General features: G+C 37.5%; 1 long non-coding RNA gene across 1 annotated transcript, besides 4 other annotated features; it reads left to right on the top strand.

Annotated features, from left to right (window-relative positions):
• The first annotated feature begins 235 nt into the window (after window positions 1-235).
• Window positions 236-28,086, top strand: LINC01958 (long intergenic non-protein coding RNA 1958). Its single transcript, XR_923506.2, has 3 exons — window positions 236-307; window positions 26,815-26,851; window positions 27,647-28,086. It is a non-coding gene; the product is annotated as a long intergenic non-protein coding RNA 1958 (long non-coding RNA).
• Window positions 28,138-29,076: an enhancer, noted in NCBI's record as "VISTA enhancer hs413". NCBI's record gives its function as "enhancer in: midbrain (mesencephalon)[4/5]" and the evidence as "EXISTENCE:transgenic organism evidence [ECO:0001131][PMID:17130149]".
• Window positions 54,142-54,689: an enhancer, noted in NCBI's record as "OCT4-NANOG-H3K27ac-H3K4me1 hESC enhancer chr2:157577018-157577565 (GRCh37/hg19 assembly coordinates)". NCBI's record gives its function as "activates a minimal SCP1, AML or CMV promoter by ChIP-STARR-seq in naive H9 embryonic stem cells {active_cell/tissue: H9 hESC(naive)}" and the evidence as "EXISTENCE:reporter gene assay evidence [ECO:0000049][PMID:30033119]".
• Window positions 57,097-57,655: an enhancer, noted in NCBI's record as "H3K27ac-H3K4me1 hESC enhancer chr2:157579973-157580531 (GRCh37/hg19 assembly coordinates)". NCBI's record gives its function as "activates a minimal SCP1, AML or CMV promoter by ChIP-STARR-seq in primed H9 embryonic stem cells {active_cell/tissue: H9 hESC(primed)}" and the evidence as "EXISTENCE:reporter gene assay evidence [ECO:0000049][PMID:30033119]".
• Window positions 58,761-59,637: an enhancer, noted in NCBI's record as "OCT4-NANOG-H3K27ac hESC enhancer chr2:157581637-157582513 (GRCh37/hg19 assembly coordinates)". NCBI's record gives its function as "activates a minimal SCP1, AML or CMV promoter by ChIP-STARR-seq in naive H9 embryonic stem cells {active_cell/tissue: H9 hESC(naive)}" and the evidence as "EXISTENCE:reporter gene assay evidence [ECO:0000049][PMID:30033119]".

Below are 72,089 nucleotides of genomic sequence, written 5' to 3' on the forward strand. Positions count from 1 at the left end.
ATAACTCCCAGCCACCACCTTTATGGAACTCTCAAACATAAGTCAATATTTCCCTGTCCTAACCAACCCAACCAAAGTACCAGACAACTTGGGACAGCTCTTATACCCCAGAGCCCATTAAAATTATTCAAACTAGCCAATCCTTAACCTGCTTATTTTACGTGGCCCATTTCTTCCTGTGAAAACCACACTAAAGGTTTTTGTTCATGCTTTCCCAGGGCTCCTTCTGCCTTGTGGCTGACCCTAGTGTTGCTCATGCAGCCCTGCATGCCATGGCATGCCATATGTCTGCTGTTTCTACAGATCTGTAAGTATAAAAACTTCTTCCTTCATTACAGTCGTTTAGAAACGCGTAGTGGTATCTTATTGTTTTTTAAATTTGCAAATTTCTAATGATATATAATGTTGAACATATTTTCATATGCTTATCTGCCATCTGTATATCTTTGGTGAAGTATCTGTTCAGATCTTTTGCCCATTTTTTAATTGGGTTGTTTGTTTGCTTGTTGTTGAGTTTTAAGTATTCTTTAGCTATTTTGATTATGAGTCCTTTATCAGATATGTGTTTTGCAAAGATTTTTTTCTCCCAGTCTGTGGCTTGTCTTTTCATTATCTAAACAATGTCTTTGGTGGAGCAGAAGGTTTTAATTTTAATGTTCAAGTTATCCATTTTTTTTCTTTCATGAATTGCACTTTTGGTATTACATCTGAAAAATCATTGCCAAACCCAAGGTCACCTAGAATTTTTTTTTCTCGTTTTATCTTCTAGGAGTTTTATAGTTTTGCATTTTGCTTCGGTTTTGCATTTGCATTTAGGTCTAAGACCCCTTTTAAGTTATTTTTGTGAGAGGTATAGGGTATGTATCCAGATTAATTTTTTGTATGTAGATGTCCAGTTGTTCCATTCCTGTTTGCTGAAAAGACCATCCTTTCTCCACTGTGTTCCTTTGCCAAAGATGAGTTGACAATATTTGTGTGGTATATTTCTGGGGTTTTTTTTTTTTTTTTTTTTTTTTTTTGAGATGGAGTCTCGCTCTGTCGCCTAGGCTGGAGTGCAGTGGCTTGATCTTGGCTCATTGCAACCTCTGCCTCCTGGGTTCAAGTGATTTTCCTGCCTTGGCCTCCCAAGGAGCTGGGACTGCAGGTGCCTGCCACCACACCCAGCTAATGTTTTGTATTTTTAGTAGAGATGGGGTTTCACCATGTTGGCCAGGCTGGTCTCGAACTTCTGACCTCAAGTGATCTGCCTGCCTTTGCCTCTCAAAATGCTGGGATTACAGGCTTGAGCCACTAGACCCGGCCCTATTTCTGGGTTCTTTATTCTGTTCCATTGCTCTGTTGACCAATTGGTCAATTGATCTATTTGTCTGTTCTTCTACCAGTACCACACTGTCTTATTCACTGTAGCTCTGTAGTAAGTCTTGAAGTTGGTTAGTGTCAACTCTCTGACTTTTTCTTCTTCATTATTATATTAGCAATTCTAGCTCTTTCATCTTTTGATAGGAACTCTAGAATCAATTTGTCAATGTACACAAAATAACTGTCTGGGATTTTGGTTGGGATGGCTTTGAATCTATAGTTCAAATTGTGAATAACTGACATTTAATAAATCTGAATCTTTCTATCTATGAACATGGACTATCTCTCAATTGATCAGATCTTTGGTTCTTTGTTTTTTCCAAAAATTTTTTTAGAGACAAGGTCTTGCTCTTTTGCCCAGGCTGGAGTGCATTGGTGCAATCATAGCTTACTGCAACCTCAAACTCCTGGGCTTAAGTGATCATCCCACCTCAGCCTCCCCAGCAGCTAGGATTACAGGCGTGCATCTCCATGCCTGGATAATGTTGAAATTTTGTGTAGAGATTGAGATCTTGCTATGTTGCCCAGGCTAGTTTTGAACTCCTAGCCTTAAGTGATCCTCCTGCCTCAGCCTCCTAAAATGCAGGGATTACAGATGTGAGCCACAGTGTTCAGCCATAGATATTTGAATTCTTTAATTAGAGTTTGTAGTTTTTTTCTGTATGACCTGGCACATATTTTATGAGATTTATACCCAAGTATTTCATTTTTGGTGTTGCTAATGTAAATGTTGTGCTTTAATTTTAATTCCCATTGCTCATTAATGATATATAGGAAAGTAAGTGACTCGTGTATTATTAACATCATGCCCTGAAACCTTACAACAATTGCTTATTTGTTTCAAGAGTTTTTTGGTCCAGTTTTTGGGGTTTTCTATGTAGACAATTTTGCCAACTTCACATCCCAAACTTTGTACCTTTTATTTTATTGTCTTGTCTTATTGCATTAGCAAGGACTTCTAGTATGATGTTGAGTAGGGGTGGTGAGAAGGGAAATCCTTGTCTTCATTCTGATCTTAGGGCCAAACTTGTAGTTTTTCACAATTAAATATGATGTCAGCTATGGGTGTTTTATAGATTTTTTTAATCAAGTTGAGGAAGTTCCCTTCTATCTCCTGTTTGTTGGGATATTTTCACATGAATAGGTCATGACTCTCTCGAATGTTTTTTTTCTTCGTCTATTGATATGATCGTATGATTTTTTGTTAGCCTGTTGGTGTGATGGATTACATTTAATTAATTTTTGAAATGTTGAACTAGCATTGCATACCTGGAATAAGTCACAACTGGATGTGTTGTATAATTCATTTTAAACATTGCTGGTTTCTGTCTGTTTTATACATATGTATATAAAATATAATTATATAATATGTATATAGTGTGTGAAATATATATATACAAATATATATTTGTATATGTTCATGAGAAACTTTAGTCTGTAATTTTCCTTTCTTGTATTGTCTTTGCCAATTTTTGACATTAGTGTAAGGCTGACCTCATAAAATGAGTCAGGAAGTGTTTCTTCTGCTTCTGTTTTCTGGAAGAGATTACAGAGTATTGGTATTATTTCTTTAAATGTTTGGTAGAACTTAACAGTGAAACCACCTGGGCTGGTGCTTTCTGTTAATTACTGATTCAAGTTTTTAAATAAACTGATAACTTGAATAGGCCTATGTGTATCTTTGTGTGAGTTTTGGTAGATTGTGTTTTTCAAGAAATTTGTCAGCCAGGCATGGTGGCTCATGCCTGTAATTTCAGTGATTTGGGAGACCAAGGCAGATGGAATGCTTGAGGCTAGAAGTTTAAGACCAGCTTGGGCAACATAGTGAGACCCTGTCTCTACAATTAAAAAAAAAATGAAATCTGTCCATTTCATCTAACTTATCAAACTTGTGGGCATAGACTTATCCATAATATTTATTTATTAAATTGTGGTAAAATATACATGAAATAAATTTACCATTCTAACTCTTTTATTTATTTATGTAGAGATAAGATCTCACCCTGTTGCCCAGGCTAAAGTGCAGTGGTGCAATCATGCCTCACTGCAGCCTTGAACTCCAGGACTCAAGAGAGCCTCCTGCATCAGCCCCCAAATAGCTGGGACCATAGGTGTGTGCTACCATGCCCAGCTAATTTTTAAATTTTTTGTAGAGAAGAGGTCTCACTATGTTGCCTAGGCTGGTCTTGAACTCCTGGGCTCAAGCAGTCCTCCCACCTCGGCTTCCCAAAGTGCTGGGATTACAGGCAAAAGCCACTGCACCTGGCCCTCTTTTTAATTTTTAGTTGTGGTAAAAAAACACATAAAATTGACTATCTTAAACATTTTTAAGTGCACAGTTCAGTAATGTTAAATATATTCACATTTTGTAAAACGATCCCTATCTTCCATCTCAAAAACTTTTTTCATCTTCCCAAATTGAAACTCTACACCCATTTAACAATAGTTCGCCATTGCCTTCTCCTCCGAGCTTTTGGCAACCATCATTTTACCTTCTGTCTCTGAATTTGACTGTTCTATTCACCTCATATATGTGGAATTATACAGTATTTGTCCTTTTATGACTCAGGCTTATTCACTTAGCATAATGTCTTCAAATTTAACCCACATTGTAGCATGTATCTGAATTTCATTCTGTTTTAAGGTTGAATAATATTCCATTGTATGTATATACCACAGTTTGTTTATTCATTTATCCACCAATGGGAACTTGGGTTGCTTCCACTTTTTGACTATTATGAATAATAGTCTATGAACAACAATATTCCTCTATGTCTACCTTTATGCCAGTATCACACTATTTTGATTACTGTAACTTTGAAATAAAGACACAACTTTCAACTTTGTTCTTTTACAAGATTGATTTGGCTATATGTGGTCCCTTGGAATTTGATATGAATTTTAGAATGCATTTTTTATTTCTGCAAAAATTCATTGGATGATCTATAGGGATTACATTCAATGTGTAGATTGCCTTTGGGAGTATTAACATCTTAACAATATCAACTCTTCCAACTTATTAATCACAGGATTTTTTTTTACAATTTATTAGTGTCTTCTCTAATATATTTAAGCAACATTTTGTATTTTTTACTATACAAATCTTTTGCCTCCTCAGTTATATTAATTCCTAAGTGTTTTTGTTGTTTTTGGCTGAGGGACATGCTATTGTAAATTGAATTATTTTCTTAATTTACTGTTTGGATTATTAATTGCTCATAGGTGGTTTTCTACAAAAAGTTCACAAGAAGGAATAAAAAAATTTAGCCTTGTTTAAAGATAGCATTGTTCAGAAGCAGACTGTGACTACATTACACCCCGACACAGGGTAGTGGGGAAGGGAAATTAGGCCTAGTGAATATCTCAAGTCCGGAATTAGAAGCAGTACTTCTAGTTGTCTCCTTTATTCTGGAGTAACATATCAGATGAGAAGTATGAATCTACACTGATCAATGGACAGTGGCTAACAATTTATAGAGGGTCAGGGACTTCAAGTGATTAAGATTATTGATGAAGAGGTTATTGTCCAGAAGGTGTAAAGGAGAAGTATGTAGCTGGCTTTTTGAGGAAGAAGGATGTTAATGCTCAGATAGAGAAGACTTGTTTTGTGAATGTTATTTAGCTTCTTTCTTATGATCCCTTAGTGCTTGCTTGAGCAAGGGTAAATAAAATAGCAAAAACGTAGGAATAAGAGGTTATGTATGTTGGATTAGTTAGAGTAGGTTAGACAGTGATAACAAGCAGATCTCAGATTTACAATGACCCAAACATAATAAAAATGTGTTTGTTGTGTTCATCACCATTCAAGACACATTTTTTTTTCTTGTAGGTAGGTGGCCCAGGCTCGTAAAAGACTTCCATGTTTACTAGAATGTCTGCTAACATTTTCTAGTGAATATGTAAAAGAATATGGTCGGGGCAGTCTATTGAAACAGCAACAGAATGCTATAGTTACCAAGCAAATAGAGAGAGAATTAAAATTTGCCTAGAGTCCTGCAAAAATTGTTATTCACTAGGAGTGACATGTTGGAAATTATTTCTGATATGTTTTGAGGCTTTTACTCTTCGTAAATATCCAGCCAATGTCTTTGGCATTTGAAAGTATTCCTAGAACCCTGAAAGGCTAATAATTATTGGTATAAGGGTGATTTGTTTACATGACCATCTTATCTGCTGGACTGTGTACTCCCCTAGGACAATGACCATTTTATTTGTCTTTGATTTCCAGTTTCTTAGATAGTGCCTACTAAAGCAAAGGTGCAATAAATTAGGTGAATCCACCCTAAGGGAATTTTGTATTCCTTTCAAAGAATGTGCATGGACGAAAGTAGCAAGTCATCAGACTGAGAAGGCTAGAACTAATATTGAAAACAGAATCCTGAAGTCTTTATTTCCATGCTGTCAACACATGCTATAGCAGCAGTTCTGCATTTGACTCGAGTTGAGTTAAATCTGGGCAGGGCATAGGAGACTGCTTCGTGATGAATATTTAATTCATGATAGAAAATCGCTTTAGTCTCTGGGTGAGGTGTATGAGGAGTAACATGAAAAACAATGAAAATAAATAAATCTATTTGGTATACTCATCTTTTCATAAGACGCAAAAAAAAAGCACTTTAAATCACAGTGCATGGGAAACTGCTAAAAAAGTAGAAAGAAAAAAGAGCTTACTATATGCATTAGGCAAATTCAATTTGCACATAAATTAGAAACTTGAGTAGCAACAACTCAAAGAGTGGTGAAGAAAAGCTACTGTATCAGCAGGTTTACAATCTAGCCAGTTTGGTATCTTGACTGAGTTATAAATAATGAAACCTCAATCTGTTCTTCAAATATATTTTATGAATAGTTTAGAATTTTTAGAGCACGCGTCATAGGTTCAGAAATAAAGTCTAATTAGCTAAAGGGAAATGTACTAGCATAAAAACATTCTGACTTCATAAAAATTTCTTCTGTGTGCTGATTAAAATGGGTCACGCTCACACCTAGAAAATGCTGCTAATTTTTAGAGATGTATTTAGTTTCGGGTTAAAGGTTTGTCATAAACTATGTAAGCCACTTGGAGAGAGACGTTTTCTTTTATGGCTTTCATATGACACGATCAATATTTTCTTAGTCCTTGTTTATTTGTCAGAAGTACAGACAGATAAGTCTTGCATTTTTCAAAAACAGATTCCAATTTCTTTTTTGATATTATTTCTGAAAGAAATCCTGTATAAAGTAAGATGTTTAAATTCCTATAGCTTATGAATGAAATCATAATTATCTTTTTAATCTTTTGATCTAGTAAGAAAACACACACAAACAAAAGCCCAAACTGATAATACAGCATTCAGAATTCAAATAAGGAAAGTAGTATAGAGATCAAACCACAGCAGGACAGAATGGCTTGGTATGGTTCTAAGGGAGTAGTAAATAGCATGAGTCACATTTTATTTCTCAGTGGAGTGTCTTTGATTTAGAAAGTGTGACTTCCTATGCTTAAGAAAATGCTAGAAGAGAATTACAATAATTTATGCCAGGCAAGATACAGAAAATTTCGATATGGTAGATATTGCTGGCTGTTCACCAATACATGTTTCCTCTTTTTCCTGGACCCAGAGCTAGACTACATTTCTAAGCCTGTCTTGCAGTTAGGTATGGGCGTGTGACTTCATTCTAACCAATGAACTGTGAGTGATAGCTCCAGGCAAGGCCCACAAAACTTCCTATATGGGCTCCTCCTCACTCTCTCCCCTTCTGCCTAGTGAATGGAGATGATGATAAGATATCTAGGAGAGCAGGGAGCCACAAGATGGAAAGATTATCAACTGAATCACCATGTAAAAGACAACTCCCTGCTGATAAAGAAGACGTCTGTCTCAAACTATTAGAGAGTGAGAAACAAATTTTATTGTGTTTGAGTCCATCTCTGTGTCTTTCTCTCCATGTATACATGTACATATTCTACTAGAATATATATATTCTAGTAGAATATGCATGTATGAATAGACACATAATAGAATATATATATATGTACATTTCGTAGAATAGTGGAATATACATATATATGCTGTTAGTTTCAGTATTAGTCTATACTAATATATCTGGTATATACAAGAATAATAATTTTCTTGTATCTTAATTTATTGGGAAATAGAAAGTAAAATAGTTAGGAAAAAAAACCTTATAGGTTGGGCTGTACCCATGTGCATTTTTATAAGGCAAACTCTGCAGGTTTCACTGGGAGTCCCTTACTTAATGCTTTATAAATACAAATTTTAGCCTTGGTCAGATAGGTGATAAAGTTTGGAGCACCGGAAGAATATATGCTCTGGAACACAGGGTGACTTAACAGTATGGTATCTAGATTTCTCAGTTGCTAGTCTCCTATTTTATTTCCTAAGATGTCCCGGTTTTGAGAGCTTTGGCCCTGTCCTAACTATAATTTAAAGACCCATTCAAAAAGCAACAAGGAAAATAGTTTCTCTTTTGTAGAAAACTCTTACACATCTCCATTTGTATGCAATGTTTTTGTTTTCATGTATTTTTTTTGATGCTGTCACTGATATGCTAATGATATGCTATTGCTATCTGGAATGCATTCAGCTACACACCACTGATTTCATTTTTGTGCAGAGAAGCAAAAACCTGAGACTTTAGTAATGATTATAATCTTCTGCTCAGTGAAGAAAGGCTGGGAGGCACAGATTTAGATACATGTATACAAAAAAAAAAGAGATGGTGATAATCTTATTAACCTTGAATTTTTCATCTCCTTTGAGTCTTCATGTTGCAGAGTGAGAATTCTGGCAGGTGGTGGCCAAATTTTAATTTTGTTGTTGATTTACTACAAACTCAATACTCTTTCAGGAAATAAGAGGGGGAAATCCTTATATGGAAACAAATCAGAAACTGAAATTTCAAAAGCAATTTTTAAAAATTAGTTTGCTGCTAAGCAAAATAGAAATTATTCTATTTCTTTTAATACTTGTTATAGAATTAAAACATATGACCATATGATGGAAATATACACACGTGCATGTGGGTTTATGTGTGTTTATGCATATTCTTCATTATTTAACATTTAATTTTTAAAACAATCCCCGAAGAAATGTTCATATTTTAGAAAAATGAGACACTATAGATATCCATGTGTTTCAGTAATTATCCCTAAAGAAGTAGTGGAAAATGTTTTATGTCAATTTAAGAAAATCTGGGCTGGGCACGGTAGCGCATACCTGTAATCCCAGCACTTTGGGAGGCCAAAGTGGGAAGATCACTTGAGCCCAGAAGATTGAGGCTACAGTGAGCTATGACTGCACCACTGTACTCCAGTCTGGGTGACAGAGTGAGACTCTGTCTCCAAAGAAAAGGAAAAAAAGAGACATTTAATAAGAGCCAACTAGGCACTGAGCTAGCTGATGGAGAAATAGGTATGAATTAGACAATTAGACATACTCCATGGCTTCAAAGAGAGGTTCCATTTGACAAGTCAGAAGTGAATGGTAATTTGCAAGACAGTTTCTACCTTACTTGGGACAAGTGATCCCTTTCTTAGGATTTTGCCTACACATCTGCTAAACTAAATATCAAATTTCCTTGTACTGAGAAGCTGCATAAGCCATAGCTTTGGAATCAGAAACTCGAGTTCAAATTCTTGATTTCAACACATACAGCTCTGTTTTGAACAACCTCTGTGTAGGTACATTACTTATCCCCCAATCTGCCTCAGGTTCCTCATCTGAAAATGTGTACAATAAGATAATCTAATATTATTATGAGTAAATAACTTAGCAAGTGCTATATTTATGGTAGGTAATCAAAAATAATAGTGCTTGAAGGAAGAAGGAATATAAGCAATTTTAGAGCATTGTGCAAATAACTGAGAAAATTAACTTGTTTTTAGTACAAATTATACATACTGCATTTTCAACATGTATAGTTTCACACTACTCATAGAACTCTTTTGAAGCCAAAGAGCTCACCTTTCTAGAGGAAGATGTTGAGTTTCAGATGGGTTAAGATATTTACTCAAGATTATTGAATCCGTAAGTAGCAGGAATTGATTGAGATTTTGATGCAAATATGTGTGATTCTACCGCACCTCACAGACTTCCTATAAAGTTAAATTGCTAACCAATGGTAAAGGTTTTTACCAGCAGTGAAAATATTCATACAAATAGGTCTTTGAAAAAACACAAATATAACGAACTATCCAAGTCAAGCTCAAAATTATCTCATCTTTAAACTTAGATTCCTTAAATGTCAGTTTCCACTTAGGAACCATTGTTGGGTATGTTCCCAGGCAAGCAGAACTGGAGAGCTAGAGTTGCTTTAAAAGTGTGTGCACGGCCCAACCTGTATTACTGTGTGGGATGGTCTTGAGTAGAGCCTTCCTCTAATCTTTGACAGGACATGTACCCTGAGGCAGACAGTATAAGCCACTATTCATGGTTTCTATTTGTACTTAAGTGTCTGGCTGAACAGTGACTGGGAGATAATAATCCAACTACCTACAGTTTATATGTGTGTTGCCGTGTGAGTCCTAGAGTAGAAGGAAGAGTAGCCCTGGGGTGGGGACTGGGGCTGTAAATTTGCCTTGGGAGAAATAATTTCCTTTGAGTGATGTCCACCAGCTTTACCCACACAGTTAGAAAATCTTATTTCTCTTTTTATCTCTCATTGTCCTTGCATTAAAATATTCCCTTTCCTAATCACCAATACCTCCACCATTTTATTTTGGACTGATAAAATTCCACTTACTCTTTCTATAAAAGAAAGCATTTCTGTCTTTAATTAAGGTGGTGAATTATTGCTTAAGGGGTGGTTTTCTGGTTGAGAAAAGGAGCTAACACTCAAATTATTAAGATATGGTAGTAATTGAACAGAGAATGATGTTTTAATTCCTTACTACTAGGTTTTATTAATACTTAAAGTCCTAAACATTTAATAGGGAAACAAGTCTACTGCCTACTCCTAAAATTCATTGAAATTCACAAAAACAAAGACTAGAGTACCTAACAATTGTCTAAAAGGGATTGTTAGATCTTTTCTAAAGGATATTTTGGGATCCTTAAACCACGAAAGTGGCTCTTATGTTTCACCAGGCAGCCTCTCACTAGTTATTTACCTCAAATTAGAGATTTCTTAAAATTCTTTGTAAAATTGTGCAGGTGCAGGTTGAGACAAGTGGCATTTAGCAATTTCACTGTGGAGCACATTTTCCAACACTAAAAATGATGGCAAATGTGTATACATAATGATTTTGAGCAGTTCTATCCAATTGAGCTTTCTGAGATGAAGGAAATATCCAATATGGTAGCCACTAGCCACATGCTGAGCACTTGAAATATAGCTAATGTGATTCTAATTTAATTTTAATTTTAATTCAATTTCAATTTAAATAGCTGGTGGTTTCTGTATTGGATAGTGCAGCTTTAGAGAGATCACTGACGTTGTTTTGTCATTGCTTTGTAGTGATTTAAAAAGATCATAAGATTGAGGTAATAGGCCTTAAACTCTAGGAGATTATGACAGCAGCCATTTCACCTGCAGCTTGTAGTACTTACTTTGAATATTTCTTTTTAGATTGAAACTTCTTAATAATTCCAAAGTAGAAAAGAATGTGTTCTTTGTTTAAATATGTCCATTTAAGAAAATTGTTGCTACCATTTTCTAGTTTATTTTAAATACTTTAGCCTATCATTCATTTCTTGTCAGGGATAAATTTGGTTTTAGATTTCTATCCAATGATGGGAAGTCATGCCTCACAGATCTGACAGGTTTCACATGAGAGCATGTTGACATATTTATTGGCTACAATGAGTATAATAAAATGGGCAAAATGAACAAAAGATAAGGTAGTTCATGCAGCATGTAGTCCCATTATTTTGCAATATAAAAAACCCTAATCTCATTGCAGATCAAAAAGCATTTCACAAATTCCCCAAACAAACATAAATAAGAGAAGAAACATAAAACTACATAACTCCATGAAATAATGTTCAGCAGCAGTGGGAAATGTAATGTTCAGATTAAGTCATTAGGTTGAACAGAATCAGTGCATGAAGAAGTCAAAAGTTATAAGAAACCCGCCATCTGCCTCTATTTAGAATTCGCTTATACACCTACATTGAGAGACTTGTCTGCCCATGAAGCTGCAAACTGCATGTGTCCTGGATGTAACAGAGACACAAGAAGCTGTATGTGAGAAATGTGCCAGTCCCACTGCTCTGAAGAAATTCCTGTCTCATAGGGAGATTGGACCTGAATCACTGTTGACTATGTGAAGTGAATAAAGGATGAAAAATCAAGGGAAACAAAGTTCTTTGAACTGGAGTAATCCATACACAGGTGTAGACCTATATCCAATAAAGTATTAAACAACAATAACCGATACACACATGCATACACATAACACACACACACACACACAGAACTGTAAAATGAAAACCAGTCTGTACTCAGATAAGTTTTTTAGACCTCCCTTAAGTGATAACTGAATCTAATGTTATAATCAAAAGAATAGAGAGGACAATGGTTTTACATATTTTATTCAGAAGTTTATTAGTTGATATCCCTCGATTAGACTTTTCTGAAGTCTCTTTTGAAGGTAGTTGGAAATAAACCATAAATGAGTGGAATAAATGAGAACATGTTCTTTGAAATAAAAATGGAAAGAAATATCTGAATAATTTTGGTCATAAGCTGTTTTTACTTCAACTTGCTAATCACTCATTTCTTTCATTAACATGCTGTGTACACAGCATAACTTACGTATATTAAAGTTACAGATAAGCCAGTGGATATGACTGTGGGAAGTAGCATCTTAATGTGGAAAACAATCTTATCTTTTATTTTTATTTCTGTTCCCTTGTAATTTTTATTTGACAGTGTTCCTTGATGAAAATTCTTTTTAGTGACTCCTGGTCACTAATTTTTTCAAACTTTTCATTCAAAAAGAAGAGTGCAGAAAACTGACCAGAAGCAATTACTTCATGAAGTATGCTTATTTCTGCGGTAAGCTGCAGGAAATAAAGCTAGAAAGCTTTTCCTTGAATCATTATTATTTTTATTGTGGTAAAAACCATATAACATAAATTTTATCATTTTAACAATTTTAAAGTGTACAAGGTGGGCCGGGCGCGGTGGCTTACGCCTGTAATCCCAGCACTTTGGGAGGCCGAGGTGGGTGGATCACGAGGTCAGGAGATCGGGACCATCCTGGCTAACACGGTGAAACCCCGTCTCTACTAACAATACCAAAAAAATTAGCCGGGCGCGGTGGTGGGCGCCTGTAGTCCCAGCTGAGGCAGGAGAATGGCGTGAACCCGGGAGGCGGAGCTTGCGGTGAGCTGAGATCGCACCACTGCACTCTAGCCTGGGCGACAGAGCGAGACTCCGTCTCAAAAAAAAAAAAAAAAAAAAAAAAAGTATACAAGGTGGTAGTGTTATGTATGTTTACATTGTTGTGCGACAGATCTCTAGAACTTTTTTATCTTGTGAAACTGAAACTCTATAGCCATTAAACTAATTTCTCCTTTCTTCTCCCCCAGTCCTTGGCAACCACCTTTCTACTTTCGGTCTCTATGATTTGGACTACTTTAGATAAGTGGTATAAGTGGAATCACATGGCGTTTGTCCTTCTGTGACTGGTTTATTTCACTTAGCATATGTCCTTAGGGTTCATTCATATTGTTGCGTATGACAGAATTTCCTTTTTAAAATGCTGCATAACACTCCATTGTGTATATACCACATTTTCTTTATCCATGTATCTGTTGATGGAGATTTGGTTTGCTTCCACTTTTAGCTATCGTGAATAAAGCTGCAATGAAGAGGGGTGTGCAAATATCTCTTTGAGATCCTGCTTTGAATTCTTTTGGATTCAAAATATATACCCAGAACTGAGATTGCTGGATACATGGTAATCCTATTTTAAATTTTTTGAGGAACCTCCAATCTGTAATTTCTATATAGCTGTACTATTTTACACTCCCACCAATAGTGCACAAGGGTTGTAATTTCTCCACATCTTCACCGGCACTTGTTATTTTCTGTTCCTTTGATAGTGTCAATTCTAATGGGTGTGAAGTGATACCTCATTGTGATTTTAGTTTGCATTTCTCTTATTATTAGTGATGCTGAGCATCTTTTTATAGGCTTATTGGCCATTTGCATGTCTTCTTTGGAGAATTGTCTATTCACGTCCTTAGCCCATTTTTAAATTGGGTGATTTGTTTTTTTTGTGGTTGAGTTGTAGAAGTTCCTTATATATTCTGGGTATTAACCCTATAACAAATACATGACTTGCAAATATTTTTTCGCATTCCATAGGTTGCTCTTTTTCTTCACTGATTGTTTCCTTTGATAGCTTTTAGTTTGATATAGTCCCATTTATCTGTTTTTTTTTTCTTTTACTGCCTGTGATTTTGTCATATGTGTCATATCCAAAAAATTATGTCACATCCAATGTCTTGAGACTCTCTATGTTTTGCTTTAGGAGTTTTGTAGCTTTTCGGCTTATATTTCACTCATTTTGAGTTAATTTTTGTGTATAATGTTAAGGGTCCGAAATAATTATTTTGCAAATGGATATCCAGTTTTTCCAATACTACTCGTCAAAGACACTGTCCTTTCCCCATTGTGTAGTGTTGGCATCCTTGTTGAATATCATTTGGCCATATATATAAGGGTTTGTTTCTGGCCTCTCTATTCTGTTCCATTGATCCAGATATTTGACTTTATGCCAGTATTACATCATCTGGATTACTGTTGCTTTGTTGTATGTTTTGAAATCAGGAAGGGTGAGGCCTCCACATTTTCCTTCTTTTCCAGATTGTTTTAGTTATTTGGGGTCCCTTAACAATCCATATGAATATTAGGAATTTTTTTTCTATTTTTACAAAAATTGTCATTGGGATTTTTATAGGGATTACATTGAAATTTTAGGTAGCTGTGGGTAGTATAGACATTTTAATAATATTAAATCTTGCAATCCATGAGCATGAGATTTACTTGTATCTTTTAAAATTTATTTTAGCAGTGTTTTATAGTTTTCAGTGTGTAATTTATATACTCCTTTGGTTAAATTCATTCCTAAGTTCTTTATCTTTTTTCATGCTATAGTAAATGGGATTGTTTTCTTTATTTCTTTTTAGGATTGACTCTCCTCCGATTTTTTTTTTTTTTTTTTTTTTTTAGAACAGAGTCTTGCCCTGTTGCCCAGGCTGTAGTACAGAGGCATGATCAGGTGGCCTTCACTTCCTAGGCTCAGGCAATCCTGGTGCCTTTGCCACCTGAGTGACTGAAACTACAGGCACAGGCCACCACACCTGGCTAATTTTTTTGATTTTTAGAAGAGATGAGGTCTTGCTATGTTGCCCAGGCTGTTCTTGAACTCCTGAGCTCAAGTGATCCTTCTGCTTCAGGTTCCAAAAGTGCTGTGATTACAGGCATGAGTCACCTTGCTCGGCCTTTGAATTCTTAAGTAGGCAACTTAATGTTCCAATATGAAAATAAGCAGCTGACCATCTTAAATTCTTCATTAACAAGGCAAGAAGTCAGAACAAAAGACATTATTTTATCACCAGTGCAGCTCCTTCAGTATTGGATATTCTGATTTAAATACAGGGAAAAGATTTTTAAAAATACTTCATAGTGTTTGCTATATACTGGAAGACAAACATGATTATTATCATTTTCAGTGAAAACTGCATTAGAAATCAAGAATCTGATTAAAAATTGTTTTTCATTATAACATGGTGAACATCACAGACCTTCTAGAAAATGATATACTGAATTAATCATGCCATATTAATAATAATTATTGATTAATATATATAATAGTGCAAAATATAATGTGTACTTTGCACTAATGCTGTATCTATTTATATAGAACTGTCATGTTATTTTTTTTCTGAATTTAAATGGTAAACTATCTTTAAAGGCATAAATTTCTGTCAGTGAAAACATCCTAAAATTTTATTCATTTGATGATCTACAGACCGTCACAGACTTACAGCGGTTTGGCTTAGATTTTTTTGACTTTATAATAGTATGAAAGTAATATGCATTTACTAAAAGCTATATTTCAAATTTGCAATTTTGATCTCTTCTTGGGCTAGCAATATGCCCAAGAGAGTAGCACAGTATGCTGTGATACTCTCTCTCATGCTGAGCAGCAGCAGTGGGCCGCTACTTCCAGTCTGCCACATGATCACAAGGATAAACAACAGATATATTCTACAGTGCGCTGTGTTGCCAGATGATTTTCTCCATCTGTAGGCTAATACAATTGTTCTAAGCACATTTAAGACAGGTAAGATGGAGCTATGACATTCGGTAGGTTAGATGTATTAAATGCTTTTTCAATGTAACAGTATTTTCAACTTATGGATTTATCAGGATGAACTCCACTGTAAGTTAAGGAGCATTTGTATATCTTTATTGCATCTCTACCACATGCTGCTGAAAAAGATAGACTAAATACCTGCTTCTAGCAGACCTTTTTGCTAGTGAAGGCAAAAACAGAGAACAAACCAGTAAACAAATTGTCTGAGTAAGACAACTTCAGATTATAAGTTCCATGACTGAAATATTGTAGGGGGATGGGATAAAAAGAGATTGCAGGAATGAGAAGTAATTGGTTTTGGTGGGGAGAAGCAGTTTTCCTGAAAAGAGAGCATTCTAGAGAAGATGGGAAGAAAAAAAAAAGAGACATAGTCATTTCAAGATTTGGGAACAGGATGCACCTGCACAAGGGAATGAATAAGAGTGCAAATCTCTAGCCATCAAAGACCTTGCACATTCAACACAAATGAATTTGGTGTCGCTGGAATTAAGCAAATAAAAAGAATGGTAGGAATTGAGACCAGAGTGATGCAGGGATCAGTTTCTGCAAGGCTCTGTAGACCATGGTGAGCAGTTTGAATTTAAGTATAATCAGAAGCCACTGGAGAGTTTTAGGCTTGTCTGTGGAAATGAAATGATATAAGCTGTATGGTCAAAAGAAAATATTGACTGTTGAACAGAGAATAAATGCAAGGACCAAGCATGGACATAGTTAGAACCGATGGTGGCTTTAATGAGGCTAGGCTTCTACTTTGAGTCCATAGATCTTACAAAGTGACAGGTTGTCCAAATAACGTGCAGTGAAATCAATGAATGAAAAAAGCAAGGAGCATATGTGATTACTGGACATATTAGTGCTTTACTAAATGAACTTCATGACTTCCCTTTGAGGTAAACTTTTGGATATTCCATTTGGAAGGTTATTTACAAATCATTATCAAACATGTTTTTACAGGAAGATAAGAGAAGGTAATTTCATTTAAAACAGACAAATTAAAAAGACTTATACTACTTTGTGGGTAGGGAGTTGTATTTTTCACCTGAAATGACAGAAAAAAATATTTTTACAGGAAACTTATTTAATTGAAGCTATTGTTAGGCACTGCAAATGTGTTTGGTTCATGCGACAGTTCCCAGGAATTTATACATGGGTTCAGATTGTTGTTCAGGCACCAGAAAATAAACCTCCAAGCTATTTACTGCCTCCATGATATATAAAGTTTGCAGCTTTGATTTTGTGTGATTATGTTCAGCAATGGTGACCTTTAGAGGCAACAATATTGAAGTGTAATGAGGAGATGTTTGATCACTGGTATACAATGAAGAGTTGGTGCTACTTCCCCATTTCTTCCTGGAATTTGTGAAATTCAACTGACAGGCTTTAACCTTTAGACTGCTGAAGTTATAAAATGTATAGGGATTTAGGCTGTTTATACAACACGTTAGATATATGAAATTTTTAGACAGTGTAGCTTCCTTTATCATCTAGTAAAATGATTTTGTATATTTAATAATAACAGTCACTGGTAACCATGACAAGCTGCACTCGGGTATATCATGAAGTATATGAAGTGTAGGTTGATGAAAATAGGAGTGGGGGCCATCATGTAAAATAAATAGACAGCGGGCATTCTCCCCAGACCAGGCGTTTTCAAAATAGATGGATAATGCTCCTCTACTTCTGTTTCCTTTCCATCCAGCGTAGCAGAGAAGCTAGTAAGAGATGACTTATGGGCCCTGCTTGCTAAAAATGTCCTTGAACTCAAGAATGTTTTAAATAAAGGAAAGGTTAAGAGTGAGGTGCTAATGGATTAGAGGCTGTGATTACCAGCCTCTTTTAGAGGTATAATTGTTGATGGGAATGTTGGTGAGGGAGAAGGAAACCAATGAGAACAGAAGTTCAGGATCTGTGGCCCCACTGTTGTCTGAGTGATTCGTAGTAGTGTAAGATCCCCCAAATAAATTATTCCTAGTTCTTTTTTATAAATGATTTTACTAAATTGCTGATTTCTTGGCTTGGCTGGAAGCAATAAGGACTAATTGATAAAGCATACAGCTTTTCCTAATTAACTATAGGATTTTGATTCTCTAGGTAAGAATTTATAGAGTACAGTCCTCTATCGGTATCTGTGGAGGATTGGTTCCAGGACCTCCCTCAGATACCAAAATCTGAAGATACTCACTCAAGTGCTGCCTGATATAAAATGGTGTAGTATTTGCATATAACTTAACTTACATTCTCCTGTATACATAAACTCATCTCTAGATTACTTATAATACCTAATATAATGTAAATGCTATGTAAATAGTTGTTGTACTCTATTGTTCAGAGAATAATGACAAGAAAAAAGTCTGTACACATTCAGTATAGACACAATTTTATTTAGAATATCTTCTATTTGTGGTTGGTTGAATCCACCAATGCAGAACCCACAGATATTGGGGGCGGGGGGCGGCAACTGTGTAGAACAGTGTGTCTCATTTCCAAATAAGCTTATGATTACAAGCATATGTATTAGTGATAGGAATTTAATCTGTAGGGGGAAATAATTTACCTTAGGTATTAGTTTAAAAACATATATATAAAAGAAATAGAGAATTAAATACAGAACCTATTTGTGGGCACTCATGTAAATAAATTTCCACCAAAATGGAATGTTCATGCCTCTTGCCTAGTTGATAATACCATGGCAATAAAATACATTTATTAAATGCCAAGTTACATTTGGAGATTCCAGAGATGAGTCAACAAGCGTGGTCACTGGCTTCTATGACCTTGTTCTTTTTAAGACAAGTTCTAATCTTATTTCTTTCCGTACCCCTAGTTTTTTGTTTTGTTTTTTTTTTACACAGAATCTGGAAGATAGACACCAAGTAAATTTATACCGAATGAATAAAGGAATGATTGAAGATTAAGCTTACCAAAGAAAAATTAAATGTCTTAACAAATAACATGATTAAAGAATTGATGTTTTGTATTCCATATAGAAAAAAGGGGACAATGTGAATAATGTAGCATATTTCCTAAAGAAAATCAAGTTCATTGAATGTTTACAAAAGCTGGAGCCAAGTAGATTGAAACGTAGTTCAGTTGGGTCAGCAAATGTTTGCAAACATTTGGAATTCAAGGGTGCGAAATTCAAAGCGTAGTTAGAAGAAAGACGTGGTGATATGTAAACTTAAGGTGTTTTCTTTGAGCATTTTGCATATCTTTGTATTCAAGTCCTTTTAAACGGCATAGGTTTTTGGAGTCCCATATAAAGTAAAAGAATTCATCTGCCCAATCTTGAGCTGTTTTTCCATATATTTCCAATATTAGTATCAGACAACAGTAATCGCTGATATTTAGAATGTAACTGTTTCTGAGAGTAGTCATTCCTATCTTCTCCTGAGAGACCTGAGAATCAACTGGTGAGAAAGAGCCTCAAAAATTGTCTTGCACAGTTTCCCCATGATTCTAGGCAGAATATATTCCACCCATCAGGAAAATGGCTGGTTATCTTATGGTGATGAATATCTTATAGTCTTACCTACACTACAAAATCATGTGAGGCTTTCCTTCTCTGTCTCTGGTTATACACCCACTGTGTATTACTGTCTGTGAGGACATTACAAACTGTGCTGTGAGGACAGGACCAATCAGGCTCTCTATACGTGCTTAAGCAGTTAGGGTTGAAGGGGTAGTGAGTGAGTAGAGCTCCCCTTGACTTTCTTTGGATAGAGAAGTTCTACTTGATAAGATTGCATGTGACAAAAGACCTCTGGTGCTAAAATAAAAGTTGGAACCTATGAGTACATAACGAAATACCCATTTTGTTCAGTTTGGAGGCTAAGAGGTATATGCAGAAGTTTTTTTGTTTTTTGTTTTGTTTTGTTTTTGAGGTGGAGTTTCACTCTTGTTGCCCAGACTGGAGTGCAATGTCATGATCTCGGCTCACTGCAACCTCTGCCTCCTGGGTTCAAACGATTTTCCTATCTCAGTCTCCTGAGTAGCTGGGATTACAGACGCATGCCAGCATGCCTAGCTAATTTTTGTATTTTTAGTAGACACAGGGTTTCATCATATTGGTTAGGCTGGTCTCGAACTCCTGACCTCAGGTGATCTGCCCTCCTCGGCCTCCCAAAGTGCTGGGATTACAGGTGTGAGCCACCACGCACGGCCTGCAGAGGTATTTTTTTACAGACTACTTTCCATAGCCTAGTTTTCTTTCAACTGGAATTCCTATTAAATTTCAAGTACTACTTTAAATATGAAATATTTTGAAAGTTCAGAGGATATAGCAACAGCAAGGTGAGGATGGTATATAATTTGGAGGACCCTCTTAAGAAATATAATACAGAACTATGAATACTAAATTCCCAGGGCCTCTGCCAGATCCTTGGAAAGGGCACAATGTAACTGAGGGGTCTGAATCTTCATTAGCTTCATAGGAAAGTCTACTTTGAATTAGACATGTGGAAAGAAAGGGTGTTAATATCAGTGAATGCTTTTTAACGTGCATTTCATTTATGAAAGTTCCAGGAAACCAGAAGGACAGTTGTGCAAAAGCAACCAGATTTAAATTATTTTTTAAAGCTGAAGATTAGAAGAAGACATTTACTAAAAATGAGTTATAGTTTTAAATGACCACAAGTTACGAAGTCTTAGTTACTTAAGTAATTACATAAAAGAGATGAGGAAATATTGAAATGGCATTGAATAATAGTGAGAACAGGAGCAGATCTAAGAGTTGTGTGGTATGACTACATTATGAAGCCTGACTCAAGGTGTGATAGGATTAGAATTCACCGAAGTAAGGGCAGGCAAAAGGGATTCTGAAACCTACTCCATGACTCTCCAACATGATGCAAGTGTTACATTCAGTGTCTTTAGAACTTCAATTTCTGAGCCTTTTATACTATTACTAGAAATTATTTTAAAAATTCAGATTTTTTCTTATCTAAATGAGATAAAACCTAAAATTGTTGAGTTACATTGTAACCATTTTAGAGCCCAGGGTGGTTAATTTTATTTATAATTATGGTTGGTGAAATAATCTTATTCTTTTATTATTTTAAATTAATATTCATTGAGTACTTAGTATGTACCAGACACTTTACATACATGATTTTATTTCATCCTCACATTAGCTAATGAGATAGGTTATTTTATCATTTCCCATTGTAGATAAGGGGACTGAGGAATTTCAATGTTGAATATTTGCCCAAGGTCACCAGGCTTGAGTGTGGTGGTGAAGGAATTTTTACTTAGGCTGTCTGACTTTAATGCTTGTATTCTTAGCTATGATGCCACATTACTAACAAGGCATTTATTAATAAATAATGTATTTGCTTGAGCTGCCATAACAAAATACTACACTGGTTGGCTCAAACAACAGAAATTTATTTGCATCCAGTTTGGGAGACTGGAAGTCCAAGATCAAGATGCCATCAGGGCTGGTATCTGGTGGGTGCTTTTCCCTTGGGTCCAAGATGGCTGCCTTCTCACTGTGTGCTCACGTGGTATTCTTTGTGCAAGGAGAGAGAGCAAGTGAGTTCTCTGGTGTCTCTTCTTACAAGGACGCTAATCCTATTGAATCAGGGCCCTACCCTTATGACCTCATTTAATCTTAATTACTTCCTTAGAGACCCCATCTCCAACTATAGTCACACTGAGAGTTAGGGCTTCAATATGTGAATCTTGAGAAGGATACAATAGTTCAGTCCATAACCCATAACTCTCCTTGCTTTTCACAATAGAGTTATTTTTCAAGTTAATTATGTCTTGGTCTATTGCGTAAGAATGACCATTTACACACTACTTTTTTCCTCTGACTCACATGGAGGCTGCTTCTAACTTCCATCCAACCCTTCCCTTGAGAGAGCATCTCCACTGCCCAGGCACTGGGCCCCACCTGCTGACTGCTGGGGAGACTATGACCATGTGATCTTCTCAACCAGTCCCAGCTCCTTGTATCTTTCTCTGCATGGAGCACTAGGAGACCTGGAGCCTGAAGGACACTCTTTTCACCTATTTTCTTTTATCTTTCACTTCTTGCAGTTTTGATATTTTTACTTCAGATAATGGTTCTGTTATGTACTCAACACTGTAACTCATTTTCTCCTTTGCTGTGCTCTTGTTGTCTACTTGGCTTTTTTTTTTTTAATACCTTAAGTTCTAGGGTACATGTGCACAATGTGCAGGTTTGTTACATATGTATACTTGTGCCATGTTGGTGTGCTGCACCCATTAACTCGTCATTTACATTACGTATATCTCCTAATGCTTTCCCTCCCCGCTTCCCCCACCCCACAACAGGCCCCAATGTGTGATGTTCCTCTTCCTGTGTCCAAGTGTTCTCATTGTTCAAGTCCCACCTGTGAGTGAGAATATGCAGTGTTTGGTTTTTTGTTCTTGTGGTAGTTTGCTGAGAATGATGGTTTCCAGCTTCATCCATGTCCCTACAAAGAACATGAACTCATCCTTTTTTATGGCTGCATAGTATTCCATGGTGTATATGTGCCACATTTTCTTAATCCAGTCTATCATTGATGGACATTTGGGTTGGTTCCAAGTCTTTGTGGTTCTTTTTTTTTTTTTTTTTTTTTTGAGGGAGCCTCACTCATTGCCCAGGCTGCAGTGCAGTGCACTGCAACCTCTGCCGCCCAAGTTCAAGTGATTCTCCTGCCGCAGCCTCCCAATTAGCTGGGATTACAGACACCTGCCACCATGCCCAGCTAATTTTTGTATTTTTAGTAGAGGTAGGGTTTCACCATTTTGGCCAGGCTGGTCTTGAACTCCTGACCTCGTGATCCACCCACCTTGGCCTCTCAAAGTGCTGGGATTACAGACGTGAGCCACTGCGACTGGCCAGCTGTTGTGTTTTTTAAGAAAAAAATATTTCCCATGTTCATTTTACCTGTGAATTGTAAAACAAGCAAAACAAATCAAAACAGAATAAAACTCTGCTACTAATCATGATGGACAAAGGAATGGGCTTTACTAAGGATAAGCCTGCTTCAAGGAAAAATAAAACCTTAGATTTAAATAAAAATCTTAAAATGAGAATGACTCAGGATTCCACTTCATAGACTCAGTGGCATTTCCGGTAGTTTTCAAGTTACCAGCAAAGGTTGCTATTATTGGAGATGCCAACTCAGCAAGCACAAAGGTAGGATCCAAGGTCCTGAGATTTTGGGACCATGAGCAAGTCATATAAATGGTGGTAGTTTCACTTGTTTGTCTATTAAATGAGAAGGTTGAACTAAATGACTGAAGGTCCCTCTGGGTTTAAAACCTAATGTTATTCAGTGAAGTAGACCTCACACCAGGCTTTCTTGCTGCATGCTTTCTCTCCTCTACCATGTTCATTTTTGTAAGGGAAAATTTTGGAGGTAAATGTTATAGTTGCCCCAGGAAGCCCTGGCTTCAAAGGCTGGGAGTGGGGCAAATGAAGAGGGAATGAAGCTGAAAACCTCAACACTTTCTCCCAATCCCCGCAGAACATCTTGGCCTTGCTGCCCTTCATTTGCCTTTTGAAACAGTCTCCTTTCTTTTCTCCTGTGAAACTAAACATCTTGGTTCTGTTTGAGCATTCTCTCTCCTTTCTCAAGGGCTCATCTTCCTTCCCTTGCCCCTGAAAAGAGGAAATTCCCCAGAGCTCTATCCTTAGGTTTATGTTTTCTCTCTGCATACTCGTGCACTAAACTTGGTGCATTCACATCCTCAAGTGAGAGCACTAATGTGAGATTTTAACTAGTGGGCTGATGTTAATCTCTGCCCATTGACTCCCCTCCCAGTCACCAAACCCTTAAACCCAAACAGCCTTCCTAAAGCTCAGCCCTCTTCCCCTTCATGTCTTTACATCCAGCCAGGTAGCAAATTCTGTCATTTTAACTCTGAAATGCCATTTAAATCTCTTGCTCCTTATCCTAACTCTTATTAAGTCAAAGGAACCTCATAAGTACTGTGCAAAATCTTTCTGAATAACGGGTGACCATCAGGAGAATCTCCTCAAAACTGCCATGATCACATGAGTCCCCTTCTCATGAGCTGTCAGTGTTCTCTGACCCCTGCTCCTAAGTACAGCTTTACACATGGCTTTGAAGGCTAACCACAACCTGACTCCAAACTAGCTTTTTAGAGGCCCATCTTGCACTTCTCTCTCACTCCACCCAACCACTTCTTTACCCAGCAACACAGACTCTGTGCCATGCCTCAGACAAGCCTACTCTTTTCCTACCAGGGGTCATTTATGCTATTCCCTGCACTCAGAACAACCTTCACTTGTTCATCAAAATTCAGCTCAAATCACATTTTCTTCTTAGATATGCTTCAACTACTCAATTTCCAAATATTCTCTCATCTTTTGAATTTTCTATAGCTCTTAACATTTTTTCCCAATCAAGAGAGTAATTTTATATCCAGTGCAGAATATCTAGAAATTAGAGAAAATCAGTGGAAACACCATGAACTTTTAAAAAGAAAATACTGCTGACATTTGGATATGTATGTAGTTTCAGTATTTTCCTATGTGTATTTTTATGCAAAAGTAATATAATATGTATTCTAATTTTTAATCAGCTCTAATTACTTTTATATATATTTGGAACTTCTTTCTTATAAAAGATGTTCTTTAACAATATGATATTTAGGAACCCATTAGCCTTTAAAAATTCTCTTACAGTCAACATTTACAACATTCTACTTTGGACTCTGATTTGGTGGTTCCAGGTCTATTTTCGGTACTTAAGTTTAATTTTTTTTTTTTTATGTTAGAAACCATACAACAAGGTATCCCAAATACTACCTGGACTGTCTCAGTCCCAGAGAGAGAATATACAGGAGTGTTCACCCTTGTGATCAACAAATAAACATAACCATCCTTTAAAAAATCAAAGTCTTTAGAAAAGTTACCAGCATGGATCTGCCTACCAGGTGCCTTGCTCCTCTCTCTAGCATAAATATTTTGGCCACCATATTATCCTAAGTCTTCCTCCTATAACTTTCCAAGTTCAGAATTTTTATAGCATTAACATGACATGGCAGAAAGCCAGGATATAAACAGAATCTCCTGACAAAAATGAAAACAAAATTATAATTAGTTGGATAAGGATTTTCTTTCATATTTAGACATATTAGCTTCTTTTAAACCATTAGAGTTGCACAATAGTTATATAATAACTAGGACAAAAACTGAAACTTCATTCACTTTATGTTTTGGTTTAAGCCAATTTAAAACTATATTGCTTAATTTCTGCTTTAAAAAACCAGTATATTAGAGGAAAAAGCTTACCTATGTGTATGAAGGCTAAGTTAAATATTGCAATGTGCTCCCTAATATTGCTGATTTCCACCACTGGTAAGGGCTACTTCGTGTTTATCAGCTGAGATTTTACATTTTTGTGGTATACTATTTTAAGGCAGGAAAAAAGTTCTTTTCGTTGTGACAGTTACTTCTCTCCTTTAACTGAGATACCTTGTTCAACTGAAGTGATCTTAAATGAGGTGGGCTTTATTATGAGAACTTTAAATTCGTGTCACATAAAATTTAATGAAGTATGAAATTTTAAGCATTTTATATTTTCATATTTTTAAAACAGTGAAAGACTTACCTACTCAGCTTACTTTTTGAAAGAAAATACCAAATCTTCCATATTTGATGGGTATTATTTTACCAAATTTCAAGTCACACAACTCCTCGAAATATTAAAACATCTTTACGTTTAGTTAGCAAAAATGTAATTGGTACATTTTTGAGGAGCTCGGCCTTTAATGGATAGATTTTTCTCAAATTCCCCAAATTATCTTCAAACTCCGAGGCATTTAAGAAAAGAGAAGCAAAACAGCATTAGAAGAACTGCGTGGAAATCAAGATACATCTATTTCAAAGTACTCCAGTAGAATATTTGACATTGTCATTTCCTAGAGCCGTCCAGTTGACACTATTTTTCACCAAATTAGGAAAAAAGATTTAAGATGCATTTGTTTGTCGTTGTGATTTATCTATTCTACTAATTCAACAAACACTTATTGCATATTCATTAAGAGCTAGGTATTATATTAATTTCCGGGAATATATAACTGAGAACCAGATATACACAGCTCATCATCACTGAACTTGCAAAAGACAGACATAGATGTTACTTGTGCCATTAAAAGGAAACAGCTGTAGTCTAGTTTGGACTGCCTACATAGAGAGAAAACAATGGGCTTAGGTGTTTTGAAGGAAAAGTTCTGATTCCATTATTATTTTCATTCCACCTCAAGCAAATTCTCAAAAATGATATAAAAAGAGACCAATATTACTTGTCTAAAATTTTTCTACCTTTACAGATTTGTTGGACCTCTGGATAAGCTTTATACTTTTTTTCTGTTTTTCTTCACATTTCATGGTATTTGGTATCAAATTTAGCAAATAAAAATGACAAATTATTCTGACTCTGTCACTTACTTATATGAAGTAAATAAGGTTTAATTAGGTGATATGACTTGCTCAGGTCATCTGATTTTGATTAATAGTAGCAGAGGCCAGTGTTAACCAGTTTAGTTGAAGCCAAACCATGGTTCGAAAGTTAGTACTATTTGATACTTCTGGGGTCACTGTTTTCCTTCAACCTTTCAGGAGTCAAGATCTGCCATTCCTTCTTGAAGTTATTGGAAATGTAGACTATCACCTCATTTATCTTTTGCATCATTATTGCTTCTTTGTTCATCTTGTATTTGTCTTCTTTTGCTTCAAGAAAGAGCCCAACTTTTTCTTGATCTGGTAGCCATCTGATATCAAAGTTTGTTCAGTCACATCATCCCCCAGCTATTTCAATCATGAAATCCTGTTCGTTTGGAAAAAAGGTGACAGAATATATTAAAAATAGACCTAAAGATAAATCTATTTAGTGCTCTTAATAGTTAGCTAATTAGAGAAAGTAATCCTCAGGCATTTGAAATAGGGTAATAGTTTTCCTAGGATATTAATTTGTAGAAATTGAGATCCTTCTTTTATATATATCAACAAAAGATGTAAACATATTTCTTTACATAGATTAAATGCTTTTGGATTTATATAGTGTATTTGATTAAGAAGGGAAATCTAACCATGACATAGTAGTTATCTTATGTAAATTCTTCTAAATCATTTTCAGGGCTTAAAAAAATCTAAGCAAAGATGGTACTTCATGGGTAAGTTGTCTCTCATCAGAAAAGTAAGTGAAAGGTCTAAAAGAAAGAATACTTATTTTTTCTCCATTTAGAGAGAAGATGTATTAATTATGACTTTCACAGGCCAATTATTGTATCCTTGGTCTTTTTAGTTGATCTCCATTACCACTTGAAATTCCCCATGTCCAATAAAAAGAACAATAAGTAGTGTGCTTAAATGCAGACATGATTCACCTGCTATAACTGTTCTTTATTATTTTATTGACAAATGTTTAAATGAAACTACAACAGACTGAATGTTTATGCCCACCTCTCCAAATTCTTATGTTGAAATTCCAGCCCCCAGGGTGATGGTATTAGGAGGTGGGGGTTTTGGTAGGTAATTAGGTCATGACAGCAGAGCTCATTCATTACAAAAGAGGCCCCAGAGAGTTCACTGGGCCCCTCCACCATGTGAGAGCACAGAGAAAAGACAGTTATCTATTAACTAGGAAGTGGAGTCCTCACCAGTCATGGAATTTTCTGGAGTCTTGATTTTGGACTTTCCAGGCTCCAGAATTGCAAGAAATAAATTTTTGTTGTTTATAAACCACATGGTTTATGTTATTTTGTTATAGCAGACAATGGACTAAGATGAAAACACTAAATTATTATTCTATGTTCGGGGATTATTGCCAAACCTAATGCTATCATTCATATATAACATTTCTAACACTAGAGTGGTGAGACTTACTTTTGGCTTCTAATAGTATCTCTGTAAAAACCAAGAAAAAACAACAACAACAACACTGATTTCTTCTCTTTCACTTTTTCCAGACCCAAGATATTACCTTATTCTGCAAACAAGGACTTTAAGCACAAAGAAGGAAATCATAGTAGAAGTTTCAACTGTCAACTTCTGCTTAGGATATCCTTAATAAAACCTTCATGTCGAGATTTGTGAAACAACTGACGAAATCACTGGCCTGAAGTTGCAAACAAAGTATTAATCAAGGCAGCCCCACTGTGGCTTAATAATATCAATGACAGACACTTCTTGGCAATCAAGGATCCTCTGATGATCATCTAATCAAACAGCACTGATTCTATCACACTATGGCTTTGGTTGAGCTTAACAGAGAAGAGGATTCATCCATAACCAAACAGGTTCAACAGAACCTTGAAAATCAAAGGAAAGTGCAAAAGAAAGTGGTTCTAACTTTGAATTGTGGCATCAAGGAACAGTAAATAAAATAAATTGAATAACAACTTCTGCAGAGCTGAGAAGTCTCAAAGTTTCCTTCATCTAAGAATATGTTAAAATGACATTGATGGGGTCCAGCATATTGGAGCCTGAAATCTGACTTCTTCACGTGAAGGTGTGGGTATTAATTTGGTTAATTTCTAATGATCATCCATAATAACTTACAAAAGAGTTTGAATAATGAAACAATGTAAAAAGAAATTTGGTTCCAAAAATAAGCCTTTCTAAGACAGAAAATGTCTTAAAAACCTGCAGTATTTAGAGGCTTAATTAGTATACTGGGTGATTATGACATCTAGCTCGTTTCATTACCTTCCTAATGTATTATTAGTTGGCAGTTAAATACTGTCTGCTGGGACCTAAGAGTTTTTCCTCTTGTCTTTCTGGTCATACTTATTGCCTAGGCCGACAGCTTACCTGTAGTGAGGAAGAAATGGAACACCAATTAGAAAGCTTTCAGCCCAGCACCCATGGAAAAGCCAAAAGCTGATAAAGGTCAGCGTGAAATTTGAATGACAGGGCTAAAGTCTTTTACTCATAATTTTGTGTTTGCAATAGAATTCAGAGCAATTCACAGCCTTAAAGGCCTTAAGTGAGAACAGCAATTAATTGTAATGAATAATCTGACAAATCTGGTTGACATATGGCTGCTAATGCCCTCCTTTCTAGTGGGAGCAGTGGAGGGATTAGATTAACTCAAATGAAATCTGGGACCGCCATGCCATCTGCATGTTCAGTAGGAAACGGTACACGTTAAATGGTGAGTGGGTAGATATCTGTCTTGTACTCATCTCTCTCTGAGCCCTTGGCAGATCTGGGAATAGCAGTTTTATTACTGCACCAGCTGCCTGTCAATAGAGTAATACAGGAACGGCATGAAGTGCAACCTAGAAAGCTAATATACCAGGAAGCTGTTAAAAATTAACTAGATACAATTAACATGGACTTCTAAATTTCTCTGTTTATACAATGCATATTTATATTTTGATTTTGGGTTTGCCTCATTGAATGTTCGGTAATTAAACAATGTCATTTCCATCTGCCCTATTTATATGTTCTACCTGAAGATACAAGTGGCAGGTAGAGATTGAATTTCATATATTCTCATGAGTTAATAAAACTTTCACTTTTCCATTATTTTGAGGGTCAGGTAGAGAATTATTAAATGAAATCTACAAATAATCCCTGAACTCATTTAGAAAGCCCCACCTCCTTCCCTCAAATGCACCCCTTCCTTTTTTTTTTTTTTTTAACTCCAAAGTTAACAAGTGGTGAATTGCAGTGAATTACTCTTTCCCCTCTTTGGCCCCAGCACTGCCCCTGATGAAGGAGGTAATACTCAGAGATGTGGCCAAAAGCAAGGGGGCGCTCATTGTGATTGATTTCTGCAAAATCAAATGTTATTCGTTTCTGCTGGGAGAGGAAGACTACCATTCACACTCATTTCCTCCTACCAGATTTAATGTGTTCCATCATAAAGCCAAATTCCTCCTTGATCTGGCTGCTCTGCTGAGTGGAGTTTACTTTTTATTTTACTTGAGTACCTTGTATTACATTCTAAGGCTAAGCTGTTATTTGAACAAACAACCAGTACAGACCTTGCCTTTGGGATGTGAGTTAAATCCCTGCCCAACTTGCTCACTTCCACTTAGGCCCCGGTTGCCACTGCCAGTTATTAGTCGCTGGAGAATATAGATCCTGAAACCTCATTCTGCCTCTTTCTCTTTATAGGCTTTTCACTTGATCAAGTTAAATCCGTACAAACCTTGTGTGCTTGAAAAGAAAACAAACGGAAATTCTCTTCCCAAGTCTTTTGTCAGTTTCTTAGAGATTTCCATGGAACACAGTAGTGTTTGATACAGGTTATCTATTTCTCCTTCCTATCAGAGCTGCCAATCATTCCTGTTTTAAAGGGGAGCAAAACTGAACACAAGCCCATTAACTAGCTCACTTTTAATCTCCCAGCAAATCAGGAGAGCATTCAGATGTGTATACAGTAGCCTTTTCCAAAATGAGCAAATCTGATTTGATCAAGGATAAAACAAAAACTCATCTTCCTGCAGGCAAGTATGCAGAAAAGTCAAAACACTAAGAGAGACAAAGTTCACTCTCTGGAAACATCAGCCTGGATGGTCAGGTTTATTTTGTTTGTTTGTTTTTTTGAGACAGAGTCTTGCTCTGTTGCCCAGGCTGGAGTGCAGTGGTGCGATCTCAGCTCACTGCAAGCTCCACCTCCCGGGTTCACGCCATTCTCCTGCCTCAGCCTCCCCAGTAGCTGGGACTACAGGTGCCCACCACCATGCCCGGCTAATTTTTTGTATTTTTAGTAGAGACAGGGTTTCACCGTGTTAGCCAGAATGGTCTCTATCTCCTGAGATGGTCAGGTTTTAATACATCTTCCTTAGTGCCTTAGTGGTTGAGTTTGAAGGCAGTAGTGGGATGACAGTGGAAAAACCACTCCTCCATTTTAGGAAAAGGTAATCTTTACCCAATGGTGTGTGGTCTCAGACAAGACACTTAATCTCTTTGAGCTTTAGTTTCCTCTTCTGTAAAGTGAATTGGTTCAACTGTGTGATATTGGTGTAGGGGTAGATATTTTCTATTCCTCCTCAGTATGAACTGAGTGGTGTTGGGTTGCCTACAGCTAACATGGGGTTGCCATTTCTCCTTTCGCTAAGGGATCCAATTACCATCTCTAATTCATTTTAATGTTTTGTAAATTTTAAATGTATTCAAAGTACTATACCTAGTAATGTCATATATTAAATATCAGCCTGGGATCTTAATAACTTATTTGTGGTTATTAAAACCTAAACTTGGGTTGTAAAGTTATCTCCAACCTCTAAGCAGTCTTTTCATCTGCCTCCAAGCCAGATATTTCTTAAGCAAACCAGAGAGAAGAAATGCTGCTTCACAGCCTATTAAAGATGGAAGATTTTTACAGCCTTTGTTGGTAACACCCTCCAATGTTTTTAAAAGCATCCTTAATATGAATTTTTAATTTCCTAAATGTAAAATGAGCCCCTCATTTTTTTTTTGCCAGTGTGAATAATAAAGAGGCTGCTATCCATAATGGCTGAATTGTACTATATGTTTTTTTTTCAAATATTACTGTGGATATGCATACTGTCCTTAACAGTTAAGATTTAGAATACCATATGAAATCTTCTACTCAGTGATCATTTTGAGACTTTTTAAAAAGCAGTTGTTATTAGTTGCTAATTATGCGTGTTACGATTGGAAGTTCAATATTTAGGTGAAACCTAAAATCTTTATAATTTTCTTCTCAGCAGGAATAATTTTGATATGAAATTTGAAATGTATGGACACTTCATGAATAGTCTTCTGGGGTGATGTTTAGAACATTTGATTTGGCCTGAATATGAAATAATTGAAACAGATACTATCTGGAAAAAATTGGTGTGGACATACAGATGTTTACTGGCTGAATATTAATGATGTTTTATGTAAAGATTGCAGATGTTCAAACTAGTGATTACATCTATGGTTTCCATCAGTACTCAGATTTTGGGACCTTTGAACTTGAGCAGAACAGTGGTTCTCAAAACTGTGGTCCAGAATCAGGTGCTTCAGCATCACCTGGGAACTTGTTAGAAGGGCAAAATCTCAGGCTTCACTCTAGACACACTGAATCAGAAGTCTGCATGTGGGAGCCAGCAGCCTGCATTTTAACGCGCCCTCCGGGTGAATGTGATACAGGCCAAAGTTTGAGAGCCACTGTTCCGGATGACAATTCTTTGATTGCCTGCTTTAATCTAGAACAGCTCTCATGAACAGAGCATTCTTGTGTATTAGAAAAAGAGGGAACAACAACAACAAAAAAGGAGACCAACTAGTAAGTAAATAAAAAATGAAGGAAAGGATGAGGGTACAAGGGAAAGAAAACTCATCCCTCCCTCATGCTACAAACAACTGCCTTAAAGGGCCACTCACTGTCAGGGAAGCCACAAATCGCCCACTCCTATTTTAGAATTCACCTGTCTAGAAGGTAAGCAAATAGTTTTGTAAAGTTATTTTGGGGTTTATGTTTTATATATTTTTTTCTTCTTTTTTTCTGACCTAATTATTTTCCAGCGATTTGGTTCATTTTATTATTATTTTTTTGTCTCCTAAGCAACTATAGAGATCAGCTGGTCCACCTTCTGCCTAAGGATACCTAAAACGTTTTATCATTCCACACTTCCTACATATGTAAGTTGTTCAGCTTAGGCAAGAACTGCCCTCATCCTTCCACCCAGACTTAGTCTCTCTGCCAACCCGTAATCTTTTGCTTATTCTTCAGCTATTTCTTTCATCCTGCTTAGAGAGAAGTTTCCCAAACATTCTGCACTTATTTTCAGAAGGAACCTCTATGATTTGTCATTTAATTGTGCTTCTGACTCTCAGAGACCTCTTAACAACAACGACAAAGAAATAACTAAAACGGGTGCCATGATTGTCTCTCCCTTTGGTCTGCCTCAGCCAGCACTTGGCTTTGAAAAATACTCAATAATTCTTTAAGTTCAATTGAATCGTTTAATCCTAAAGAACTTTTCCCACAGGCCATTTTTCCATATCTCTTTAGCTATGCTGACCATTTATATTTTTATTTAAAGGGAGGGTTGCTTTATGATTCTTATGTGATATGATTCTATCTCAGGATCATGCTGGATTTAGAAAAATCTACTGCTAAAACCCATGAGTTGTAATCAAACTACAATTCCTTGAAGCTGTTTAATATACTTCTGTTCCTTATAGAGTTTGTTTTTCACTAGTTTTAGGCTGTGGAAGTATTCTCAATTAAACTTATTCTGCTGGACACTGCTTTGGATACTTTCTCAAGGTGTTACAGTGATACCCCTCTCAGTTGGTGTCATTTGCCAATTTAACGAGCATACTTATTCTTTTTCCACCCAGTTAATTGATAACAGACCTAAAATCAGTTCAGTCACTCAATGCCTGGACACAGACTTTTGTGACAATTTTCTACTGTCCTTGAAGTTATAGAATTAGGATCACATTTTTAAAGGTAATTTTGTGAGAATGTGATTGAGCTTAATAGATTTATGCACATTACTTTTCACTATCAGTTTTGTCCCACAAAATTACTAGAATCAACAGTTCAATCTTTATTTTTTGGTCTTTTTAGCATTATATTGTTCTTGTGGGGGTTTAATATAGGCTTTAAAATTTTTTTTTGCTGTGTATTAGATAAAAATGTAGAGAGCTTCCCTATTTTCTTATATACCAAGATATAGAATATCTTTCTGACTTTCAGTGATTCGTGTCCTATGAGTATTCGAAGATAGAACCTCGTGTAAAACTTCTGTCTGGTTTTTAATGGTGTTGGATAAAATCTAGTAGACTCTATATTTAACACACCAGCTCGTGTTAATAGACTAGTTTGTTTCCTACCTCTGAGTTGCCTGCCTGAATTTTGAATTCACTGTATTTGTAAAGATCGAGGTAAAAGAAGCTTTTTAGTTTTTTTTTTTCTTGGTACTATCTATTATCAACTTCTTTTACCCGTTTAATAAAAGGGTCACATTTTCTTTCATTTTTTTTCCATTTCTTCTTGTAAACCTCCAACTTCACTTGACCCTGCCATAAAGTCCTAGAAAAAGTATATAGGAGTTTGAAAGGCAAGCAGTTTTTACAGCATTTTAATACATTTCAATTTTGCAGCACAATGAATACTGACAGTATAATAGAGACTTTAAAAACAAAGGTAAAGCAAACTATGAATGCTGTCAGAATTTCTAATTTCACTAAACTCAGCAGGCGTAAGGACGCATTTTCTTGCATATTAGACCTATCAAGTAATTATAAAATTGAGGAATTTAATCAGCCTGTATAGCACTTTGAGCTCACATCAGATTTTTAAAATGTTGTCTAAACATCTAATTTTAAAAATAAAATATTGTTTCAGATGTCTGTTACTTATAGACATCTACGTATGTAAGTAATATGCTGTAGACTAGTAAGATTCATTTCAAAAATCTGACTGCAACTTATAAAATTAATGCTTTTTCTTGGATGGCTATAATAAACTTACCAGATCAAAAAACTACATCCTTTTATTTTAATAACTGTCACCTGGGTTAAGAATTATGCTTAGTTTTAAAAATGCAAACAATACTACTACTTCTAAATTTATTTTGTTAATGAAGCCACTACATAAATTTAGCACTTTTTTTAAATTAATTGCTCACACTGAAAAGGGCTAAATTCAGAATAACTCTCAGTTTCAAAGACCTAATTGCCAAGGACCTAGCCTTAATATTAACTAGGATAATTATTATGCAAAGCATACCCACCCAGAATGTTTGCATAGCTATCACAAGCGCTTTCATAAATGATGCTTTAATTAGTCTTAATTAGAATTTGTTTAAGTCAGCAGGGAATGCAGGGCCCGTGAAATGATGTATGTAATAAGCATCAGGCTCACTTTTTACTTGGGGAATAGAGCTGACAAAATCACATCACGTTAAATTGATTCAGTCAGAATTAAAATTCTTATGGTATTAATTAAATGGAGGATCTCATTAGCAGGCTGCAGGGTGACGGAACGACTCTTTGGCGACCAGATGTGAGGGAAGAATCACGGAAAGAGAGTATCATTAGACCAAAAAGTCGCTGTATCTTAGATATAGACATGATGACATTCAGCTTGGTCTAAAGTTGTCCAACTATAAATACTATTAATATACCAAGAATTCAGAACAATTTTTCTTTTTTTTAAGGTCATTTGACTTCTTCAAGCTTCTGTACCACACTAAAAAATTCTGAGTATTCAGAAACATTTTTATTTGACAAACCAACTCAGTAAACTTGGGAACCAATAATTAAAATGGATACATGTTTTAATTACTTTTTTTAATGAACATGAAATTCTTTGAGAAATTGTGTCTGAGGTTCTTCATTTTTTATCTACATTTCTTCTCTTGGATTCAGTGATAACAGAAGATATAAGTTCTATTTAGTCAAAAAATAATAGGTTATTGATAAATGTATTCCCAGAGCCACTGGTGATTTTTTTCCTCTCTGCTGTTTGGTAAGGAAAGAAAGCACACTTTTTGTTATTTATAAAACAGTTTGAGTTTGCAAGTCTAGTCATGGATAAATGATATTTACTTCCAATTAGCATCTGTTTTGTGAATGGCAAGGGGCATATGTTGGGGCTGTGTACATTTTTGGTCAATATTAACAACTTAAGGCTTTGGCTTCATTCTGTCGTAAAAGTGAATATTTTTCTTATAAATGCTGAATGAATAGAAAAATATGGAGGCTAAGCCTTCCTGTTAAAAGACACTGAGCTAGATAGCTGATATTTAACCACAGAGGAAGTGAGGCTTATCATCCATAAAAAACCTTGAGTTATGGAACACAAAGCCAAGTCTTAAAAGAGAAAATCAGAAAATTAATTTAGTTGTTGGTGGAATTTAGAAGTTGTTTATACTTACAATGTGTCATAACTAAATAAAGGAGTAAGTGAACGTTCGATGTCTACTGTAGGCAAGCATATATTTGGGGAAATTTCCTTGGGTTCTGATTCCTATTTATTTAAAAAATGGATAGTAGATTTCTTCCATGTTTTAATTGTGGAAAATAACATTAAAGGAGGCTGTAGACTGTGGGTAGACTTCTTCTTAAGAAGGGATACATGCTTGCTTCCAGATAGGACTCCTGCGTTTTAGTCTCAATCAGTTTCCTCTCCCCAGTAATTTTTATTTTGGTGGAAGTAATTCCATGTTGTGTCATTTCCTGTTCCATTTAGACTTTCTATCCTCAAAATGAGGTATCAAGATTTTAAAGGCACAATACAGGTTGTTAAAAGAAAAAAAACAGCTTAAGTCTCTCTCACTCTACTTTGAAGTGTTTTGTATGTTTTATGTTTTGACTGACTATTCCACCCCTTTCTGACAGGTTGCTGAGAGTTTAAGTAAGACATAACAACAATGACCAGCCATTCAAATCTCCAGAACATTTAAAAAAGTCAAAACACTCTATGCCAATGCCTTTTCAGCAGGGTGTAACATATGAAAATACACTTTTGTAGCCATCCACTTTTTAAAACCTCATTCTTGAATTGGTTTAACGAGGACAAAAATTGATCTAACATAGGGCCATTTCCTTGACAACATGAAGAAAGAAAATGCAAGTTCATTCCGAGTTGATCCTTTTTGCAAAGATGTTGTTATGCAGAATAAACACGGAGTGCAGTTCTTCTTTAACATTTTCAAACACAAAGTTAAGTGGCTTGTTCTTCAACGGTGTTATGTAGCATATGCCAGATAAACCAACAACCATACTGATGACAGGGCATTTTGCATATCAGTAACTGAGTAAACACACATACTAAGATGATCTGCAAATGGTCAGCTTTGAAATGAATTCTGTGTTGGATTCTAGGAATTTATATGAGGTCTGTTTGCTTCAACATTCTATAGACTTATTTTGGGCTTTAATTTTTTTAAAGATGTCCAAAATGATAATCCTAGTTTGGTGCCACAATCAGTCATGAGTGGAAAAAAACCTCAACACATCCTATTTAGGAAACTGGCTTTCTCATGGCTATTTTTCTTCTTGAAAAAAAAAAAAAAAAACATATTTGTTTTATAACTATGCCTGGAGCCAACTCCTGTTTTCCTTGCCTTTAGCAACCGAGAAACCTCTACTGAGGCTTTTTGCAGCCTAAGGAATATAGTAAAAAGGTTACATAAACATTCAGAAAAATAAATTAATAACCCCAAGTCTTCAAAATGTACTGAAGAGGGACAGGCTATGTGGAATGCAATTGTTTTGATTTAGGTAAGGCCTGCTGTCCAATATCCAATTCCATTTGTAAAATTAATAGCTCCTCCATGAATTGAATGATTTAAACTTAGAAACATCTCCTTGGTACCACATGAGGATTTGGTGAAGGGTATGGGATTTAGAGTCACAGAGGTATACATTTGCATACTGCGTCTCTTCCATGTACTAGCTTGGAGACATCTGGGGGATCATAAAAACTTTGCCTTACATAAAGAATGAATGCTTGGACTGTCTCTTAAACTGCACTTCATGAGGGCAGGACTATATATGTCTAGCTTTGTCAGAACCCCAAATATAATACCACTCAATAAGCTTTTGTTGAATGAATGAGAATAAGTTGAATTAACTTATATATGCAATGACAAAAGAAAAGTAAAATTTTATATGTAGCAGCTGGCGGATCATTTCTTGAGACCGGTCTGTGATCAAGGAAAACAGAGGAAAAACACAAGGCATTCGAACAATAAGAAATATGTCTTTTTGCAGCAGTGGGAGAACCAAAAAATTGTACCAAGAGTGGAGCCAGAGCCTAGAGAGACATATTGCTTGAGGTAGAATTTTGTGTAACTTAGGAACAGCATCAGAGTTCCCGTGATAACATGAGAAAACAACAGAAAATTTGAAATTCTGGGAAATTTGTCTTGTTCTGGGAATATTTGTTGGGAGTATTTAATTCCCCAAACATTGCTTTCAAAACGTTCTTTGGCATAAATTTGCTCTTAAAATGACATGGCTAAACTTCCTCTCCGCAGTAAATTAAATTACAAGACCAAATAAGAACCAAACAAAATTATTTTTAGAAAGATAGGAGGAAGAAACATTATGCATGTCTGATTTTTGAAATTATGGCAAATAAAAGTGGGAAGAAGCATTTTGATTTAGTGGATTAAGCTAAATCAGAAATCATGATATTGCATACATGACCTTAGGTTAAGTCCCTTTTTTGCCACCACTTCCACTGTTGCAAAATGGTCAGAAACAACTCTTGTCCCTGAACTCTTGGGAGGTTACAAGAGTAATTTGGTGAGACTTTAAATAGCAGTTGTGATATTTAGGATATGAGCCAAATAAGAAGGCCAGGAACCCAAGGAATCTGTGTAACAGCGTAACCACATTTCATTAACGTTTATTAGAAAAGGAGGCCTTTTTATTTCCTGGCACCACAGACACTACCAGCTGCTATATTTCATGCTTACAGCGTCCCAGTCAAAAGTTTTAGGTACTTTGAATTATTTATTTCCTTCATACTTCCAAAACTGCTCCCTCAACATATAATTATTTCATTAATTATACACACAGCATCTTTGTATGACCTGGGAATTTTATATAGTATGTTGATTATAATAGTGACTTAATTTTTGATATTTGACTGCTGATAGCTTCCAAGCCCCATGCTTTCCTCTTTCCTTTCTGCCCACATCTAGGCACGCTGGTAAGAAAGCCTGCATATTTTCTTTTTTGACACTGGTAGGAAGTTGAAACCACACAAGCCCCAACCTGTGCTCATTGGGACTCTTACGCAGCCTCACCCATCTTTAATAAAACTTCACAGCTGACTCCTTTCCCTGCTCTCTTAAACCATTTTCAGAACAACTTGGAAGCCAGCCCTGCTCTCCCCAGAGAGGTTCATTATGTGAGTAATAAACCTTTGTATATCCCCTTGTTGTGTGTGTGATGTTACCAGTTTCACCCGAACCAGATCTTGGAGGTGGGAGGTCCATCCCCTTCTGTGGAGTGATCACAACACCAATTAAATATGTGTCCTTGCCACAGATGGAGGTTCACACTAAAAAAATGGAGGATAAGAATCTGTTTGTTTGTTTATTTTAGCACAATGTGCTTTTCATCTACGATTTCTTTTAGACCCTGGATGCTCTGGGGACCAACAGCTCTGTAATACACCAAAAAGAACTAGATATTGATATGACTAAGAGTATCAACAGCAGGGACAGAGGTTAGGATGAAAACTTGAAGGGCTATCAAGTCCCATTTCTTCAGGGCACAAGTTGATCTCCAGCTGGGATCAGAAATTTTCCCTAGTGGTATAGCACTGCCTAATTAGCTGCATTAGGGAAGACTCAGCCTTTCTCTGAGCGCTGGCCACAGTTGGAGACAGGAAACTCACCTACTTCACTGGTAAGGCTGTAACACTTAATTAATTAATGGTTGCAGCATATTTATGATCTTAGAATAAAAGGGGGCTATAGGAGTGAAAGTATTACTATATTCCCTCTTATTGCTAAGAGGAAACGAGCTATTTCGGCAAATCAGTGAATCCAGATTGAAATATTTTTTTCCCCAAAGATTGACGGATTACAAATATCTTCAGAATGGTTTTCCTTTCCATTAATTCTAGAAACTTGGATTAGTGTAATTTGTAAAATATGATTTATTTTTACTATAGAATTTGATGCTTATGAACAAATCTTCAAGGTATAATTACATGTTCATATTATAGCAAAAGCTGTTATTTGCTATAATAGTAATGGTGAAGGAGAAAGTGAAGAGTCTTAATCCAGGAATGAAAATTCTCATTGTCCATATAGTTGAGGGTTCAAAATAATGATGATATGCATGAAGAAAATGAGGAGACAGCCAGACACCCTCCTTAGGTTTTTATTCAAAATAAACCCCCCATGCATATTAAGTCTTACAAAAAGAAATATTGTCTAAGTGGATAGGGTTGGGTTTCAACCTATACTCTGCTTCTACTGTGCTTGGGATCTAACTGAAATTCAACTCAGAACATCTTTCTTTGATTTTCCATGAAGTAGGTACAGTGGATAAAAGCAACCAGGTCAACTAAACCACTGAAGAAATAAAGGTGGGTAAAGATAGAGCCAATCCAAACTCTAGATTAAAAACAAAGGCAAAAAGAGAAATCAAGTCGCTAGGAAACTCTAAAGGGAGAAATTAGGTGTGGTCTCTGGCACATGGAAGTATTAGTAGAATGGCAAATAGAAATCCAAATAAATGATGCATTAGTTGTGGAAAGATGAACTGCTTATATGGCCTTTCTCTTAGCGACCTTAAATAGAGAAAAATAGTGCTGTTAAATCAAGTTTAGCCTAAAGCTGCCTCCTTACATATTTTAAGTTTGGCCTAAAGGTTTCTCTGTACATTGTGAACCCTAACAGGTAGAGGTGTAAACAGACTAGTCTACACTTGTGCCAATCATTGAGTTTTGGCCAATCAAATGTAGCCAACTATTTGAACTATGTTCAAATGAGGCAAACACTGAACTGTAACCCACCCAGCTGTCTCTATACCTCACTTCCATTTTCTGTATATCACTTTCCTTAGTCTGTCCATAAATCTTCCTCCACCACATGGCTGCACTGGAGTCTCTGAATCTACTCTGGCTCAGGAAGCTGCCCAAATAGTTCACTGCTCAATTAAACTCTTTTAAATTTAATTCAGTTGACGTTTTTCTTTTAACAGTACTGTTTTTTTTCCTCCATATAAGTTCTCCCCCAATTGTCTTGTCTCTGCTACATAAACCCACCTCCAATTCTCAACTACTTTGTGATGACATCATAAATGCAGAAAAAGCATCTTGTTTTCTACTCATTTTCTTCTCCCTTTTTACCAGAACCATAGCATGGAAAACATATTTACATTGGGCTACTTCACTGAATTTTAAACTCCCCAATACCAGAAAGGGACTTAGGAGGTAGAGGGGTCCCGAATGTGTTGATCTACAGTACAAAGAACAACTGATAGAGACTCAGCAGAAGAAGGCTTTAAAGAAAATCATAGGTATGGAAAGAAAACCATTTTCTAAAGTGCCAAGAGCAATTACCACTTGCACTTTGACCTTCTCAATTTTAGTAAGTAGTAGTAGAAAGAAAATGCCTGAACAAAAGGTTTGCAGAAAGAAGACTTGGGTCAGATAAGGAACTCAGCTAGAGGATAACTGATGATCAAGATGCTTTCTGAGTTGCAGAGAATAGGGTATTTCCTTGTAAGATGGTTTCATAGCGCTCACTGAGTTGGTAGTTCAGGGAGTGGTTACAGTCTATGCAAGACAATGCTGTAATTTTTTTTAAGGAGATTTCCTGTTCTCTTTTGTATTTCTAAGCCTCTATCTTCATCAAAAAAGAAGAAAATGGTGATATAATAGTCTGGATCATCCAGTCAAAAATTCTCATTTAAGTACACAGGAAAAGTTCTAAGCATAGAGATCCTGTTACCAAGCAAATTACTGACACCTAAAAACACTCTCCACTTTCTCCATAGATTTGATTTTGAACCCTCTCCTATTTATGTTTGCACTTGTCTTAGTCTCTATGTTTGTCTACACATTGTTCATTATGAAAAAAGTATAAAACATTTGTATATGTAACATATTATGTATTTATGAGAATATCATGGATATGCATACACATATGTCTCTTTGGCCCAGTTAAAATTCAGGAAATGGTTCCTGCATCTTGAACAAAGTATGTATGTTGGAGGTCATTTTTGAAGTTTAGATTGAACAGACTTTGTATAGTGAGAATTTTCTATGTTTGGGAAAAGAGAGCAATAAAATATAGTGGAATAACCAACCAACCTGTAATACAATGAGTAATCCCATAAAATTATCTCAGACTAATTGATTCACCTGACCTCTTATTTTTCATATTCACTGTTTGAAAATATTTGGGACTGCACCAACTAATGTCTTATCAGCTTTCAGTTTTATTGCCAAAACACTTAGGGAAAACCCAGAAATCTAAGAGCATAATGCAAGAAGATTAAAAAGTAGCACAGGCTAGGGCCTATATTTAATTCTCTTTCTTGTCTGTGGTTCAAACATGTTAAATACCCTATGAAAACTGGGTTAATGTCATCAGTGTCTGAGAACTCAGTGATCCTATAAGCCATGTAGGTTTTGATGGAGGAATAGGTCAAGACCACAATGAGGTAATCACCAGTGTTGGAAGAAGTGAAGACAGAAACATGAGACATTTAGAAGACAAACAAAAGCATAGGGACTCTGATCTTAAAAGAAAAAGGCTGGTGGAAAAAGACAGTAGTCACTGGGTGGTGACTAATGAGAAAAGACCGCTTTATGATTCTATGCTCACCAAGCCCTGGTCTGCAAATAAGAATCAGGTAAATAAAATTACCTACTTCAGGACCCAGGAGATCCGCTGCCATCAATGTATGAATTAATCATTAAATATTTGTGAGGGAAAGACATGGTCCTTACCTGCAGAGTTATTGTAATCTAGTTAGAAAGCAAAGATACACACATAAACAGTTAAATCTCTCCAAAGCATTGTGTGATAACTTTCAGGTGAACCTGAAATTTTCAAATTTGTTCACACTAAAATCCATGCATGAGTTTCAGTAACTGGGAAACTGTATTCCTTCCTCCCATTTCCCCATTAATCAAGTTATAAACCCAGTCATCTCCTCAGAGAAAAATGAAAGCCACGTGGAAGTCTTAAGTGTTGCTCAAATGTGCTCATGAATTGTTCATTCATGTTTTCTGTTCTAGGTTCTTCATTGATGTCTGCAGGACACTTGAAAAATAGTCCCACCTTTTCAGTGGCTGCCAGGGCCCTCCATGGGACTACTCAACCTTTGAATGCCATCACTGATCCTTCTGGTTGGAGTGCAAAGGCTACATAGAAGCTTGCAGGACAGTTGAGGAGAAGACATGCTCTCTAACTTGTGTCACTGGGCATCACATCAGCTCTAGAAACTGCACTATTTGAATAGCAAGTATCATAAAACCACTCTTGAAAATATCTCCCTAAACTTTTGGTTCTAACTCCTATAAAGGTCAGGGGGCTTATGGGACCAAATGAGAACTAACTCAGTGCTGTTGCTTTTATGGCTTGTGCTTTTCTACTTATCCATCTCTGCATCCCAGGTGCTAGACACCCTCCCTAGGTTTTTATTCAAAACAAACCCTCCATGCAGATCAAGTCTTACAAAAAGAAGTGGATAGGGTCTAAGTGGATAGTTGGGTTTCAACCTATACTCTGCTTCTACTGTGCTCGGGATCAGCTGTGCACCACGCTCTCATGATATGGTAATGGAATTCAGAAGGGTGGAAACTTTCTCTAGCCTAGGGCGGTAGGACCAGGAAAGGAATAACTGGTGGCACTTGACCTTTGCTGCAAATATAATTAGAGTCCTATAGGAGGGAAGAATAAGAAAGATCAAAGTGGCCTCTCAGGTAAGAGTGGTGTAGTGAATGCTGGTGTGCCACCCACGTTTCTGCTACAGCACCCAGGCACCAATTCCTTGGCTGTCTGGAGAGTTAGCTGCTAAAATTCAAAGCTGAGTCCTTGTCTAGGAGCTACCATCAGCTCAAGAGACCTGTGTCACTCAATCAAGGTTATGGCAACTTATACCCAATGACTGGTCAACATGAAGGTACAAAAGCCTCTCTCCTTGATTCATTATGAGACAACTCTGCAGGCCAGTCCAGCTCTGGAGCTCCTCATGGTTGTGGCTGAAGTCCTTTTTGCAACCACAGCACCATTCAACTTGTCCCTCTGCCCGATATTCCTTCATTACTTACTTACAGGTGCTTCCCAGAGATCTTTCCATCAAACTTCCTACGTGCGAATTTCAGTCTTACAGTCTCTTTCTTGGGAAATCTACTTAAGAAATGTAAGGAATGAAATAAGATTTTTCAGGGGACAATAAATTTATCAGACTAGTTAGAGTAGAAGTTTAGTTGGGGTGGTTGTTTAGGATATAAATCTTGAAAAGCAAGTTTGTAGAGAGGACGTTGAATGATGGGGTATTGTATTAGGACTTTAACAGAACAAGACCAGCAAATATGTGGCACATGAGCTCTCAGGAGCTTCTCCGTCCTACACTTAGAGTAGACATCATCAATTGATAGCTGCTCTTATCTCTGCAGAATCCCAGCCTGAATGTAGAATCCTTCCCTAGGCTGAGAATCAGTATCGCTTATGTGTTTCGAAGCCTACATTCGAGCCAGCCATACAATTATCATTTCAATTTCTAATAAGGAATCCTCAAGCATTGAGATTCAAGGCATGCTTATTTACAAGGGTATTTATCTAATAGTCATTTCGTATACAAACTTTAATGTTACACAGAGGTGAAAATTAAAGGCATGGAGAACAAAAATGATATATCTAAACTATCTACTGTCAAGGACAGAGATTCCTTTTTGAAAATCACCTCTTTGAAAATGCATCAAAATAGGCACTTTTTTTTTTTTTTTTTTGAGATGGAGTCTCGCACTGTCGCCCCAGGCTGGAGTGCAGTGGTGCAATCTTGGCTCACTGCAAGCTCCAAATAGGCACCTTTTTTTAGGATACTATTTTTAAAAATAATCTCATCTGATAGGGTAAAATACAAATAAGATGAATACATAATAGAATTTTTTAATATGCCAAATGATGATATACAGTTAGATATAAAATATCACATTTCAGGTTTTGATTCTTCTCCAATATTCCTGTCACATTTAATTTTGACATTTTAGCATCACAAATGTGTGTGCAGTCTTACTAAACATGTCTTCAGTGTGACCAGTGAGGGTCTGTACTCTGACTCATAGTATCATGTGTTACTTTTGTAGGGTGACCATGTATTCCATTTGTCCAGGGTAGTTCCTGATTATGCCATATTCCATTTCATTGTTACTTTTTTCTATTTTTTAATTCTCTTTTTATAACTTTTATTTAAGGTTCGGGGGTACATATGAAGATTTGTTACGTAGATAAACATGTGTCATGGGGTGTTTGTTGTACATATTATTTCATCACCCAGGAATTAAGCCCAGTACCCAATAGTTATCTTTTCTGTTCCTCTTTCTCTCTCCCCCTCCCCCCTCAAGTAGCCCCCAGTGTCTGTTTCCTTCTTTGTGTTCATAGGTTCTTATCATTTAACTCCCAATTATAAGTGAGAACATGCAGTATTTGGTTTTCTGTTCCTGCATTATCCTGTTTGCTAAGGGTAATAGCCTCCAGCTCCATCCATGTTCCTGCAAAAGACATTTTCAAATTCTTTCTCATGGCTGTATAGTATTCCATGGTGTATATGTACCACGTTTTCTTTATCCAACCTGCCATTTATGGATATTTAGGTTGATTCAATGTCTTTATTATTGTGAATAGTGCTGCAATGAACATATGCATGCATGCGCCTTTACAGTAGAATGATTTATATTCCTTTGGGTATATACCCAGTAATGAAATTGCTGGGCCAAACAGTGGTTCTGTTTTTAGTTCTCTGAGGAATCCCTATACTGCTTTCCACAATGGTTGTACTAATTTATACTCCCACCAACATTGTATAAGTGTTCCCTTTTCTCTGCAACCTTGCCAGCAAATATTATTTATTTATTTATTTTTTTACTTTTTAATAATAGTCATTCTGGCTTGTATCTTATCTCGTTAGTGGTTTTGATTTGCATTTCTCTAACGATCAGTGATATTGAGCTTTTTTAAATATGCTTGTTGGTTGCATGCACGTCTTCTTTAGAAAAGCATTTGCTCATGTCCTTTGCCTACTTTTTAATAGGATTGTTTGTTTTTCTCCTGTAAATATGTTTAAATTCCCTGTAAATTTTGGATATTAGACCTTAGTTAGATGGAGAGTTTGCAAAAATTTTCTCCCATTCTATAGGTTGTCTGTTTACTCTGTTGATAGTTTCTTTTGCTGTTCACAAGCTCCTAAGTTTAATTAGATCTCATTTGTCAGTTTTGCTTTTGTTGTGATTGCTTTTGGTGTTTTTGTCATGAAATCTTTTCCCATTCCTATGTCCAGGATGGTATTGTCTAGGTTGTCTTCCAGGGTTTTTATAGTTTTGGGTTTTACATTTAAGTCTTTAATCCATCTTGAGTTGATTTTTGTGTATAGTGTAAGGAAGGGGTCCTGTTTCAATCATCTGCATATGGCTAGCCAGTTATCCCAGCACCATCTATTGAATAGGGAGCCTTTTCCCATCATTTGTTTTTGTCAGCCTTGTCAAAGATCAGATGGTCATAGATGTGTGTTCTTATTTCTTGGTTATCTATTCTGTTCCATTGGTCTATGTATCTGTTTTTGTACCAGAACCATGCTATTTCAGTACTGTAACCTGTATAGTTTGAAGTTGGGTAACATAATGCCTCCACCTTTGTTCTTTTTGCTTAGGATTGCCTTGGCTATTTGGGCTCTTTTTTTTTTGTTCTATATGAATTTTAAAATAGTTTTTTTCTAGTTCTGTGAAGAATGTGTTGGTAGTTGGATGGAAATAGCACTGAATCTGTAAATTGCTTTGGGCAGTATAGCTATTTTAATGATATTGATTCTTCCTATCCATGAGTGTGGGATGTTTTTCCATTTGTTTGTGTCTTCTATGATTTCTTTGAATAGTGTTTTGTAATTCTCCTTGTAGAGATTGTTGAGTAGTGTTTTGTAATTCTCATTGTAGAGATCATTCACCTCTATGGTTAGCTGTATTCCAAGGTATTTTATTTTATGTATTTATTTTTTTGGTGGTAGTTGTGAATAGGCTTGCCTTTCTGATTTGGATCTAGGCTTTGCTGTTTTTGGTATATAGAAATCCTAATGATTTTTGTACACTGATTTTGTATCCTGAAACTTTTAAGGAGCTTTAGGGCCAAGACTATGGGGTTTTCTAGATATTAGAATGTTGAGTATAGGCCCCCAATCCCTTCTGATTTGTAGGGTTTAAGCTGAGAGGTCTGCTGTTAGCCTAATGGGGTTTCTTTTGTAGGTGACCTGCCCTTTCTCTCTAGCTACCTTTAACATTGTTTCTTTCATTTTTACCTTGGAAAATCCTGAATTCCTGAATTTGACTGTTGGCCTCTCTAGCAAGGGTGGGGAAGTTTTCATTGATGATATCCTGTAATATGTTTTCCAAGTTATTTACTTTTCCTGGGCCCCTCGCCTTTTAGGGATGCCAATGATTCATAGATTTTGCCTGTTTACATAATCTCACACTCTCAGAGGTTTTGTTAATTCCTTTTAATTCTTTTTTCTTTATTTTTGTCTGACTGTCTTATTTCAGAGAACCAGTCTTCAAGTTCTGAGACTCTTTCCTCAGCTTGATTTATTCTGTTGTTAATACTTGTGGTTGCATTGTGAAATTCCTGTATTGTGTTATTCACACAATTCTGTCAGATCCATTAGGTTCTTTTCTATACTGGCTATTTCATCATTCAGCTCCTGTATCACTTTATTGTAATTCTTATTTTCCTTGGATTGTGTTTTGCTGTTCTCCTGAATCTCATTGATTTTTGTTCCTATCCATATTCTGAATTCTAATTCTGTCATTCTAGCCAGTTCAGCCTAGTTAAGAACTCTCATTGGAAAACCGGTGCAGTTGTTTGTGGGACTCACAACACTCTGGTCATTTGAGTTACCAGAGTTCTTGTGTTGGTTCTTTTTCATGTTTGCATGTGGGTGCTCCTTTTACTGCTGTGTAGATTGAGTGTAGTCGATAGATTTCTTTTCTGGTGTTTCCACTGGGCTGAGGCTTTGTTTAGGATTTTTTTTTTTTTTTTAGATGGATTCTTGCTCTGTCACCCAGGCTGGAGTTCAGTGGCGCGACCTCGGCTCACTGCAAGCTCCGCCTCACGGGTTCACGCCATTCTCCTGCCTCAGCCTCCCGAGTAGCTGGGACTACAGGCACCCGCCACCACGCCCAGCTAATTTTTTTTGTATTTGTAGTAGAGTCGGGATTTCACCCTGTTAGCCAGGATGGTCTTGATCTCCTGACCTTGTGATCCATCCGCCTCGGCCTCCCAAAGTGCTGGGATTACAGGCATGAGCCACTGTGCCTGGCCAGAGGGAGGTATCTTAGTAGTGATTGTGGCTGAGGGTCATTTGCTTGTTTCCTGGGGACTCCACTCCAGAGAGATGCAGATCAGCAATTGCTCAATGCAATCAGCCCAGGATGGAGGGTTTGTGCTGTGGGCCTAAGCCAGGCATTCCCTGTCTGGTGATGAGCAGCTGGGGGTGTGTGGGACCCATGGGAGATGGACTGGCTTCCTCTCTTTGGGTCGACTGCACCTTGGAGGTGTGAATGAGGCATTTGGGATCTTTGCTCCTTCATTAGTCTGACAGTGGCAACAGCAGTTTCACTACAGAGGCAGTGACAGAGATGCTTTTAGTTGCCCCTGGAGGCTCTGTCCAGAAAGTTGCTGAGTTTCTACAGGGTCGATTGCTTTGGCAGGGAGTGGCTGGAGGCCCAGGTCTGGAGTACCTGTGAGGAGATATGGGAACAGACACCAATGTAACAGTCTGGCTACTTTTCTGTAGGGCTGGTGCAGTACGGTTGGGCCCACTCCAGTCGCTAGTCACCTCGGATTTTCCAGGACCTGGAGGCACCACCAGTGAAGGCTGTGAAACAGCAAAGATGGCAGCCTGTCCCCTCCCTCTGGAAGCTTCATCCCAGAGAATTATAGGTCTGTTGCTGGCCCAAAGGCACCTATAAGAGATGGCTATAGACCCTGGTTGGAAGGTCCTGCCCAGTGAGGAGAAAAGCAGTCTAGCCATGTTTTGGTAGAGCAACCATGCTGTGCTAGGGGGTTTGCTTCAGCCCCTGGCCGTCTCTGACACTCCAAAGCCTGAAGGCTGGAATAGCTGAGTCACTCAAACAGCAAAGATGGTGGCCTGCCTCTCTCTCTGGGAGCTCCATCCCAGGGGGGTTACAAATCTTTGTTGGCCAGAGAACACTGACAGGGGTGGCTGGAGGCCATGGTTGTGAGGTCCTGCCCAGTGAGGAGAAAAGGGATCAGGGACTCCCTTAAATAAGCAGTCTGACTGTGAAGAATGTCAATAGTAGTTTAATGGGAATAGCACTGAATCTGTAAATTACTTTGGGCAGTATTGCCATTTTAATGATATTGATTCTTCCTATCCATGAGTATGGAATGTTTTTCCATTTGTTTGTGTCCTCTCTGATTTCCTTGAGCAGTGGTTTATAGTTCTCCTTGAAGAAGTCTTTCACTTCCCTTGTTAGCTGTATTCCTAGCTATTTTATTCTCAATGTAGCAATTGTGAATGGGAGTTCATTAATGATTTGCCTCTCTGCTTGTCTACTGTTGGTCTAAGGAATGCTTGTGATTTTTGCACATTGATTTTTGTATCCTGAGACGTTGCTGCCGTTGCTTATCAGCTTAAGGAGCTTTTGGGCCGAGATGGTGGGGTTTTCTAGATATAGGATTATATCACCTGCAAACAGACAGTTTGACTCCCTCTCTTTCTATTTGAATAACCTTTATTTCTTTCTCTTGCCTGATTGCCATGGTCAGAACTTCCAATACCATATTGAATAGGAGTATTGAGAGAGGGCATCCTTGTCTTGTTCTGGTTTTCAAGGGGAATGCATCCAGCTTTTGCCCATTCAGTATAATATTGGCTGTGTGTCTGTCATAAATGGCTGTTATTATTTTAAGATATGTTCCATCAACACCTAGTTTATTGAGAGTTTTTAACATAAAGAGATGTTGAATTTTATCGAAGACCTCTGCATCTATTGAGATAATCGTGTGGTTTTTGTCTTTAGTTCTGTTTATGTGATGAATTACGTTTATTGTTTTGCATATGTTGAACCAACCTTGCACCCTAGGGATGAAGCCAACTTGATTGTGGTGGATAAGCCTTTTGATAAGCCACTGGATTCAGTTTGCCAGTATTTCATGAGGATTTTAGCATTGATGTTCATCGGGGATATTGGCCTGAAGTTTTCTTTTTTTGTTGTATCTCTGCCAGGTTTTGGTATTGGGATAATTCTGTCTTCATAAAATGAGTTAGGGATCTTTTTAATTGTTTGGAATAATTTCAGAAGAAATGGTACCAGCTCCTCTTTGTACCTTTGGTAGAATTCAACTGTGTTTGTCTGGTCCTGGGCTTTTTTTTGTTGGTAGGCCATTTATTACTGCCTCAGTTTCAGAACTTGTTATTGGTTTATTCAGGGATTCACCTTCTTCCTGGTTTAGTCTTGGGAAGGTGTATGTGTCCAGGAATTTATCACTTTCTCCTAGATTTTCTAGTTTATTTGCATAGAGGTGTTTATAGTATTCTCAGATGGTTGTTTGTATTTCTGTGGGGTCAGTAGTGATATCCCCTGTATCATTTTTTATTGTGTCTATTTGAGTCTTCTCTCTTTTCTTCATTAGTCTAGCTAGTGGTTTATTTTATTAATTTTTTCAAAAAATCAGCTCCTGAATTCATTGCTTTTTTTGAAGGATTTTTCATGTCTCTATCTCTTCCACTTCAGCTCTGATCTTGGTTATTTCTTGTCTTCTGCTAGCTTTTGGGTTTGTTTGTTCTTGGAGCCCATATAGCCAAGACAATCCTAAACAAAAAGAACAAAGCTGGAGGCATCGCACTACCCAACTTTAAACCATCCTACAAGGCTACAGTAACTAAAACAGCATGGTACTGGTACAAAAACAGACACATAGACCAATGGAACAGGATAGAGATCTCAGAAATAAGACCACATATCTACAACCATCTGATCTCTGATAAACCTGACAAAAGCAATGGGGAAAGGATTCCCTATTTAATAAATGGTGCTGGGAAAAGTGGCTAGCCATATGCAGAAAATTGAAAGTGGACCCCTTCCTTACACCTTATACAAAAATTAGCTCAAGATGAATTAAAGACTTACATGTAAAACCTGAAACTATAACAACTCTAGAAGAAAATGTAGGCAATAACTTTCAGGACATAGGCACATGCAAAGATTTCATGACAAAAACATCAAAAGCAATTGCAACAAAAGCAAAAATTTTGGGACAAATGAGATCTAACTAAAGAGCTCTGCCAGCTGGGTGTGGTAGCTCATGCCTGTAATCCCAACAGTTTGGGAGGCCAAGGCGGGTGGATCACCTGAGGTCAGGAGTTCAAGACCAGCCTGGTCAACGTGGTGAAACCCCATCTCTACTAAAAATACAAAAATTAGCTGGGTGTGGTGGAATGTGCCTGTAATCCTAGCTCCTTGGGAGGCTGAGGTATGAGAATCACTTGAACCCGGGAGGCAGAGATTGCAGTGAGCTGAGATCGTGCCATTGCACTCCAGCCTGGGAGATAGAGTGAGACTCTGTCTAAAAAAAAAAAAAAAAAAAAAAAAAGAGATTCTGCACAGCAAAAATAAACTATCATCAGAGAACAGATAACCTACAGAATGGGAGAAAATTTTTGCACACTATCCATCTGACAATGGTCTAAAATCCAGAATCTTCAAGGAACTTAAACAAATTTACAAGAAGAAAACAAACAACCTTGTTAAAAAAGTGGGCAAAAGACATGAACAGACACTTGTCAAAAGAAGACATTTATGCAGCCAACAAACGTGAAAAAAAGCTCATTATCACTAATCATTAGAGAAATGCAAATCAAAACCACAGTGAGATACCATCTCATGCCAGTCAGAATGGCTATTATTAAAAAGTCAGGAAACAACAGATTCTGGCGAGGCTGTGGATAAATAGGAACAGTTTTACACTGTTGGTGGGAGTGCAAATTAGTTCAACCATTGTGGAAGACAGTGTGGCGATTCCTCAAAGACCTAGACTCAGCAATACAATTTGACTCGGCAATCCCATTACTGGATATATACCCAAAGGAATACAAATCATTCTGTTATAAAGATACATGCACACGGCCGGGAGCAGTGGCTCATGCCTACAATCCCAGCAATTTGGGAGGCCTAGGCAGGTGGATTACCTGAGCTCAGGAGTTCGAGACCAGCCTGGCCAACATGGTGAAACCCCATCTCTACTAAAAATACAAAAATTAGCCGGGTATGGTGGCACACGACTGTAATCTCAGCTACTCGGGAGGCTGAGGCAGAAGAATTGCTTGAGCCCGGGAGATGGAGGTTGCAGTGAGTTGAGATCATGCCATTGCACTCCAGCCTAGCCGACAGAGCAAGACTCTGTCCCCCGCACCCCTCCCAAAAAAAAAGATACATGCACGCATGTTCATTGCAGCACTATTTACAATAGCAAAGACATGGAATCAACCCAAATGCCCATCAATGATAGACTGGATAAAGAAAATGTACATATACACCATGGAATACTATGCAGCCATAAAACACAACAAGATCATGCTCTTTGCATGCATATGGCTGGAGCTAGAAACCATTATTCTCAGCAAACTAACACAGGAACAGAAGACCAAACACCACATGTTCTTATTTATAAGTGGGAGCTGAACAATGAGAACACATGGACACAGGGAGGGGAACAACACACACTGGGGCCTGTCAGGGAGGTTGCGGGAGGGAGAGCATTAGGATTAATAGCTAATGCTTGCTGGGCTTAATACCTAGGTGATGGGTTGATAGGTGCAGCAAAGCACCATGGTACATGTTTACCTATGTAACAAACCTGCATGTCCTGCACACGTATTCCCAAACTTAAAATAAAATAAAATTAAGAAAGAAAGAAGCAGTCTGGCCATGTTGTGGTGTGCTGAGGGATCCCTTCCACTCCCGGTTGGCATGGACTCTCCAGTGCCCGAGGGCTGAAGCCCATTTCATTATTATTAAGATTTCCTCCTTCTGCTCTCAAAAGATATGTAGTCAGTCTATCTTTAAATACGTTTTTATTAATGTTTCAGGTATAAAATGGGTTTCAACCAAAGAAATGGAACAAAAATATTTACAATTGCCCTTAAATCTCTGTGGCCTAAAAGAGATCTTTTGCTTGGTAAATTTTCATCTTTCTTTGTCGTGAAACTACAGCTGGCGGAGGAGAAAGTGGTAGATGGTCAGCAGCTTCAGTTCACTCAGAACATGTCATGATTTTATGTCTGTTGCTTAGTATTGCACATGTGGCCTGAAATGCAGAAGGAACCTTGGGTAGACAATCAAGAAAATTATTATTATTATTATTATTATTATTATTTTTAAAAAGGATGCATGGATAGAACACCCCTCCTTATCAGAAAAGCCTTAAGAGATGTGTATGGGGAGGTGGCTGCATGCATATGAAATCGAGAGGGAAGGAGAAGGCCCAAGGGTGGGGCGAGTGAGCACTCACAGTTTTTCTGAGATAAAAGAGCAGTCTCTGAAATATTTCCATCTGTCCTCGAGATGTCAGTTGACAAGAGAAACCAACAGCATACCCAGTGGACCTAGAATAAACTTTTTATCTTTGAGTCAGATTCTCAGAACTTTGTTTTTTTATATTGTTAGTGATCTTCATGACTTCCCAAAATATCCAGCACCTCATTTTTTCACATGTAAGTATTGTAAATACCTTGTTTATTTTAATCACAACAACAAAAAAAAAGTGAGTCCAAACTTAGTGTCAAGAGATGTGTGTGGTGGCTGGGTGTGGTGGCTTATACCTTTAGCCTGTAATCCCCATTACTTTGGGAGGTCCAGGTGGGAGGATCACTTGATGCCAGGAGTTCGAGACCAGCCTTGGCAAAAAAGAGAGACCCGATCACTACAAAAAAACTAAAAGGAAGGGATGTTAGAATATTTAAACAAAAATCTACTTTGCATTTTTAATATGCACCATTTTGATAAATATGATGATTCAGTTTTAGGCCTTAACAGAGAACAAATAACGATAAAGAGAGTATTATTATCAGCAGACAAAACTGTTAGTAAACCGCTCAAAACATATAGAATTTTGGAGTCCCTCAGACTAGAACCAAAACACCCAGTATATTTAGTGGGTCTTGAGGTATCCTTGTATGGCAGCATTAAACAGTAAGCATTATTATTAATGACACTGATGGGGAGTCAAAACCTCAATTATATTATATATATTCTGCTTAGGAAAGCAGGGACTTTAAAATGTTTTAGATATACGAATACATTTATTAAAGAAAAGCAATTTGGTGCTCAAAAACATAAATACTTGATTTCACTTGCGTCCGTGTGAAGAGACCACCAAACAGGCTTTGTGTGAGCAATAAAGCTGTTTATTTCACCTGGGTGCAGGTGGGCTGAGTCTGAAAAGAGAGTCAGTGAAGGGAGATAGGGGTGGGGCCGTTTTTATAAGATTTGGGTAGGTAAAGGAAAATTACAGTCAAAGGGGGTTGTTCTCTGGCGGGCAGGAGTGGGGGTCACAAGGTACTCAGTGGGGGAGCTTTTGAGCCAGGATGAGCCAGGAGAAGGAATTTCACAAGACAATGTCATCAGTTAAGGCAGGAACAGGCCATTTTCACTTCTTTTGTGGTGGAATGTCATCAGTTAAGGCAGGAACCGGCCATCTGGATGTGTACATGCAGGTCACAGGGGATATGATGGCTCAGCTTGGGCTCAGAGGCCTGACATTCCTTTCTTCTTATATTAATAAGAAAAATAAAACGAAATAGTGGTAAAGTGTTGGGACGGCGAAAATTTTGGGGGGTGGTATGGAGAGATAATGGGCGATGTTTCTCAGGGCTGCTTCAAGCCGGATTAGGGGCGGTGTGGGAACCTAGAGTGGGAGAGATTAAGCTGAAGGAACATTCTGTGGTAAGGGGTGATATTGTGGGACTGTTAGGAGAAACATTTGTCATTTAGAATTATTGGTGATGGCCTGGATACAGTTTTGTATGAATTGAAAAACTAAACAGAATAAGAGAAGGAGAAAAACAGGTATTAAAAGACTAACAATTGGGAGGACCTAGGACATCTAATTAGAGAGTGCCTAAGGAGGTTCAGCATAGCCTTTCCAGTAAAGATTACTTATTTACTTTAAGAATTAAGAGTGGTGGTTTGGGGATAGCACCAGGAGGTATCAGCTGTGATGGCTTGGAGAAACAGTGTAAACCGGCAGTGTAAACAAGAGCAGGGCATGTATGAGTATTTGAGAACGGTGAATAGGAGTATGACTAGACAGAAGAGAGTAGGGATGACAAGTCTTTTGGGGCACAATCTAAGTTGGTCTGGTGTCTGGAATGAGACTGGGGCCTAATAAAAAGGAGCATCTATACGGGAGTTGAAATGGGCTGTACTTTGTAGCATTTTGAGGACAGGCCTGAATTCTGAGAAGGGGAAGTGGTAAAAGTATTGTCTATTCCTTTTTAAGTTGGTGGCTGAGCTTGGTAAGGTGTGTTTTTAAAAGACCTTTAGTCTGTTCTACTTTTCCTGAAGACTGAGGACTGTAAGGGATATAAAGGTTTCACTGAATACTAAGAGCCTGAAAAACTGCTTGGCTGATTTGACTAATAAAGGCTGGTCTGTTATCAGACTGTATAGAGGTGGGAAGGCTAAACTGAGGAATTATGTCTGACAGAAGGGAAGAAATGACTGTGGTGGCCTTCTCAGACCCTGTAGGAAAGGCCTCTACCTATCTAGTGAAAGTGTCTACTTAGACTAAGAGGTATTTTAGTTTTTGTGACTTGGGGCATGTTGAGTAAAGCTAATTTGCCAGTCCTGGGCAGGGGAAATCTTTGAGCTTGATTGATGTGTAGGGAAGGGAGGGGGCCTGAATAATCCTTGAGGAGTAGTAGAATAGCAGATGGAACACTGAGAAGTTATTTCCTTGAGGATAGATTTCTACGATGGAAAGGAAATGAGAGGTTCTAAGAGGTGGGCTAGTGGTTTGTACTATAGCATAGCCTGCCTTTGCTGGTGTGTGGCGATTAGGCCTGGTGGAACTGCCATCAATAAATCAAGCGTGATCAGGGTGAGGAACAGGAAAGAAGGAAATATGGGGAAATGGGGTGAATGTCAGGTGAATCAGAGAGATACAGTCATGGTGTGGTATCAGGTGTGGTATCAGGAATAATGTGGGAGGCTGGATTGTAGTCCGGGCCAGGAACAATGGTAATTGTGAGACTTAACAAAGAGTGAGTACAGCTGAAGGAGCCGGGGAGCAGAAAGTATATGCGTCAGGTATGAGGAAGAAAATAGATTTTGGAAGTTATGAGAAATGTAGAGTGAGTTGAGCATAGTTTGTGATTTTGAGGGCCTTTAAAAGTATTAGGGCGGCAGCAGCCACTGCATGGAGACATGATGGCTAGGCTAAAACAGTAAGGTCAAGTTGTTTGGACAGAAAGGCTACAGGGTGCGGTCCTGGCTCTTGTGTAAGAATTCTGACAGCACTAACCATGCCTAGGAAGGAAAGTTGTTGTTTTGTAAGGGATTGAGGTTTGGGACATTAATCGGACATGATCAGCAGGGAGAGCACGTGTGTTTTTATGAGAATTATGCTGAGATAGGTAATAGATAAGGAAGATATTTGGGCTTGATTGAAGTAATGGGGGCTGTCTGTGAAGCTTTGCGGCAGTACAGCCCAGGTAATTTGCTGAGCCTGATGGGTGTCAGGGTCAGTCTAAGTGAAAGCGAAGAGAGACTGGGATGATGGGTGCAAAGGAATAGTAAAGAAAGCATGTTTGAGATCTAGAACAGAATAATGGATTGTGGAGGGAGGTATTGAGAATAGGAGAGTATATGGGTTTGGCACCATGGAGTGGATAGGGAAAACAATTTGGTTGATAAGGCATAGATCCTGAACTAACTTGTAAGACTTGTCTGGTTTTTAGGACAGGTAAAATGAGGGAATTGTAAGGAGAGTTTATAGGCTTTAAAAGGCCATGCTGTAGCAGGCGAGTGATAACAGGCTTTAATCTTTTCAAAGCATGCAGTGGGATGGGATATTGGCATTGAGCGGGGTAAGGGTGATTAGGTTTTAATGAGATGGTAAGGGGTGCATGATCGGTCACCAAGGAGGGAGTAGAGGTATCTTATACTTGTGGGTTAAGGTGGGGGAATACAAGAGGAGGACGCAAAGGAGGCTTTGGATTGGGAAGAAGGGCAGCAGTGAGATGTAGCTGTAATCCAGGAATAGTCAGGGAAGCAGATAATTTAGTTAAAGTGTCTCGGCCTAATAAGGGAACTGGGCAGGTGGGGATAACTAAAAATAGTGCTTAAAAGAGTATTGTCAAAGTTGGCACCAGAGTTGGGGAGTTTTAAGAGGTTTAGAAGCCTGGCTGTCAATACCCACAACAGTTATGGAGGCAAGGGAAACAGGCCCTTGAAAATAAGGTAATGTGGAGTGGGTAGCCTCCGTATTGATTAAGAAGGGGATGGACTTACCTTCTACTGTGAGAGTTACTTGAAGCTCGGCGTCCATGATGGTCTAGGGGGCTTCTGAGGCGATCAGGCAGCATCAGTCTTCAGCCGCTAAGCCAAGAAGATCTGGGAAGGAGTCAGTCAGAGAGCCTTGGGCCAGAGTTCCAGAGGCTCTGGGAGTGGCTGCCAGGTGAGTTGAAGAGTCCGATTTCCAGTGGGGTCCTGCACGGATGGGACACGGCTCAGGAGGAATCCTGGGCTGCGGGCATTCCTTGGCCTGGTGGCCAGATTTCTGGCACTTGTAGCAAGCTCCTGGGGAAGGTGGTTCTGGAGGAATGCCTGGCCGCTGCGGTTCAGGCGTTTGGAAGTTCTTGTGTGCTGGAGATGTGGCTGGGGTTTGTCTCACAGTGGAGGCAAGGAATTGCAACGTTTTTCTATTATTGTACACCTTGAAGGCAAGGTTAATTAAATCCTGTTGTGGGGTTTGAGGGCCGGAATTTAATTTTTGGAGTTTTATTTAATGTCGGGAGCAGATTGGGTAAGAAAATGTATTTTGAGAATAAGACGGCCTTTTGACATTTTAGGGTCTAGGGCTGTAAAGTGTCTCAGGGTTGCTGCCAAACAAGTCATGAACTGGGCTGGATTTTTATATTTGACGAAAAACAGCCTAAACACTATCTGATTTGGGATAAAGAAAAAGGAGCATTAACCTTGACTATGCCTTTAGCTCCGGCCACCTTTTTAAGAGTAAATTGCTGGGCAGGTGGGGGAGGGCTAGTCACAGAACGAAACTATAAGCCAGACCAGGTGTGAGGAGGGGAGGTGATAAAAGGATTATAGGGTGGAGGAGCGGAGGCTGAGGAAGAATTGGGACCTAGCTCGGCCTGGCAAGGAGCAGCCTGGGGAGGAGGGGAGAGGTCAGATTGGTCTGTAGAAAAGGAAGATTAGAAAGACTCAGCGACGCTTGGGGTTGGGACTGAGGGGACAGATGGGAGGAAAAGAAGGAAGATTTGGGATGAGCTGAATTGGGAACAGAGACTAGAGAGGGACCAATGTGTAAAAGAATGCCTGGATGTCAGGCACTTCAGACTATTTTCCTATTTTATGACAAGAATTATTTAGATCTTGTAGGATGGAAAAATTGAAAGTGCCGTTTTCCGGCTATTTGGAACTACTGTTGAGTTTGTATTGGGGTCAAGCGGCATTGCAGAAGAAAATAAGATGCTTAGATTTTAGGTCAGGTGAGAGTTGAAGAGGTTTTAAGTTCTTAAGAACACAGGCTAAGGGAGAAGAAGGAGGAATGGAAGGTGGAAGCTTGCCCATAGTGAAGGAGGGAAGCCCGGAGAAAAGAGTAGAGACACAGAGAAGGGGTGGGGGGTTCTTGCCCTCCAGAAAAGCAGAGAAGGGGTCGGGTTGCAGAGATACCAGGTCGGGGTGTGGAAATAAGGGATCGGGGTGCAGAGATATAAGAGGTTGGGGCACAGAAATAAGGGATTGGGGCACAGAGATACAAGAGGTTGGGGCGCAGAAATAAGGGATCAGGGCGCAGAGATATAAGAGGTCGGGGCATGGAAATAAGGGATCGGGGTGCAGAGATATGAGGTTGGGATACTTGCCCCTCCCCCAGAAAAGTGGGACTTGCCACTCAGGGTGAAGGAGAAGGGGTTGGGGGTTTCTTGCCTGCTAGAAAGGTGGAGAAGGGGTAGAGACATGGAGAGAAGGGGTTGGGGTACTTGCCTTTCCTTCAGAAAAGCAGGACTTGCTGCTAAGGGTGAAGGACCAAGGCAGGCGTCCCTGCGTGGTCTGACACCTCTGAAATGTGGGTGAATAATCAAGAGAGGCGTCCCTGCAATGATTAAACACCAAGGGAAGGCTGCCTTCCCAGTCCGTGACTGGCGCCGGAGTTTTGGGTCCACGGATAAAATGTGTCTCCTTTGTCTCTACCAGAAAATGAAAGGAATTGAAATTAAGAGAAGGGAGAGATTGAAGAGTGGAAAGGAGAAAGTGGTTGAGGGATAGTGAGAGAGGTTGGAGAAGAGAGTAAGAGGCCGCTTACTGGATTTAAAATTGGTGAGATGTTCCTTGGGCTGGTGGGTCTGAGGACCTGAGATCGTAGGTGGATAGGTGGATCTTTTTCACAGAGCAAAGAACAGGACAGGGGATTGATCTCCTAAAGGAGGTACCCTGATCCAAGTCACGGCACCAAATTTCATGCGCGTCCGTGTGAAGAGACCACCAAACAGGCTTTGTGTGAGCAATAAAGCTGTTTATTTCACCTGGGCGCAGGCGGGCTGAGTCTGAAAAGAGAGTCAGCGAAGGGAGATAGGGGTGGGGCCGTTTTTATAAGATTTGGGTAGGTAAAGGAAAATTACAGTCAAAGGGGGTTGTTCTCTGGCGGGCAGGAGTGGGGGTCACAAGGTACTCAGTGGGGGAGCTTTTGAGCCAGGATGAGCCAGGAGAAGGAATTTCACAAAACAATGTCATCAGTTAAGGCAGGAACAGGCCATTTTCACTTCTTTTGTGGTGGAATGTCATCAGTTAAGGCAGGAACCGGCCATCTGGATGTGTACATGCAGGTCACAGGGGATATGATGGCTTAGCTTGGGCTCAGAGGACTGACACTTGATATCTGGAAAATTCACTGAAACAGAAAGTTGCAATTTCCAATAATTTAAATAGCATAGGCAATATTGTTCAAAAAAAACCCCAAAGACAAATACATGTATTTTTCATATATCTGCATTTATCCAATAGTATAGAATTAGCAAGAAATACACACACGTGCATGCATGCACACACACACATACACACACAGGCGCACATACCCCTCAAACAGAGCAGCCACTAACGAGAGAAGAACATCGACACTTTCTTTTGAATTTGGTTTCAGGAGTGCTTATTACATTTCTGGCTATTAGAAGGTATTGTGCTGAAATTGATTTAATACTCAAAAAATCCCTTTTTTTCCTAAATAGTCTTAACTGGAGGGATCATCTGTTTCTAAAGTTGTAAAAGTTGTCTTTGTTTAAATGAGAGGCTCCATCCCGTTGAAAAACAAACACTTATTAACAGGAATTTATGCCTGAATGTACTATGACTCTTCTAAAGAAATCAAGTCTGCTTAGCTAGCATCTAGGTTTATTTCTTGTGAAAATGGCAATATGTTGTTGTTTTTTAATCTGTGATTAAAGGTCAGTATGTTTTTTAAAATAATATTTTATGGAAATAAAAATAACAATGGCATTAATGTAATTATACATGTTAAGGAGAAAATGAGATATCTGTATTTAAAAAAAAGGTTTTTTTTCCTTAAATGTGCAAAACAGCACAGGGCAGTTTAGGGCTCTTCATAGCTATCTTCATGTACACATTTATTTGGCTTACGAGCACTCTTCTTCCTTAGCTTTTCCCATCCCCTATCACCACCCTCTAATTTGTTACTCTTTTTAATATTTTCCAGAATATAGAATGACAAAGACTTGCTTTTAGTCTTTGAAAACACTAGTGGCAATAAAAAGATGGGAATAAACTTTCCCACTCTGGGCAATTCCACTCAGGAAATATTTTAAGACTTCATAGAAATTAAGTACTTTTTTCTTTCTTTTTTTTTTAAACCTAGTCCAAACCTACTAAAAATTCACAATTTCTGCTGCCTAATGCGTTTATTCATGGCCTCTATATATTCTCCTCTATAACCTCTTCCTTCATGTCTTCATTTTAATAATATTGCTTATGTGAAAATTGCTGGATAAATTATTCAATTTTTTCTATTATCCAGTATATCTGCATTAAAACTGATAACCCATTTCTGTAAATACATCCATAATAATTTAAGTTAGCCTTCTCTGCTTATTTGTCTGCTTGCCCGCCTGTCTCTCTTTAGCTAGCTCCTTACATTCCCTTCTCAAGCCTTTGGCTAGGATGAACTTGAAGTACTTTGTTTCTGTTTGTTATATAATGAAGACAAGCTGCTAAGTAGATGCAAATGCTAATTCTGTAGTTACTTTTCATTTCACATGAAATTTCATTAGTGTTGTTAAGTATGGAAAATTAATTACTCCTTAATCACAAGTCCACAGAACTTAATCACCAACTACAAATAACTATGTTGAAGGGTAATGCTACAGATCAACCATAAATCAACAAAGCAGGAAAATTTTGCATTAAGGCCAAAATCCAGGTGAATACTCATGACCTCTAATTGCTAATAAAGAAATGAATACAATCTCTTGTGGTAGAACCAAATTTTTCAAGCATTCACTTATTCAGTAATTAAAAAAAATTGTATTTTCTTTGGGCCAGACTCAGGGGCTAAAACAAAAATAATATAATCTCTGCCCTCAAAGAGTTTACAATCTCCTTGTAGTCCCTTTGAGACTCTGTCTCGGAAAAAAAAAAAAAGAAAAAGAGTTTACAATCTACTAGGGGAATCTGAACAAGTAAAAAGACAGCAAGATTAACAGTTTGATGAATGGTCTGCAAGGTGCTTTGAGAAGGTGACAGAAGAAGCCACTAATGCAACCTTAGGGTGGTTCGTGACAGTTTAGTAGAAATTGTGAAGTCAAGATTTACTCCTATCTTTTCTTCTTTTTCATCAACTTTCTTCAGTGGGACTTACATTGTTTTTAAATGGCCAACACAGCCATGTGCCTTCATTCTCCTTGGCAGCTGGTGAGAGCCTGTTGTTAGCATCTCTTCCTAACTCCCTAACTCCTGTTTTCAGGGACATTATGTTAGTTAGTAGATTCAAATTTGTAATGGGAATCATATTTACACCATGGGAAATGGAAAATGCTACAAAGCAGGACTTTAAAAATTCCTCCAGAGTTGGTGGTTAAACATTTACCAGCATACCACCTGGCCAAGGAATGTAGTATTCTTTGGTTCTACTGGAAAATTCAGTGGAAAATTCAGTTTTCCAGTATCTATAAGGCATAGTCCCTAATAAAGCAGGAATTAGAGCTACAAATAAGACATTATTGCTGTCCTTCTAGAATTTACAATAGGGAGGATAAGACAAGTCACAAATCACTGTACCTTAAGACCAAATCTATTTAAAAGGTACAAGAGGAGAGAAGAATGGGTAGGAGGACTGTCCTAAATATACATTTCAATAGTTGGTCTATGGATTGTTGGGTCATTAGGGGCCCAGGTAAAGCCTGTGGGTCACCCATTCAAGGGTTATTTGTTGTTTTGGAAGATAGAGTTTCTCAACAGTTTTTATCAACCTCCAATCCCTCTGTAGGATTCTACCCAATGTAAACAATAGAAAGATGTAGTGTAACATAGTGTTTAAGAATGTCGACATTGGTCACTGAGTGCCTTGATCCCTATACTCCATTATTATGCAATACTAGGAAAATTGCATGAACTCTTTGGGCTTTAGACTTCTCTTTATTAAAATTGGAATAGTAATAGTACTTAATTCATGGAAACTTTTGGATGATTAAATTAGTCGAAGATGTAAAAACATTGAGAACTTGCCTGGCTCATGGTGCACAGACAAATGTTATCTATAGTCATTATTAACACATATTCACAAGGACTGGCAGCTTCCACAAAATGGGTTAGACATAACCTGATCCTACAATTTCAAATACTTTTAAGAACCTCTAGAAGTGATTGCTAATCTCTGAGCTTGATGAAAAGTGACAAATATAAAGATTAACCACAGGATTTTGTGGTTAAATGTCTTTATAATTTTTTCTTAATATTTGCTATCCAAACTTCTCTTTCTAGTATCATGAAAAGATGTAGTAGATATTATTTCTCTTATTTTATTTTTTTAAAGATTTGTGTAATCAATGAGAGAAAATTCATGGATCTGAAAATACAATGAAAGCTTCATAAAATGATATTTTAAAGAAAAATAAGGTTGAAATATTTTTTAAAAAACTTAAGCACTTAAAAAAAATATAAGACTTCTCTCTCCCCTTGGTGGTCGGGAAATTATTAACTACCTGACCACACCAATAAACTCTTTATTTAAAAGCAATGAAGAAAAGGTGACCTTTCAACATAGAACTCCTACTTCACTTAAAATTCCACTTCTGGTGTTCCAGGAATCCCGTTGTAAAGCCTTGCTTATGACCACAAATGTGACAGGAGCTGGAATTATTTCTGAGATATAATACAGGCATTTATGATGATTATTACTCACTTACAAAATTATTCGTCAATGAAAACCTGCTATACAGGACCTAAATCCATAAGACCCAAGAACCACAAATCACCCGTGTAAAAAGCCAAACTATATGCTCATTTATGGAGTGATGCTTGATTAGAAGATAGGAAGAAGAGAAGGTGAGCCAAGGTTCTTTTATGGGATTTTAATAAACCCTGTGACTGTTGCATGAAACCTAACTTGACCCCAGTAATATACATGCTACCATGTTGCAGATACTGGTGTCAAAAAGAGACAACCAGTGTTCTTGGATACAACTAATTGGTGAAGATGTTGTGCAAATCACCGACCGTCTGGATCTCATTTTCTTTTTTTTGAGGATGTTGGGTTAGACACAATTGTTTTGTTGTAATGGTTTTCAAACTGTGCTCCGAGTCCTCAGCACCCAAACAGAGGAGTCTCAAGGATGACATTGAAAGGACAGCAATATAACCATCAGGAATTCAGGCTACCTTCCACCCCTCCAGTCATTAAATCAAGCAACACTGCTTTGGTGGGTTTTACAGATTAAATATTTATCACTTTCACATTTGCTATAAGCAGATTTTGCTTGAGAAGAGATCACTGGTTAAAAGTTGAAACCATTAAATTGGTTGTACCTTAAAGACTGGAGACTCTACAGTTTCCCTGTCACACGTTTAAGAGGTGATACTTCATGTAATACTCAAAATTAGCTCATGCTACTTAAATTACTTGACTCATAATTACTTAGGACATAGATTACTACATACAATCTTGATGAAATATAATGAATAGGAGGTGAATATTCAGCATAGTTGAGGTCCTTTAAGAATGTTAAATGTTACTAGTTAACAAAACTAATATGATATCCCATTAGTTTTCAGGCATCTTTCACTTAATTCCTTTTTACATCTAAGGTGGTAATCACAGAATTTCATACTGCAAAGTACCCTAAGAGACCCTACGATTTTAAAGGTGAGTGAACAGAGGGTTACCCAGAGCTCTTCCTTCCTTCCTTCCTTCTTTTCTTCCCTTCCTTTTTTCTTTCATTCATTCAGCAATTTTTTTTTTTTTTTTTTTTTTGAGATGGAGTTTCACCTTTGTTGCCCAGGCTGGAGTGCAATGGCATGATCTCGGCTCACCACAACCTCAGCCTCCCAGGTTCAAGCGGTTTTCCTGCCTTAGCCTCTGGAGAAGCTGGGATTACAGGCATTTGCCACCACAGCTGACTAATTTTGTATTTTTAGTAGAGACAGGGTTTCTCCATGTTGGTCAGGCTGGTCTGGAGCTCCCGACCTCAGGTGATCCACCTGCCTCGGCCTCCAAAAGTGCTCGGATTACAAGCATGAGCCACCACGCGCAGCCCACCCAACAATTTTTTTAATATTTACAAGGAGACTAGCACTCTACTAGCACTGGGAATATGCAGTTCTAAAAGAATACCTGGTGCTTGTCTCATGAAACATGCAGTCTAGAAGAGGAGACACACATGTAAACTGCTTGTTTGAGTATTGAGTACTGATGCTAGGGGATAAATTTCAAGGGTGCTTGTTGAAGCAAGGTGAAAGGCTTTTAAATCGGAAGCAAGTAGGGATGATCATGGAGGAAGCAGCACTTAGAGTGACTTTTGAATATGAGTAGGAATTGAGTAGACAAAAGGTGTGTGCAGGGTTGTAAGTGCGTGGTATGCCAGTGGTGGAGAAAGCATTCCAGGTGGAGGAAAAAAGGCACAGATGTCCATTCCAGATGACGCATTCAAGGATCTACACGATTTTCAGTAAGGCTGGCTGGAAAGATGCATGTCAGAACAGTGTTGGGAGATGAGAGCTATAGGGAGCAGAGAGATTGTAAAGGGTCTTGCAAGAAAAAGCTTATGATTTTGAATTTTACCTTAAAAGTGTTACGAAGTCACAAGGGGATGCCATTATCAGCTTATACTATAGAAAATAACTGGCAGGACTGTGTTGAGAAATTGGCAGGGACCAGTCTAGAGATGGAAGACCAATTGTAATGTTCTTTCAGTGGTCCAGGAAAAAGGGATGACAGCTATGGTAAGTGGTAGACAGAACTGACATAAAGGGATGAACCTATAACAAATCAATTAGCAATTAACCCTGACTTTACTGAATGGTCTAAGAAAAATACATGGTAAGAAATAGATTATGTTGGTCCTCCCAAGGACATGGCTACACTTGACAGTAAAGATCAGCATGTTATTGCAGTTCCAAACTTAGCAAATACACTCACAAGTACTTCCCAGTCATTGCATTTGGCCATTCAACCCTCATAAGTTCATCATTAAGCAAATGTTTCCTGCAGAGTTAAATATAGTTACTGTGTTTGGCTTTTTTGTTTGCTTTTTTTTGGACAGAATAACAGAAAAATTGTGATTTTTCTGACCTTGAGATTCCTCTAGCTGAATGTTAGATGCACTCTTCATCATTCTGAAGTGAATCCAATAAAATGTAAGTTCAGAGAGAGATATACTACTCTCTGCCAAACTGTCTAGAAAAAGATAAAATTAGTTTAGGAAAATAATTCATGTCCATTAGATAGATCAAGATGATCAATGTATTCAATGTTTAGAACCGGATGTATATGCTGCAGTGAATTATGTCATAAAACTTGGGTGTAGTTAAGTTGATATGGATGTGTAAAAGGATCTGTATTGTAAACTATGGAAACAGAAAGAGCTTATTTTATTAAAACTGATTATTACAACTATTAGAGACAAAAGTGGATCCAAACATTGTAATTTACTGGGAAGATTTCACGCTCGTGGAATTCACTGGTTTTACCATGTTTCCCATCATCCTGATGCAGCTGGCTTTATAGAATGATGGAATGGCCTTTTGAAGTTGCACATGCAGCTCCAGCTGGATGATAACAGTTTTCAGGGCTGGGGCAAGGTTCTCCAGAAAGCTGTAGATGCTCTGAATCAGTGTCCCATGTATGGTACAGTTTCTCCCATAGCCAAGATTCATGAGTCTTAGAATCAAGGGGTGGAAATGGGAGTGGTACCACTCACCATTACCCCTAGTAACCTACTAGCAATTTTTTTTCTTCTTGTTCTTGTGACTTTATGCTCTGCTGGCTTAGAAGTCTTAGTTCCAGAGGAAGGGATTCTTCTGCCAGGAGACACAATGATTCCATTAAACCGGAAGTTAAGATTACCACCTGGTCACTTTGGGCTCCTCATGCTTCTGAGTCAACAGGCTAAGAAGGGAGTTATGATGTTCGCTGGGGTGATCTTTTCAGAATACCAAGGGGAAAGTGAACCAGTACTCCACAGTGGCGGTGAGAAAGAGTATGTCTAAAATACAAGTGATCCTTTGGGAGTATTTCTTAACATTACCATTCTCTATGATTAAGTTCAATGGGAAACTATAGCAACCTAATCCAGGCAAGACTGCAAATGGCTCAGACCATTTAGGAATGAAGGTTTAGGTCACCTTTGCCCCCCAGATAAAGAACCATGACCAGCTGAGGTGCTTCCTGAAGTCAAAGGGAATACAAAATGGATAATAGAAGAAGATAGCTATCAATACCAGCTACAACCAAATGATCAGTTATAGAAACAAGGACTGTAATTGCCATGAATATTTCCTCCTTATTTTGTAAGAATATGTTTGTGTATATATATATACACATACATTAAACAATTATCTTTGCTTTCTTTCCTCTCTTATTCATTTATTATGTAATATAAGATGCATTGAGTTTCTATCAGTATTTAAATATTGTTAATATTTCATCATAGTATTTAAGTTATGGAATATCAGGAGAAAAGTGAGCATCACTTAAGAACTTTGCCTCCTCTTCTAGTGATGGGATTAGTGCGTTTTTGGTTGTATGCAGAACAGTTGTATCATGTTTGATAAAACTGTAACATTGTTAATTGCCTTTATTGAAGATTGTGTGGTTTAAGGAGATGCGTATGGATGCCAAGTTGATAAGGTATATGCTTATGATGGTTAATTTGAAGGTGTCAGCTTGACTGGAGTGAGGTATGCCCAGATATGTGGTATAGCATTATTTCTGGGTATATCTGTAAGGGTATTTCTGGAAGAGATTGACCTTTGAATCAGTGGACTGAGTAAGGAAGATCTGCCTTCACCATCCAATCAACTGAGGGCATGAATAGAATAAAAAGGAAGAAGGAAGGTGAATTCTCTCTCCCTCTGTGTGAGCTGTACACTCTTCTTCTTCTGCCTTTGGACATCAGAACTCCAGATTCTCTGGCCTTTGGACTCCAGGACTTGCACCAGCAGCCCCTCAATTTTTTAGGCCTTTGGCCTTGGACTGAAAGGTATACTAGTAGCCCCTCTGGTTCTGAGGCACACTACTGGCTTCCCCGGTTCTCTTACTTGTAGATGGCCTATCACAGGACTTCTTAGCTTCCATTAGTGCATGAGTCAATTGCCCTAATAAATCATCTATCTATCTATCTATCTATCTCTGATTGGTTCTATTTCTCTGGAGGACCCTAATGCACACCATGGCAGGGCTATTATAGCATTTAAGAGCAAAGACTTCAGAATCAGACAGATATATGTCCAAACTTTGTCTCTGCTGTTAAGTAGATATGCTCCTCATTTGTAAAATGGGGATAAACATATATTTCCTGTTGTGTAGGGTAGTTATAGAAAATCAATAAGATAACAATATTCATTGATTCATTCTATACTTACTCATTGGGAATTTGCTTTCTCTTAGGCACTCTTTTAGGTGATGGAGATTTAAAAAGTGAATAAAAAAGACAAGGTCCTTATACATGGGAGCCCTATACCCTCCAATGCATTACATTTTGTGGGGACTCACTACCAAGGCTGTCTGGCATATAGGAAGCTCTTCATAAATGTTAGTTGTACTGAATATTAGCTAATCGTTTCTTTGAGTCAGAATCCAAAAGCAATGCTAGTTTCAACTTTGTCAATGCAGCTTTTAGAAACATTATTAAGATCAATATAAGTCTGGCTGGAGTAGCATTTTTAAAAAGTCCTGGCTCTTAAAACAGAAAAACCTAGGTACTGTAATTTATGAAAATAAAACTGCCACAAGAATCTAAGGACAACATTTTACCCTAATGAAAATGCAGATAAACTCAAGGTCTGCTGTTTAGGCCATTCTGAGATATTACCACATTTATCAAGGATTTAGAACATCCAAAAGTTTCTATCCTATCACCAGCTGAATGCATTTTTTTTAAAAAAAATGGACTGTTCCATTATTAAATGATGCTTGATAGCTCTCTGTTTGATGGAGCAATCTTCTGGGTGGCCAGGAAAAGCTGCTACAACTTTCTTAACAGCCTCTCTCATCTGGCAATGGAAGCCTAGTCATTTAAATAAAAAAAGGGCAGAGAAAACGCTGAGAGGCAGTTTGCTCTAACTCAACCTTTTCAAATGACTACACTAATTTTAAATATATGAATTTAACTGTATGTTTGCCCCTCTATAAACAGGGCGAACAAACAGTATATCATTTTTACACTTGAACTGTATTATGATTTTAATGCAGGCTCAGGTGAGGTGAGGTCAGAAGATACAATTAAATGGATCTGGTACCAGCTGGAGATTAGGCTCTCTTTAACCATGCTTGGGTGGTTTATCCATCAACAACTCATGTACTGCTCCATAAAAATTGATATCTGTTTAAAAATAGGTATTAAAATACAGTGTACTTTTAAAATTAGAGACTAAAATATTATGTAGTTGCCAGCAGGTAGTTTATTTAATATTCATGTACAATATCAAACAGAAAGATTCCTGTTCTTGGAACAAAAATCTATTAGAATAAATCTGTCCTAGTTGCAGGAGTTTCTGTGCTTGGTCAAGTCCTTGGAAACAAATGCAGAAACAGACTTTTATATCATTACAAATCCTTGACATGGTGGAATGGTGATATATAACTGCCACCCTTGTTAAATAGCTCTATCTGTTCCTCAAAGATTTATTTTAATGTTGTTCTTTCATGAAAGGCTGTTTAAAAGCAAAAACAGGAAAAAAGGGAAACAGAAATGCAAAGTAAACAGGTTTATTAAGGATAATAAAAAATCTTGGTGATTTTATATATTCTACTGTGAATTATGAATGGTGGACTTCAGTCTTGAGGTTGAATTTGGTTTCTAATAGACATAAATTCAAATATTTGAATTTTTTACATCTAAAGCTGACTTGCAGCTGTAAGGGCAATCATTTGTCTACTAATATGCATATCAAAAATTTAAACAAATGAACGTTTAAAAGTAATATTTGATTAACCATTCACTGAAAGAAAAGTAATTCTGCCTGTCCAATTCAGTAATTTATATAGTTTAGTGATTTGCTTGTCAATAATGAACAAATTGCCCTAATATATTACTGTAATGCTTCATTTTCATTAAGACATCTGCCAACTTTTCAAAAAAGCTTTTCCATTTGGGACTTGACTTATAATTGTAGAGTCCCTTGGGGGAGTTTCAATATTATTCTAATCAATTTTATCCACAATACACAATATGGATGATTACATTGCAATGTAATTTCCAAAGTTCCCTTCTCACATTAGTCATTTGCAAGGAGAGGAGACACTGCAGATGTCTCCAGAACGTATTTTAGAAAATAAACTTACTGCAGCAATGGAGCAAAGAATATTTTTTCATTGTTTGAAATGCATCACAACATGAATATGTATATGTGCAGATATGCTTATATAATTTACAACCACACTTCAAAGCTTTATGGTCTATAACATTTATGTGTTATTTTTATGCAATAAGATGATAAAGGATTTTACAACCACAAGATACAAGAGTTGGAAAGACCTCCCAGATGATCTTCCGGTATGTCAACTGCGGTGATAATGCTATAGTCTTTTCCTTTTTTTTTTTTTTAATGATAAGGGGAAGCAGATAATAAATTTAGGGAAAGCTGGAAAAATAAAAGTTATCTTAGTCTCACTCCAAACTAAACTGAAGCTCCAAAAAAGCCATTCAACTTGCCTCGATCCAGAGCAAGCTTAATATCTAGGCTCCCTTTATTGCTCTTCATTTTATTTTTAAACTTCTCTTGACCCAGGTGGGGAAGAGTTGCTACTTATTGAGGCGATCACCAAATCATCATCAGCCTTCTTTCTGGTCATCTTATCTATCTTTTAAGGAATATAAAGCCTACTCTTTACGTGATAGAGAAGCTTTCCTTCAGTTTAGCAGTGAGTAGTGAAGAGTAGGTGAATATTAATAGGGCTAAAAATATTTTAAATGTATAGAAAGAAAAGAAAGTCAGAGTAAAGAGTTATAAATAATAAAACTGATAAAGAATAAGTCAGTGGCAGCATAGGGAAATTTTAGTTACTTAGATTTTCTACTTGTTTTTACCAAGTTTTTTTTTCTCTCTCTCTCTTTTAAAGTACTAGCAGGGAGTAGCAGAAATTAGCTCCAATTCTCAGGATTCTACATCCAAAGTTGTTTCCTGTTTTTAAAGTATTTATAAATTGTACAACAAATCATCTTCATTTAAATTTTTTAAAAACTTTCTATTTTACTGTTAAGTTGAATGAATTAAAATGAACAGCACTGGCTCCTTCTCCACCAAAGTAGGTACTAATTCATCATTGAAGTAAATAACGTTGCCATTATTAAATGTTTACCATGTACGAAGTAATTTCGTAGAATACATGTAAAGAAAACTTTAGAACATTACCTAGGGACACAAAAGAAAGCTTGAACAACTAGAAAGCCATATTGTCTGAAAGTAAGAAGATTCAATACATTAAAGCTCTCAGTTCTATTTAAATTGAAGAGTCATCAAAATCGGTCTGATCAAAATATTACCAAGCTTTTTTTTTTTTTTTTTAACTTGAAGGAATGAGCTTTTCTGAAAAAATGACCTTAGAATCCATGGAGAAAGGGGGCAAAGTATTCCAAACTGGGAAAATGGGTGGGCCAAGTTTTAGGGGCAGTAATTTGAAAAGAATGTTCAGAAGATGTTAAGTCAGTCAATCAAATGTGTCTGTTAGATTGAAATCCAGAGGTCATATAGGACAAAGGAAGAAGATTAAGTTATAAAAGTAGGGTAGAGCCAGACTAAGGGGAAACTTGTGATTCTAAACTAAATATGGGGACTTCCTTCCAAAAGGGAATAATTTAAGGGTTTTGAGCCAGGGAATTACACTTGGAAGGAGCTACTTAAGATCAGCCTGCCAGTAGTGTACCTGATGAACTGGAAGAAGGAGAAGAAATTCTGCACAGAGAGAATAGTTAGAAAGCTATTGAAATAATCTATGCATGAAACAGTAAGGACCCAGAATAAAATCATATCATTTATACATGCAAGGACTTTAAGATTATGCAGTGACTTCCTGGCTTTTTAAAAATTGTTTTAACTGTGAGCCATAGTAAGAAATGTGTTTTACACACATACACACCCAAAAATGTTTAATAGGAATGTTTATCCTTAGTATTTATGATGACATTTGGCATTTTTAGCTCTATTCTTTTTACATTTTAGAAAATGCTGGTGGGAACACATTGTATTTATTTTAAGATTTTCTAAAGGTTGGACCAGCTGTTTGTAAAACATGGTCTGGTGCAACACCTTCACTTTTCAGAAGAGAAACTGAGGCACAAAAACTAAGTGGCCTTCTCAGGGTCTTACTTTGAGTGATTAGAGACCAGAGGCCTGTGAACTTGCAATACCATAGTTAGGATGGTACTGTGGTAGAAACAGATAACCAGGAACAGATTTGAGAGTGATTTTAGAAGAGGAATAAACAAGACAAAGTGACTAGCCATGAAAATTTAAAGTCAACTGAGATTTTGTTCCTGGTTAATTGGGTAAACAGATTTGCCATAAAATTACAGGCATCTGAAAAAGGAACCAGCGTGGGAGATATGTAATGAGTTCACGCTGAATTTGAGAGGGCAGAGGGACAGTCAGACTGCAGCAGGTAGGGGAAGCTGTAAGATAAAGCATTCAAATGAAAAAACTTGTAGGTTATCTATTTGAGAATGATCCGATGGTATTTAATATAATGAAAGTGCATTGAATACCTCTCCTATTCATGACCCTGTTATAGGTCTTAGGGATTCAAAGATGAGCAAAAT

This window comes from Homo sapiens, chromosome 2, assembly GCF_000001405.40.
Source record: "Homo sapiens chromosome 2, GRCh38.p14 Primary Assembly".
Lineage (NCBI taxonomy): Eukaryota > Metazoa > Chordata > Mammalia > Primates > Hominidae > Homo > Homo sapiens.